Here is a 72,089-nt window from a genome sequence, read left to right as displayed (position 1 = left end):
AGTCAGAGGATCTAGAGTCTACTATGGCCTGGAGAGGTCATAGAAGGTTTATGGAAGGGGTGGAGCTTGGGCTGCATATTTAAGAAAGGAGATTAGGCTATTGAGAGAGGGTAATGAAGAGGAAAGGTATAGTAAGGTAGAAATGGGCTAGGCATACCTGAAGGTCAGTAAATAGATAGAATTAGCTGAAAGAAAGCTTATGGGCAAGGAATAACACAAGGTACATTAGAAAAGGTAAGAGAGAGCCAAATTATGAAGAGTTCAAGTGTGGGGTCAAAGTGGTTTTATATTTCATGTCTTTGAAGATTTTCGAGCATGGGAGTGAATTGTGATGTTTAAGATAGATGACTGACAATATGATAAAGGAGAGATTACAATATGGATGAAAATAAGAGGAGAAGAATTATTTAGACTTCTATTTATATAATACAAATGTGAGATAATAAGGATTAAAAGTAAGACAATAGCATTGATTAAGAAAAGGAAGATATGGCTATAAGGAGAAGAAAGATAAATTTGATGACAAATTGGATAATATATTGAGAGAAAGAAAAAAAGTAAAAAAGAGTACAGGAAAGATTTACCCGAGAGACTATGAAAATGACGATCACCTTATCACAAACAGAGAATGCAGGATTGGGAGCCGATGGACTAGCTTTTGACTTGTTTAACTTGAAGTGATGATGTGAGCCTGGAGTTGGAAACCAGAAACTTGAATTGAGAGGGTGAGATCAGGCCAATTCATTGTGAATCATCATGATGAAAGTACTCTCTGCAGTCATGAGACTAAATAAACTCATCAAGAGAAAGAGGGAGAAAAGTTGTAAAATTAGACTTGAATCTTGAAGAAACACTCTGGGTGTAAATGGGAAGGAGTGAGTAGGATGAGGACTACAGAGGAGGCAAACATTGGTAATTCCTGTCAGGTGGCACCAAAGCATCCCAGAGATGATTTTTTCTATAATGTGTGAGTGGACAGTCACCAGCAAAAATAATTGTGTCAGAATTGCAGATTAGATGAAGTTCCCTTTGATTGCTTTCATTTCTGAGACAGTTTTCTTCTACCCTCCAGGAGCCTAATTTGTGTATGCTGATCTCTGATTACTCAAATCATCAGAACTTCACTAAGTCTTGAGTTTCCCCTATCCTTCAAACTCTACCATTTTACTCTCTCTTTTTTTCTCTTTTTACAATTCAAGTCAAAGAACTGAAGAGGGAAATAATCTACTCCTCAAATTAAAGCTCAAAGAAGTGAGAGGACTTGGTCGTTTAAATCATCTCGAGAAGCTATGGGGATGCTTTCACTAATGTAGGTGGATCTCTAATCTGTGAACTCTATTGGATCTATCTTTGTGTAGTAAATCCCTTGGTCAAAGCCATTGCTTATCTAGACAAACCATTGCCAACACCAGGATAGTTATGTGTCTAATATTGTGCCCACTGCTGGGGAGTAATACCTAGTAATATCCAGTAATACCTAGTTTCATCATGTTAAAGTGGACCAATAACTGCAAGGTTCTTTGAGTTTTTCTTGAACTAATGGCAGGAGCAAAGAAAATTAATGACATATAAAAGAAGAGTTGAGTAGAGGATTAGCTACCAAAGATTAAGGAAACAATGGCACTCTAGGAGAGGGTGGCCCTGAAATATTGTTCATGGAGCTCCAATTGGGCAGCATAGTGAGAAAAGACTGAATGAATTGGGCTAGTTGACCAGAGTCCTGAAAGTTGATGAAGTGATGGTCATCAGATATTCTGAGTGGAGACGTGTCAGGCAAAGAGATTGGAGTTAAGATGGAGATGTAGAATAAAAAAAAAGTTGAATTAAGGAAAGTGGTGAACTGTGAGGTTTAGTTGTTACATGGCCAATTGGAATATATGTGGAAATCACTGAGGATGATGGGATCACATAGGGTGAAAATAAAAGCATGATGCATTTCCTAAAGTTATTTATTAAAGAGAACATTCAGTGTGCAAGTTAGTAAGAGCGATAATTTTAAAATCTATTTCCCCAAATCTTTCTTAGATATAATATGAAAGTAAAGGATCATATATTCAAATAGATTGGAAAATGCTGGGTTAACAAAGAAAACCAAGTTTCTTTTCTGCTCTGCTTTCATCATTTTTGATTAATTATCACTATGAAACCCTAAGAGAGAAAGATATATTATACATTTTTTAGCAAAAATCATCTTTTATTTTTCATTCTCAAGACCCCTCGAGAAACTGTTAAATGTTGCTTCAGTTGCCCTGGAGAGATTGACTGCATCCTCTGTAAGAGGGCTTCAATAACTTGGGCCACTGGGAGTTTGACACCAAATCAAAGGGAGGTATATTGGAAAAGATAAAGCAACAAAGGAGATTTTGTACTAGCGGTATGATTTTTTTGCCACTGGGCAAAGAAAATGATATAGTGGAAGGCCTGCCTGGGAAGAGGGACTGAGGAGTATGGAGGTTGAGGTGGGTTTGACTGAAAGCAGAGAGGAGCAAGCATCAGACACAGATGTTAGTTGCAGTCCATCAGTAGTAAAGGAAGAGGATTGAGAATAAGTTATATGAGAATCAACATACAAGACTGAAAATGATTTCGTTGAGAGTATGATTGTTTGGATTTTACGTAAATGAGAGACTGCAGAAGATAGAATCACCACAGCTAACTTTTCGTTAAAGAATTCAACAAACTTGCAGCTATGCCTATTTCTAAATCATCCCGAGACTTATTGTTCGGAATAGTACTCAGAGAAACAGGGTGGCAACATTTTAGGTCATTATTATCGTGGAGGAAGATTCTTGGGGCCACCTTCATCTAATGTCTATGTTGAGAAAAATATTTTTCAACTTTTGTAATCAATTCTTTAAATAAAAACATGCTAACGTGAATAAATAATTTCACTATTTGAGTTTCCTGCTTGATTCAAAAAATAAACCTTAACTTAGTTTTCACTGCTTCATTTGGGTCCCTGTTATTTGCCTCTATAAAGTGATTCACATTTTCATGCAATACTTTTCCAGATGCTGTAGCAGTGTGAACTGGGGTTTATATCAGTGACTATCTCCAAGTTTCTTTATCTGTCCTAGGCAGCAGGTTTCTTATCTGACAGCCTTATAATTATCGAAGAAATTGCATATTAATGATTCAGTGCTTACATAAACAACCGGCCTTGGAGAAATCTAATGAACCAGCTTTGTAGGATTTGATTTTGCCTAATTAAATGTAAATAATGTTAAATGTTATATGCGCCAGGATTTCTACAGAACCTTATGAATTTTTTTAAGTACACAAAGCATTACAAATTCAGAGCTTTTAACAGTTATCTTCTACTTCAGCAATTAAGATAATATGGTTTGACGTCAGATATGCTCTATGAATGTGACGTACCAGCACACATGTGCACACTAAGTGTTTATGTATGCAAGGTACAATTCTCAATTGTTGTTTTTTTTGTTTTTAATGCTCACCTTTGAAGTTAGCAGCTTGTACATTTTTATCTGAAGGTTTGAATGTGTATCATGCTTTGAAGGAACAAATGGCCTCCATGTGGCGTTTGGCTTTCCCTTGCCTGTCCCTATTACCCTGTGTCAGTATGAAATTCATTCTGACATAGTTTTTTTACTTAAGCATATGCACCTGATCCTTTCCATTGGTCCTATGCTACCACATGCCTTCATTTAGAGAGATGTACAATAATTAGCTTTTAAAACAAGAAGGCAATGTCATTTAGAGAAAAAAGCAATTAAGCTTACATACGAGAATAAGATGGTAATTCCACCTTTGGGAGGACAGGAGGATTGGTCCACATTTTTGAGTGTATTAATTTTGAAAATAATATAAACAAAAAAGTGCCTGGTTTCCAAAGTGGTACTCAGCACTTAGACTTCAAAAGTATTTTGCAAAAGGAAATGAGTCTAATGACCTCTCTTAGAGATAAGTAGCTCTGAGCCATCTACCATCTCTTACTCAACATAATTTTTTTGAGCTGTTGTTGCATGAATTGATGACGGGGTTATATAAATGCAGTAGGCCATAAGTGAAAGAGAGGAGATGTTTTGTATAAAATAATAAATCATAAATTTCGATTTCTTAGCACTGGAGTCTGTAATCAACAAAAAGAGTCATCCTGGTCTTTAAAGTCCTATATTGGGTCTACTTTAAAAAAATGTGAATCAGTGGAAAATCTGATCAAGTTAACTAATAAAATTTTTCTATTGGCCTTTATTGGGGATCCCTTTATTTCTTGAGTAAATTAGTGAAAGAAAAATAAAAAGAGAGAAAGAAAGAAACAAACAAAATAAACAGAAAAAAGGCAAAGGGCATAAGAAGACTGGATAAAGACAATCTACCTCTACATATGTGGAATAACATTCACCCAACATTTTGTCTCTCAAAACTTTTGTGGTATAATAGAAACTTCCCAGGAAAAACTCAGGTGTAATCAACCCCAAAATTGGCCTGGGTATGTCACATGCTTTCTCTGTTAAAATAGGTAAATTAATTTTCTTCACTAAGACTCAATTTCTCCACCTGCAAAATAGAAATAGTAATACTTATGGTTGTATTTTTGAATAAACTAGATAGTAAATGTAAGGCAATTAGCATGTATACACCCAAGATAGAGTTATTCACTCTGAATGCAAACATGTCTCCTGGAACCCACTGTTCCTAGCCCACTGTTACCGCTACACAACAATCAGGGTGAGTTAGAATACCTTCACATTATCTGATACCACAGAGACAAATAATAACTGCCTATACTCTGGAAAATAGGTTGCTTTTAGAAAAGTTTCAAGACAGGAAGCAAAAACTTTTAAAAATTGCACTAATACTTTAAAATGAAATGGTTTACCTTTAAGTATGCTACCCACCTAATATACAATGAACATTCACTCATTTATGTAACAACAATCAATGCATGTTTATTATTTGCTGAGTGCTTGCTATCTCTGAAACACTGTTCTGGATGATGAAATACAGCAGTGAACAAGATGGAGAAGGTTCTAATCTCATGGAGCTCGCCACCTTGTCAAAGAGTAAAAATAAACGAATGAAGAGATAGTGATTGAGCTCTGAAGAAAGTGTCGTGAGAAGATAGAAAGATAGGAGGGTGCTTGTGGTGGCTGTTTTAGACAGGCTGATCAGAGATGACTTGTCAGTGGAGGTGATATTTCTTCTGAGATATGGAGAATTCAATAATTTGCCATCCGCAGATAGAGTAGTGAAGTGCTTCTAACAGAAAAGCAAGTAAAAATTTCTAAGGCCATCATAAACTTGATGTTCTCAGAGAAAGAGAATAACAACGTTGCTAGAGCACATTGAATAGGGTCTAGCATTTTTTAAATGGTATTGTTTTCTTAATTTAAATTTTTGACAATTTGTTGCTAGTGTATATAAGTACAATTGATTTTATATATTTATTCTGTATCCTGCAATCTTGCCAAACTCAATTATTAGTTTTTGTAATTTTTTTTTAGTTTTCACTAAATTTTCTACTTAGATGCTCATGTCATCTGAAAGCAAAGACAATTTTACTTGTTCTTTTCCGATCTAGATTCCTTCTATCTTTTCTTGCCTGACTTTACTGTCTAGAACCACAGTACAGTATTGAGTAGAAGTGGTGAGCATGGAGATCCATGTTTTGTTGTTCTTTGGAGGAAAACGTTCAGTCTTGCACCGTCAAATATGCTGTTAGCTGTAGGTATTTTGTAGTTGCTCTTTACCAGATTGAAGAAGTTCCCTTTGAACCATAGTTTGCTGAGTTTTTATCACAAATGAGTATTGGATTTTGTCAAGTGCTTTTTCTTCATTTATTTAGATGATCATTTTCTTTCTTTTTTGTTTGGTAATATGGTGAATTGCATTGCTTGATTTTTTTTTTTCTAGGAAAGAATTACCCTGAGCTAACATCTGTTGCCACTCTTCCTCTCTTTATTTTTCCCCTCCCCAAAGCCCCAGTACATAGTTGTATATTCTAGTTGTCCTTTTAGTTCTTCTATGTGAGCCACCACCACAGCATGTTTACTGACTGACAAGTGGTTCTGCACCTGGCAACCAAACCCAGGCTGCCAAAGTGGAGTGGGCAGAACTTTAACCACTAGGCATCAGGGCTGGCTCTGCTTGACTTTTTTTAAATGATAAATCAATCCTATATTGCTGTGATAAATGCCATTTGATCATGATGTATTATCTTTTTTATATATTGTTGGATATATGTTGTAATTATGCTTAGAATTTTACATCTATGTTCATGAGAAGTCTGGCTTGCCACTAATCTTATCCAGTGTATTTTTTACTTAGATATTTTAGCTTTCCTATCTAGAAGGATGAATTAGGTACTTTTTTGGTTGCTTATTATTTTATATCTCTTGTATTGCTTCTTAGCTTTTTGTTTTTAACATATAGAAAACAATTCTAATAACTGCTTGAATTCCCTGTCTGCTCGTTCTAACATCTGTGTCTCTTTTAATTGATTGATTATTCATTATGCATATGATTTTCCTACTTCTTTGCATGTCTGGTAATCTTTGATTAGATGCCAGACATTGTTAATTTTACCTTGTTGGCTGATGGGTATTTTGTGTTCCTCTATAAATTCTTGAGTTTTTCTTCAGAACAAATTTAAGTCACTTGGAAACATTTTGATGTTTCTAGATCTTTTATTGTGAATTTTTAGGGCAGATATGAAACAGTGCTTAGTCTAGGGCTAATTTTTTCTGGCTACTGTGGCAAGACCTTCTTGCATCCTCTACCTGGCACCCCATGAATTATGAGTTTTTCTTATCTAGCTGGTGAGAACAGGCCTTATTCTGGACTCTATCTGAGCCTTGGGACTGTTCTCTTTAGTCCTTCTGGATGGTTCTCTCCCTGACCTTGGTGGTTTCTTCACATGCAAGCTCCGATCATTGCTCTACTATTTTCTGCAGATCTCTGGGGCTCTGTCTTCATGCAAATATCTCTTCTCTGGTACTCTGCCCTGGGACATCTACCTACCTGCATCTCCCTAGACTCTCAGCTCTGTCTCCTCAATGCAAGAGGTATGTTGAGGTCCTTGTGTTTTCTCTCCCCATACCATAAACGTGGAATCTCTCTTAAGGCAGTGAACTGTGGTAATAATAGAGTTTATCTAATTGATTTCCCATCTCTCAGGAATCATTGTACTTTGTTGCTTGATTTCTACTGTCTTGAAAACTTTTTTATTTTTTATATTTTATCTATTTTTGGTTATTTTGGTCTAGAGGGCAAACCTGGTCCCTGTTGTCTCATCTTAGCCAGAGGTAGAAGTCATTTGTTTGTTTTTGTTTTTGTCAGTGGAATGAAAGCAAGGTTATCGGCTGAGAATGGGAAAGGATGGAAAGATTTGAGTGTTAACAGGAGAAGTAAATGTATGAAATAGTTCTCTCAGAGAGTAGCAAAACAAATCTACTCCTAAAAATATATTGACTGCTAGGCATTATACATAAAATTCAATAGCTTCAAACAAAGAGGTCTTATGAAAAAGGTTAAAATAAATGTGCATAAATGAAACATCTTTAATTCCGCATGTTAAACCTGTCTTTGTTTTTAACACGAAACCCAGTACTAGGCCTTGCATGTTCATTTCTACTTGTGGTTTAAATGAAAAAAGATTTAATGACTTCAATTAATTGAAAAGGAAATGCTTTCTTATGTCAATATTTAAAGGAAAAAGTAAAGTAAGCTGATAGTTTTAACAAATATTTCATTATAAAAATATAATCTTAGTCATTGGGGTTACTAATGTAAAAGAAAGGTCAAATGAATAATTGGATGCCTTTAAATGATTGCATGCTCAGTTGATTGACAAATACTGATGGACATTGTTTTCCATACAGGTTATTTGCTTTTTGCAACACAGGCTAAATTCCATAAGGAACATGTTACCTCAAATTCTTGCACATAATGTTAGTTTTAATCTTTCTTTTTTGCCAAGATTTATCTCTCTCTTTACATTTTTACAACATCTTTTGATAAATCTCTTTGGTGATATCCTCAAGAATGCTTGCTTTTATTTTTTTCCAGATACCAAATGTGTAACACAGCAGACTATGTTAGCTTTTGGTTTCCATCTTCTTGGCTTTATGTCATTTGTAGTCCTTGCACACTACGTTTTCACTTTGAGTTATTTCATTGATGCCACTGGATCAAATGAAAACAAGTTGATGGTTTTGAGTCATGGATGGATTTAATATAAAATCTTGAAGAAGCGTTTGGATTTAGAATCTAACGTTTTGTTCATTTCTTAATCATTTTTATCATATGTAATTAATATTCATTAATTTTTTACCGGCACTGATACCTTTATATTTTTTCCCAAGTTCTTAAACAAATTAGTTAACTTATTCAATTTAAAAAATACCTATTATGTGCATAACATTGTGGCAGACCAGTGGTGGAAGCAATGTCACTAATATTTGATCACTTGCCATCAATAAGAAGTCATTTTTATTATTAAAACAAGATTTATACAGATGAAATAAGAAAAGGAATACCCCCCAAAATCTAAATGCCATCCAATTGCTGGATTATTTAAACAGATGATAGAATGTTTAGATATTCAGATGAGAAAGATACAATTATGAAATGACAAGGAGAGCACCATTATGGATGTACTACTGAGATAGACAGTGGAATATAAATCTTATTTGGAGCAGTAATAAGCAGTAGAGAAGGCAACACAGAGAGGGCATCCTAAGGACTAATGTGGAGAAACCGTGGCCAGGCCATGGAGGTGTGGGGATACTTTAGCTGGAGGAGAGAGTTTGCACTGGGAAAAGAGGAGAGTAAAGGTGAATTTGGATGAAGTTGTCAAAGGCATTAAATTTAGAGCTAACGCAAATCTCAGACTATTTCAGAGGTCTTATTAGCCCGCCAAGGACTCTTCCAAGTATTATTGAGTGGAAAAAATCACTTCTCTTTCAAAGTAACAGTGAGTCATTAATTTATGCCATTCATGGGCAGCTGAAAGTTTCAGTTGGGTCAGTCTTGCCAATTTAAAAGTGTCTAACAAAGTCCTTCCAAGTTTACCCTGTGATATTTACTTCCCTGAACTCTACAAATTATCCATTAAATATATTCACAGGCATCTTGATTTAATCTAAAACTAGATGTACCTCAAAGAAAGAATTTTGCTTTCCTCCTAAAACATTTAAAACATTTAAAAGCTTTATCTGACCATTTTGCTTATTTTTTAGATGTTCCTCAAGCTTTATTTTTTCTTACATTGTGAAATGATCTAAGAGTTATAAATGACGTTGAAGAAGAACAAAGCAGCCCAGCATTTGGGGAGAAAGCTCAGTATGTGCCATAATTTTCTGCTCTGAAGAGATAAACTGATCAATGATATGCTACAGTGATTTTACCAGAAAGCTTGTTTATTGTTTTGGCTTTAACACATTAAAACTAGCAATGGTTCGATAAACAGGGATCACGTTAAGAATTTTCTTGACAACTATAAAGTTCCTTGTTGGTTTCATAGATCGTTTTTCCCCGAGGAAATCTGTGCTCAAAAGGGAGTTTTCTGAACTTGAGAACACGCTTTTATTTGAAAAACTATGAAGAAGCCCACAACACAGTGAATGAAACATCAAGAAAATGTAAACATCTTTTTGGTGGTAGAATTCCCTAAATACAGTGGAGGTCTTCTGATACAAAACAGCTGTGTTTCATGTGTATCTACAACCAGGCACAAGGAGAAATGCTGCTCAGACACCTTAAGTCATTTCAAATCAGCTTAAAGCATCTTTGGCGCCCTTAAATATTAATGAAAGTCAACAAGCAGTGAAGTCTTTGCCCTACAGGGACTGTCACTGGTCAGCTTCTTGCTGTTTGTTTCGAGTTAATCAAATTACTATATCATTGGTGCATTTGTACCCTCCACCATTAATGATGAGTGTCTTTGAAAAAAAACAGAGGATGTTCTTGGCATAACGGCACATTAATGCTGCTGGAGATGGAGGAGGGGTACTTTTGTACCTAGATTGCCCTTGTGTGTGAAATAGAGGTGTAGGTGAAGACCACTGTGGAAATCAGCCTCCAATAAGTCAGTCCGAAAGCCAGTTCACCACGTCATCCCAGCCAGATAGGAAACACACGTGCAAAGAAGAAAAAGGAGCTATGAAAGAAAGAGTTTACTGATGTTAATTTCTTAATTTGGTTCCTCTGATGTAGGATCTAGACATTAGTACCAGTCTCAACATGAATGGAAGTCACTTCAGAAAATCACTCCTGCAGGAGAACTAATTGTTATCAAGATGAAAAATACATTCTTGATGATACTGACGCTACTTATTTGTACTTGGCAAAACATACCTTTTTTTTCCAGCATTGAAATGGTTAAAATGAAGAAGCCAGGTTATTACACATTTCAATTCCAGAGTCAAATATAAAAATTTCTATTATAGGGACAATTAATTACATCTCAAAATGGCAAATGTGCATCCTTGTCAGGTAGAGTGTACTCTGATGGCCTTTCCTCAAACACTGAATGTGGAGATTTGATCTCTTCTAATGGTGCTGAGAAAAGGGTAATTACGCTATGGTCAAAGCTAATTTGCTTTCTGCCAGATGAACTGTTGTATTTTATTGTACGCTGACATTTTAAAGTAATTACGGCACTGTTGACCTTAGACAATTCCAGTTGTATCGCTGTCTACAGCTGCAGCGCCCGATCTACCTTTGGCTGGCAGACAGTGGCTGTAACGAGGTAATGACACGGACAAAGAGCACCATATGGGGCTCCTTTGAGATACACAAAGCCCAGTGAAAGGAAACAAGAAAATTTTAACATCATCATTACAGTCACACATCTTTACAGCTATAAAGGATCCTGTCCACACATGCCTGTGCGCACGCACATACACACATAGACACACAATCTAAACACTTTGCCTGCTTGTATCTTAGGTGTGTGCATGAGCGTGTGTGAGTGCATGCATGTGCGTGTGTGTGTGTTTCTTTTGTAAATGGCAGCAGGCATCACGAAGAAAAAGAGATCAGGTAGAACTGAATGTGACGGACTGGTCTTCCACTGACACGAGTTCAAAGGCTAAAGACTATTGATTGAGATCAAAGCCCAGGTCCTTATCTAATGTTAAAGACACTCCTTGTTGTCAGAAAGCTGTGCACATAATTAGGCAGAAAGAAGAGCACTTCAGCCAGAGCGTCACTATAAATGGAGCTTCATTAAACTTAGATATTAGTTAATTTAAAGGAAGAAGTTATTATTCATTGATATATTTTAATGAGCTATCTGCCTGTCTTTTCCATTGTAAGCAATAAAAACGTGTTCAGAGTTCGGCCTGGTTAATGTATCTCTGCTAAGACAGCAAAATAGATTAATATCGCTTGAAAAGAAAAAGGCTTTATCCTCTTCAAGCGAAAATGTTCAGGATATTGAGCTATGGCATTATTGTCAAGAAGAGGTGGGAGGAAACCTGAGCTTTATCGTCATGTTAAATATTTTATTCTGTTTATTAGGGTACATGAAAATGTACTATGGAAATGTGAGCTCGCTTACAATAAGCCGTGGGTGTTGCCTACATCATAGCTTATGGCCTATTTATGTGACAATTACATGGAGCAAAGGAATATCAATTTATTTCCTTTTGAATTACATTTATATCATTCAGGTTTTATTTTTTTACTAGTAATTATTAAAAGGGTGCATGTGTCACTAGCTTACTGAGGAAAAATGTTAATTTACAAATTATATTACAGAGATGGTACAGGTTGCTCTAGCGTCCTCAATTTAGTTTTAACTGTGAGGTTTGTTTTCCCTCTAAAGTTTGTTTATTTCCCAGTCTTTTTCACTTCCATTAGTATTTGGGGATCTCTATGCCAATAGGGGCCTTTTTTTCAAAAAGGCAAAGTTCATTTGACAGAGTTACTAAAGAATTCCCATTCAAAGTTATAATTACATGGAATTAAAGTATCTATTAAAATAGTCATTTCTGAGATGCTCACTTTTAGCAACATGTGACTGAAAATTGACCTTGTTTGTAAGCACAGTAAGAAAGTTCTGGAGTAGATGCAGTAATCTCTTCTTAGTTGCATTTTTGTTTTACCTTTAAAACTTAGGAAAAACAAATTGACCGATATACTGTATTCATAGTGAAAGGCTTAGGGATATATTAATGCTATGAAAAACATTCTCATGAACCGTTAAATTCCACGTTAAATTCCTGATATTGTTAGAATGACAACTATTCTAACACTGTTATTTTGACATAAACATATCCACTCAATATCGTATATTAAAAAGAATGTGTGACCAACACATTTTAGAATGTGGAAGAGTAACAATATAAAAGCAATCCAAGTGTATTAGGCGGTACACTAAAAAAACTTAAAATGCCAACGCTTTTGCTCTTTGTGCATTCAGACCTGAGTCTAATATTAGGAAACACAGCTGGAAATATGAACAACCTGTCTATTTGTGTTCTAACTTACTGATGTTAGAGATGATACCTTACATCTAATTGTTTCATCTTTAAATATCCTTGATTTAAAACCTTCTTTGTATTTATTAATGAGTAACCCCATAGAAGCCTACCATTTCATATTTTTAGAAACTTCCAGAAAATATTTATTTCTCCAGGAATGTACATAGTGATGTGAAATCGGCATTTAATTGTCAAATTTTGTTTACTCTTCAAATCCTAAAAGGTAGAAAAAGAGAAAGAGTGAAAAGAAGACTTTCCACAAGCTGCATTAAAAAAAAAAAGAAAAGGAAAGAAAGAATCTCTGCCCTATTTCTGAAAGAAGAATGGATTAAGAGAGATACATGAGTCAAGAGTAGCCACAGAATTGGGAAACGAGTTCTGATAGATGGAGAGTAAGTGGTAGAAAGAAAGAGAGTGACAAGAAGTAAGAAATCACTTCCTTGAATTAAGAGTGAGCGATGCTGCCGGAAAAATAGAGAGACATAGATGGAGTTGGAAGCACAGACAGGGAGAGAGAGCTACACATGGAAGCACCACTGCACAATAAAGACAGTGCAATGCCTGCAAACCAGAACATTAATGGTAATATCTGTGACTAGACCCTATAAAAATCCCAATTCTTCTGAAGCTGACTGAATGCTAGTAAAAATAAATGAATAAAAGAAACAAAGCACAGACAAAATACGACAAAAGACACGTAATGGCTCCGAGTTCTAATCCTTCCTGTTGATTTTTTTACTGTTACTTATGCAAACTTTCAGTATGAATGCCAATATCAATTCTTCCATTCTGTTCTATGAAATGGGACAGGTAAGGAAGACCTGAAAAATTTTGAAATAACTGAAAGACTGGGCCTTTAATCCAATATTTCAGTAATTCTGCTGATTATTTGAAAAATCAGATTTTTTCATACCATTAAAAAGTGACAGAGAAGTATTTCTTCCCTATGCAATGAAGGTTGTAAAACAAAACCAGAATTGGCAAGAGGAAGGATAGCTTTCCGGGAGGTTAAAATTTTAAAGCAAGCACTTAAAGTCCTTGGAAGAGTTTTAGAGATGTGTTGGAAGCAAAATGATTCTCCCAACTCTAGTTAAAATGAGCTAGTTTTCCATGCAAAGCTATTTTGAGCCATAAAAAGACAGTAACTCTAATCAAGTATATAGATTCATTAAGGACCATACTAGATCGAGGTCAAATATGTGACCCTCCAATCTGGGTGCACTTAGCTGAGGCAATACTATCTCATCATTACTATCTTGAATTTATTGTCCATGAAATAGGCTGTTGCCTGCTTTTCTATCAAAACAAATATAAAGACTAATCCAGTACGTAAAAGCGTAAGTCAGACTACTGAATCTTTTTAGCTGCACTGGATACACTGCAGTCTGCATAACATTTTTTTTAATATCTTCCATAAAATAATATATTTTCTCTCCCAAAGATCCATTGCATAGAGTGACTTTCATTAATTTCAGGAAATGGAAACCAATCTTTGTATATCTGCCTTTCTTTAAATGTCATCCATGCAGGAAAGTTTTAAGCAGCGTCAGTATTTTGCTTATCCAGTTAAAACTGGGGTGTAAGACAAGGGCACAGGGTTCTGAGGAAAAGGGAAGAGAGGAAGACTGACTGCAAAGGTAAATATTAAAGGTTCATAGAAAATTTCAGTGTATCTTAAGAAGAAAAAATATATATGTATATATTAATTTTGACACATTTATATACTTTTATTACTTTACAAGGCTTTAAAATGAACAGTCCTGTTATCAGGAAGACTTCTTTCAACAAGTAATGACTAGAAATTTGTTCGGCACTGACTTAAATGAGGTACTAGTTTTACTTATTATTTTAGCATTTGCACACTCAATGTCTTCACTGGGCATTTATATAAGGATTAAAAAAAGAAGTAATTGACGATTATTACAAAGTTAATTAAATTAAATGAAATCTTCAATTACTCTTAATTTCCATTATTATATAAAGTTTGGCCTTCAACATAAACTTTTTCTCTTTTCCATCACAAAGTGAAATACTTCTTGCTATAATTCGGACCAGCTGCAATTTGCAATTGTGCCAGGAAACACTTCTTGCACTGGTTGCTATTAGATAATGTATTTTACATAGATTAGCCTAAATTAAGCATCAGGAGGAAAATCTTTCTTCCGTTTCATTTTTTTTTCTGAATGATGAGTAACTGTCAGTGTGCGGACACCTCTTTTCAAGGAATGTGTGAAGCTGTCACCCTGCTGCATCTGCAGGACAATCCAGATGTTACACAATATGAAATCCAGGCCTCAGCATCATGGTGATTGTCAAATGAGAACAACCTGATCATATGCCTGAGTCTCCGCAAAATGACAATTTTTGGAAAGTTGAAGGACGCCAATATCTTCAACTATTTTAAACCAGTATTTTTCTCTGTTACGTTTGCATTATCTTTTTCTAGGTTAGTATTAAAAATATTTAAAAATCTATTTGGGATGGGAATGAACTATATCTCATGATCAGATTTCATTAGGACTTACAGAGAAAAAACATTCTTATATTTTAGAGGTTTTCTCTATCCGAGCTATCAAGGAGGAAGAATTCTGCTCTGAGGACAGTGTACGTGCCACACTGGCATCAGAGCCTGTTTATGCAGGTAAATGGCTGGTTTAGGACACCTCTGAACTGTCACGTACCATTTGAATTAATGAGGCCATACAGGTCCAAGGTCCCTAAAAGGGCCTCTCTAGATTAGGGTTTATTAAACCTGCCACAAGCTGCTTAGTGTTAGAAAAGTGACAACAGAGGCTCTTTTGGTTTAGCATTTTGTTCTCTCTTTTTTTCCATTTTTCTTCTTTTTAAACATTAAAAAAATATTTTCTCATTCTTCGGCAAACACCCTGCTAACTTACGCTGAAGAAATTCCTGTAGATTTATTGGATGCTCAAAAATTCTTTAAAGAACACCAATACTTTAAGAACAAAAAAACTCGATATCAAAAATACAAATTAGGTAGAAAAGTAGTTTTAAGATAATGCATGGTAAGTTAATAAATAAGGCAGTTCATATTATTTTATTTTGTTTATTTTTTAAGATTATTAAATTCAGCTACATTTCAGCAAGGTAAAATAATAGAAACTGCAAAAAAATACTGGCCTACATAATCGGAAATAAATAGAAAACATTCTCTCTGCCCAGGCATAATCCAATATTCAGCTGAGGGAATAAAATATCCTGGTATCTTCGTATGAAAATCACAAATACCAACAAATAAAGAAATGATAATTAGCATTCTTTAAGGATGATATTTAATATAATTCTCCTGACAGTAGTTTTATTGGCTTCATATTGGCTTCATATTTTGTTGTATATCCTTTGTTTGTTTCCTGTATTATTTCAAAACTCTTTCTCAAATGACTATAGTTTTTCTGGACCGTGAATGTTATTGCATTAATAGACTTTTGTTTTTGCTTAGAAAAATTTGAGTGCAAAATCAATTTAACATCTCCAAATCTATTAGGTGCTTAGCCTTTAATTTGCTGCACATTAACATTAAATGGTCAAAATATGAGGTTATTTTTGGAGTGATTATTATGATTGTAATAAGGCCTGACACTTGCGCCACTTCAAACACGCAACCACCAACAGTTCCATTACAACAAAAGAGCTCCCAGCATAACACATTTTAATAGTCAGAAGAGTTGTGAATTCACAGCTTTGCACAGCAGGTGTGGCTGCACGTTTTTGCACCCCTAAAGACACTTGCTCATCTAATCTGACAGATTAGACAATGGCACAAAACCCCCATCACCGATATCTAAACAAAGACTTCATTTCGGAAGAGACAAAGCTTCAGGCAGACCGTGTTGCCACTAATAACTTTTCCGAGCGGAAAACAATGTATATTTTATTAATGAAAAACAAATTGTGGCAGGGAAGATGAATGCCTTGGCTTTTCTGACATTTTAAATAATTTGCTTTCCCTTCCCTTTTGTGCCTTTAATATTTACTTGCATATCAATCTTTACGCAATTTTCTTAATTAGCTATGGTGCTGGCGAAAGACGGAAGGCATCACAATGCAGGACCTTATAACCCATGTTGCAAGGGGAAAACAATTTTGCTATTTTTGGTGCGTAAACTATATTGGAAAGCATCACCTTAATTAGAGCCAGAGGTAAGTTGGACTTTGGGGCACCCACCCTTTGGTGACAAGGCTCCTGGCAAAGGGTTTCAAGGCAACCGGATTCCCTATTCGACTTCCTCACAGCTGAACATTAAAAAGTGAGGCTGAGGTTGTGCGTATTTACCATCAGGGACTGGCCTGAGCATTAACGGGCTTGGGCGGCTGATGCGGAGGCAGCTGCACTTATCATGAATCAGGAAAGGGAAATAGCAGCCCTGGTGTGCTGTAGGTCAGTCACAAATGTCGACTTGAGAGAGCTGTAAATCTCCAGCACGACTTCAGCCAGGGACTCGCAGAACACCCTTCTAGCGTTTTCCTATAATTTAAAGATTATGTAAGGTATATCGTGAGAGTGTTCGATGAAAATATTAATTTAGAGATAAATCCTGTAAGTGCTCTGAAGCAGTGGCTTCTGCTGCAGTTACACTTGAAACAGGACAGGCTGCTAGTTTTGTCAACAGTAGGAGGTCATGGAAGGCTGCCAAAGAAAACAAACCTTTTTCAATAAAATGCTTTCCATTCTAAGTAGTCACAGAATATCTCCTGTGCTGTTTTATTACTGATATTTAAACTGTGATATATTGTCTTTTGCTGACAATTTCTTGAGTTAGAAGTCTTAATCATAGAATGAAGTGTGGCACACACACCGGAAAGACAATTAATTACAGCAAACTCTGGCGAGTTCAAATAATTTTCTGCTGTTTTTGTTTGGGGTGGGGAGGGAAGCAGGAGGGGATGATAAAAGTTAGAGTGTGAACCATTTCTCTTTCTTTGTCTATTTGTTGTTGCCTGAAAGACATATGACATATATTGGTAATGAAAATCTTGAACCTTTGAGAAAAATGATAGAAGTTTCCCATTGAAGGAATCGTTTTATTAATGCAAATAATAAGGTACAACGTCATTTTCATTTATCAATATGGTATAATTGATCCTAAAATAAAAGTATTCTACATCTGTTTCTTTGTGTAATTGGATAAAAATGTTAAAATATGAGATAAAATGCACAAAGCACATTCAGATTTGTCATATACTTAATAAGCTAAATTGGAAATTAATGCAGGGAAAATATTATCCAGGTAAGAATGAGAAAGTTGATGTGATTGACTCCCTAAACTACCTATCACTTGTAAGAAAAACATTGTGCTGGAGAACTGGTTACTGCAATTTTCATTCGCATTTTCTAACTAAAGATGCTTCTTTTGAAACTGGGAATCCATTAATTGCCTTCTGTCTGTTCAGTGACTGTGGTTATAAGCACCAAATCTTATTCAATGGGTACAGGCTACTATGAGGTACATATTCCATGTTCGTCATTGTGATTCATAAAAAGACTGTAGTTTGACTTTTTGATTTTTACCTTTTATTATTCAAGCCCTAAAGATATATAAGAATAAATGCAAACTGAAAATAATATAAATGAGGATGTCACATATTCTTAACGATATCCTGGAGTTGCAAGATATAATTAACGTTATAGAGTGCCTGGAGAACCCAGGCAGAAACAGAATGAGAATTTAAGTCTCAATATTAGAAGTGTTGATGCAAAACTCGCAGGTATTTCTCTCGCTCGCTCCTTATTTTCTCAGAGTATGGTTCAAGTGTTTTAGTACTTCTCTTGGTATCCTGACTGGTTTTAAAAGCACCCTGTGCGTGGAGAACTCTGACACCTTCGGTGCAGGCGTTATCAGCACAGCGATAACTGTAAGCTATGCATGGCCACCTTTATTGTTTCACCGCTTTAAAAGCTGTGTTCCACTTTGAAATTACATTAAGAATATAAATTTCAACCTCAAAATTATGATTCTATACAACAGAGGCAGAGTGTGTGCTTTGTAGCACAAGATCCCTTTCATTTAATATTAAGCATTCATCCTCTCACATTTTTCTATTTTTGAAAACTATTTGAAATGAATAGACATACACCATAGGATTCTGGACCCTGCAGAATCCCAGGGCCTGTGGCAGACTGAAGCCTAGCAGCCTCTTGTGCAGACACTGCCAGCAGAATATTTGAAGTTGATGCAGCTTAGGAAGAGGCTGATCTTCACAGAAAAGCCAGAATTTCTAAAAAAAAAAAAAGAAAAAAAAAATTTAAAGCCATTTTACCCCTAATCATAGACAAGCATTAAAGATCTTAAAACATGGCTGTGATCAGGCAATTTTTTTCTGGCATACTTTTTAAGTGAAGACTACTGTCTGCACAATTCAGAATGAAGGCTTGATGTTCTTATACATCCCATATAGTCTCATTTTGAAAGCTATCAGCTATATGATCTTCCTGAGGCCCAGCCTGTCTCCTTCTTTAATATCACTAAAATGAATGGAAAAGCACAGAGATTATTTTGAATTGATGTGAAATATGCCTTGTCCCAGCTGTCCTATGACATGGCTCAGATTGGACACCATGCATTCAACTTGATTCCTTCATATTAGTGCATATAGAATGCAAGCCCTGAGTCCTCCTTTTTTGCTTTTTATAATCATCATCACTTACTTCTAACCACCCACATAGGGGAAAAATGTCATCACAAGGCATTAAGGAAACGGAGACAATGTTCTTGATCACTGGTTCTATTTTGCTAAACCAGTTTAAATTCAAGTTTTAGCTGTGAATTAACTCTGTCTAGAGTTTCATGGTGCAAATAAAATAAGATGCTTTTCTATCTCATGAGCACAAAATACAAAGTTCTAATACTATTTACCTAGGACTAAAGATATTGATTTTATGAATTGAAACTGAATCTCTAATTGCTTACCATTAAGAAATAGCATATCACTGAAATGGAAAATAGAATGTGGAAATGAGGATCAAGAAAAAAGTTTATTATACAAGTAGAGTCTTCTCTTTTGGGTGTCTCCCTAATACAGCTATGATACCAAGAATCTCCACTGAAAAGATTTTGCAATTGCTAAATCTGATAGATGATTAGCATCCTATGATCACCATCACTTGACTGAGAAAATACTGGACCACAAGGAAAGTGAGAGTAAAAGGGAAAACTATAGTGTGAGAGTTTGTGGACATAGTTGGCATAGTCAGAAAAGAAGGAAGCTTATTTACCTGTTGATGCACATAAATGAGTCAATAATTGTTGTTATCATCTTATGACATAGGTCAATATTTCATCATACAGTAAGTAATTGTAGATCATTATGTAGAGTTCAGGCATTATGATGTCTGCTGAGGTCAGAGAGTTAAGATATAGCCCTTAATATCAAGAGAAACCTAGAGTTTAACAGGAAAATTCACAGCAGTTCCTGAATCCCCTCTAAAACATTTGTGACCCTCTATGGTCAAGGTCTGCAACCTCGATGAGGTCCACAGGGCTGCCTGGTCAGCTCTCTCACCCATTCTTTACAGCAACTATTTCAAACTCAGTCTCATCTCTCCAAAACATTTATCCTAACATAAATCACTCACTCTCAGGAAATAACCTTTCTTCCCACTCATCAAGGGAAATAGATGACGACCAAAATAGACCACTCATCCACTCCTTCAACTTGCTGATGTCCAACAGATACCCAATCTGAGTCCTCTTTCCTCCCTCTCTGCTGCCACTCCCATCCCACTACCAAAATTGCTGCCACCAGTGCTGCCCAAAGTTTCAGCCATTCTCTTATTTGACCTTGGCATAAGTTGACACTAGAAAGTACTTCACTGTTCTTGAAAAGTATTCTCACCCTTGCCTCTTCCTCACCTGTCGGCTTGTCTGAATACTACACTTTCCTCAAGCTACTTTGGTAATTCCTTCTCTGGGAACTTTGACTGCTTGTTTTTGCTCGTTTGTCTGTTAAATACAGATTTTTAATACAGTTCTGTCTTTAAAATATATGAAAACATTATTATAGGGCCTAGTATAGCAAGAGTGATGACTATTTTTGTTTGTTTGTTAGTGGCTAAAGAGATAACAAAAGGAAATCTTGTCATCTTGTCTCATGTTATTTTTCATTATACTTCAATTTCTTTTGTAGTCAACCACAATATTCAGTTAATGTCCCTTGTGTGCAAAGGACCATACTATGTATTAAAGAAAGTAACATAGGCTTTCTGCCAAGTCTACAGGATTAACTCTCTTATGTCCATTATGTAAGGCTCATACAAAACCTTTGCAATCATTACTAGCATGTGTGAGTCCCCACGTGTTGTGCAGCACATCGACTTTTGATTTAGCACAATTGTGGGGCAGAGTTTGTGCTCTCTCCAGGAACTTTCCATAAATTCTCCCAAGTCTGATGATATGGGTACATCCACATCCATCAGTAAGACCAAGGTTACTATGTCAAGAATTTGTGTAGACTCTGGAAACTCTTGACCCCAAAGTTTTCTACAAAAACTGAAAGATAACATCACTTATTAAATTCATTTCATCTGAAAAAGTAGCTTAGCTTAAAAAATATACTGAGCATATGTCAAGTGACGACGCTTTCCATATGCTAGACCCTTTTCCATAGGTCAAATATTAAAGATGTCACTTCAGTGCTTCATGTTGGAGCCATAGCACAGGGGCAGTTGGACTCAAACATAGCATCCTATAGCATAGAAACTATCACAAGATTCTTAATGAAAATGTTTGCAGAATGGATTGTGAGGTGTCTAGGTTGCCATTGGTTTTTTTTACTTTACTCATGAAGACAAGAGTTTCTTTAAAAAGCAAACTCATTTGACTCTTCATACTCTAAATATTAGGACAGGGAAGTATAGATTCTGGGCAATTTACTAACAATATGCTCAGGGGCATGTGTGACACCCAGAAAGTTTTGCTAAATTAGATTTTACTCTTATACTCTTGGGACTTTCTCAATAGAATCACCATCAGGGTTATTCATGCTGCTTTGTGACAGCAAAATATTGAATTATGAGTGTTAGTGGAAAGAACGTACATGGAAGAGATCATGGAAATGATGTCTGGTTTCTTTGCAGAACTGATGTTCTTATGAATTGTTTTTCTTAAGGAAAATAAAGGTGGAGCTGTCTTTCCATTTCCATGTTAAAGGATAAAACAATAAAAGAAAGTGAAAAATGAAAAATGAATTTCAAATTTCACCTTTTGGAAATCTTTAGAAATGGGACATTTACTCATTTGCTCATGGTCCTCATTAGTTGAGGAAGGAAAATCTCACAATCGTATGCTATGATGAACGAGAGAAAGAAAGACTCAACTAAAATCCCTCTGCTCCATCACTCTGCTCTTTTACAGCCAGTACCTATGTTTCATTCTCTTTATCTACCTGGGCCAGACAGCAGAGAATGAAGCTGGGAGGTGGGGAGCAATGCATAAGTAAAGATATAACCCACTAGAATGGAGGTATAGGCATTAGAAAATGTGGTTTTCTGCCTTTAGTGACATTTGACAGAAAAATTAGAGCAGGCACCGTCTTCACCTTTATCCTTCTCTTCAAATAACCTCTTATCACATTACCTTCACAGGGTATAGGGACGAAATAAAACAGATACAGGGTAGTAGTGATGGGGCTTGGACAGGGTCTTTCCAGGGCTCCAGATATCATCTTCACAGACCTTGCTGCTTTGCCACCTTTGAAAATCTCTATTGTACAAAAGACTTGTCCGTACCCTGGTAATTGCTAGGCTGATTATTTAAACCTTTTTACCGTTCAAGAGTTATCCCTTCTTTCATTGCTGAATCAAGACAGTTAGCAAGAATAAGAATTACCATGTATATGGGACATAATAAATATTAGGGGCCGGCTCAGCAGCACAGCGGTTAAGTTCACATGTTCTGCTTCAGTGGCCTGGGGTTCGCCGGTTTGGATCCCAGGTGCGGACATGGCACTGTTTGGCTAGCCATGCTGTGGTAGGTGTCCCACATATAAAGTAGAGGAAGATGGGCATGGATGTTAGCTCAGGGCCAGTCTTCCTCAGCAAAAAGAGGAGGATTGGCAGCAGTTAGCTCAGGGCTAATCTTCCTCAAAAAACAAATAAATAAAATTAATTAATTAAATAAATAAAATAAAAATGAATATTATGTTTAGAGAGAAGCTCTTACAGAATAGGCAGTTTTAATTGATCCTCAGCATTAGAAATATAGATGTAAAAGAAAAAACTGGGGACACAAGAGCTCTATTTTAAAAGCTACAAGATTTAAGATGTCAGATTTTGAACAAGTTCCATTGTGAACAGAGAAATCTATCAGAAAGAGATTGTGAGACACAATTTGGCAAATAAACAGCACTCTGGATAATTTAGGGATTTTCAGATTTAAATTATAGAATATTAGAAATGATCCAACTGGATCCATTGTGTAAATAAGAAAATCAAGCCCAAGGAACAAAGTCCTCTAATAAGGCAATACCAGAACTAAGAATACTTGTTACACCTGTGCTAGAACTTAATCCACCAGATCACAATGCCTATTTGTAAACCTTACTCAGTATTGTTTGGACTGGATCAAAATAATAACCTTTGTTTAGGATTGCATACTTAATAATGATACATCTTACATAGGGTACTGATAATTCATTCTATGTCAATATTTACTTTTCATTTTTTTCTGCTTCTTGATGAGTTATTGTCCTAAAATTGAATGCCTTCGGAAATTAGCTTCTTAGAGGCAAAACACCCCTAAAGCTTACCAAGCTACTTTTGGGGAAAAAAATAAGAATAACTGGAAATAATTTACTCTGTTATACAGAGTACTTCTATGTTAGTTAGAAAAGCTTTGAGTGTTTGGAAGAAAATTTGAGGTCTTACTTCAAAAATATTCTATATATAGAGTAAGCATATTTTAAGCAATCCAGTAAAAACCAAGTGTGTATCTGATTTCTTTAATTGCCACACAGTAATATTGAAAGTGTCCAGTTTTCAACAAAAAAAATTGAGGTATTCGAAGAAACAGGAAAATGTAGCCCATAACAAGAAAAGTCAATCAATAGAATTGTCCTGAGGAAGCCCAAACATTAAGTTTATGACACAAAAACTTTAAATAAGTTATTTTAAATATTTTCAAAACCTAAAGGAAATCTTATGTAAAGAATTAGAGAAAAGTGTGAAAACAACATCTCTGCAACTAGAAAATATTAAAAATGAGGTAATATATAGTATAGATATATATTCTTTGTGTTCTAGAGCTAAAAAAATATGACTGAAATAAAATATTCACAAGAGGGGCTCCACAACACATTCAAGCTAGTAGAAGAAAGAATCAGCGAACATGAAGATAGGTCAGTTGAAATTAGGCAGTTTGAGGAACAAAGAGAAAAAAATAAAAAATAAACTAAGTCTAAGAGATTGATGAGACATAATCAAACACAACAACAAACACATAATGCCAGTCTCAGAAAAGGAGAGAGAGAGAGAGACAGGGAGTAGACAGACTATTTGAAAAAATAATAGTCAAAAGCTTCCCAAATTTGATGAAAAACAATAATCTACACATCCAAAAAGCTTAAAAATCTCCAAGTAGGATAAATTCAAAGAGATCCATATCTAGAGATGTCAAAATCAAACTGATAAAAGACAGAAACAAAAATAAAATCTTGAAACCAAGCAATCAGAAATAATACCACATACAAGGGATCTTTAGTCGATCAAAGTTGATTTCTTATCAGAAACCATAGAGGTCATAAAGGCAGTGGAAATGACATATTAAAGTGCTAAAGGGAAAAAAAAAACGTATCTGTTAATCAAGAATTCTGGATCCAGCAAAACTCTCCTTCAAAAATAAGAGAAACGTAGACATCTCCAGATAAACTAAAATTGAGTTTGTTGCTAACATATTTGACCTACAAAGGTTCTTCAGGCTGAACTGAAAGGACAATGGACAATAACTTGAATCCATGTGAAGAAATAAAAAACACTGGTCAAGTAAACATCACGGTAAATATAAAAGGCATAATAATATATTTTTCTTTGTAAATACTTTTTTTCTTTTTGATTCAAAACAATCTTCTTAGATAAATAACTATACATCTGTGTTGTTAGGCACAAAATATACCAAGAAATAAGTTGTGATGATAACAGCTTAAAAGTGGGGTAGAACAGAGCCATAGAGGAGCAAAGTTTTTGTATACTATTGAAATTGTTAGTATTAATCTGAACTAGATTGTTACAAATTAAATGTTTATTGTAATGACCAATGCAACAAAAAGAAAATAACAAAAAATATGTAGTTAAAGATGTGACAACAAATTAAAATGGTGCAATAAAATAAATTGAAAGTAAAAGGATGGAAAAAGATATTCCATGCAGACAGTAACCAAAAGAAAGCTGGAGTGGCTATACAAATAAAAAAGAAAATAGACTTTAAGACATAAATTGTTAATAGAGACAAAGAAGGACATTCTATAATGAAAGAAGTGTTAATCCATCAAGAAGCTATAACAATTATAAAAAATACATGCTCCTAACAACAAAACCCAAAAGTACATTAAGCAAAAACTGACAGATTGAAGGGAAGATAGACAAATCAATAATAACAACTGGAGACTTCAACACCATATTTTCAATAAAAGCTAGAACTAGACAGAAGATCAATTAGTAAATAGAGAACCTGAACAACAGTATAAGCCAAATAGACCTGACTTAATAGACCAATGGACATCTATAGAACATTCTACCCAATAAGAGCAGAATTCACATTTTTCTCAAGAAAACATGGAATATTCTCCAGGAGTGACCATATTTTAGGTCAAAATACAAATCTCAATAAACAGAAAATGATTGAAATTGTAAATATGTTCTACGATCACAATAGAAAAAGACTAGAAATCAATAGTAGAAGGGAAAATTCACAAATACATTGAGATTAAACAACATACTCCTAAATAAAAAATGAGTCAAAGATGAAATCACAAGAGAAATTGGAAAATATTTGAGATAAATGAAAACAAAAATACAAGATACCAAAACTTATGGGATGCAGCTAAAGCAGTCTTTAGTGAAAAAATTCTAGCTCTAAATGCTTACTTTAATAGAGGAGGAAGATTGCAAATCAATCTTCCATTTAAGAAACTGGAAAAAGATAGGAAAGCTAAACCCAAAGCAAGAGGAAGGAAAGAAATAATAAAGACTCCAGTGGAAATAACTGAAATAGGGGGAAAAATAGAGAAATCAATGAAAACAAATGGACAAACCTATAAATACACTGATGAAGAAAAGAGAGAAGACTACTAAAATTGGGAATGACAATGGTGACATTACTTCTTGCTTTACAACAACAAAAAGGATGACAAGGGAATACTATGCATAATTGTTTTCCAACAAACTAGATGAAATGTACCAATTCTTAGAAATGCACAACCTACCAATACTGATTCAAGAAGAAATAGAATATCTGGACAGGCCTATTACAAACAAAGAGTTTGAGTTAGCAATCAAAAAGCTTCTAAGAAAGAAAAGCCCAGGGCCAGGTGGCTTCATTGGGGTATTACATCAAATGTTTAAAAAATAATTGACACTAATCCTTTCCAAACGCCTACCGAAAAAATAGAGAATAAAGTGATGCTTTTTAGCTCATTCTATGAGGCCAGTGTTACCCTAATTCTAAAGTCAGGCAAAGATATCACAAGAAACGAAAACTACAAATCAATATTTTTATGAATGTAGATAAAATACTAACAAACAGACTCTGTAGTATATAAAACTATAATATATCATCAGCAAGTCGGATGTATCCCAAGAATGCAAAATTCATTTAACATGTTAAAATCAATCATCAATGTCATACATCATATTAACAGAATAAAGAAAAAAATAAACATGATCATCTCAATAGACACAGCAAAAGCCTTTGACAAAATCCAACACACTTTTGTAATAAAACTGCTGAACAAACTAGGAATGGAAGGAAACATCCTCCGCCTGATAAAGGGTGATAAACCCATGGCTAACATCATACTTAATGGTGAAAGACTGAAAGCTTTCCCTCTAAGATAAGCAACCAGACAAGGATATCTGGCCTCATTACTTCTATTCCGCACTGTACAGGATTTCTAGCAGGGCATTTAGGCAAGAAAAAGAAATGTGTCATCCAGATTGGAAAGAAAGAAGTGAAATTATCTATTTCCAGGTGCAATGATCTTATATATAAAAAACACTAAAGAATACACACGCACATGCACACACACACACACGAACAGTTGGTAAATGAGTTCAGCAAAGTTACAAGACACAAAATTAATGTACAAAGATTCAATTGTATTTCTTTCTGTTAGCTACAAACAAATTAAGAAAACAATTCTATTTCAACAGCATCAAAAGGAATAATATACTTAGGAAAAAAAATGTAACCAAAGAAGTGGAAAACTTCTACCCTAAAAGCCACAAAACATATTTAAATAAAAGAAAATTTAAATAAATAGATACACTTTGTCAGTGGATTAGAAGACTTAATATCATTAAGATGGCAACACCCCCCAAGCTGATGGACAGATTCAATGTAATCCCTATTCCAAAATTCCTTTTTCTGCCGAAAAAGACAAACTGATCCTAAAATCTATAATGAAATGCAAGGGAGTCCAGATAGCAAAAACAATCCTCAAAAATAAGAATGAGGTTGGAGGACTCATATGTCCTATTTCAAAACTTACTGCAAAGCTATGGTAATCAATACAATGTAGTACTGGCAGAAGTCTAGAAATATAGGTCAAGGGAATAAAATTGAGAGTTAAGAAATAAACAAATTCATCTATGGTCAATTGATTTTTGACAAAGGTACCAAAAGTATTCAGTACAGAGATATAATATTTTCAACAAATAGTTTTGGAAAAACTGGATATCCATATGCAAAAGAATAAATTTGGACCCCTCACACAATGCACAAAACAAAAAAAAACTCAGAAAGGATCGCAAGTATAGATGTTAGAGCTAATGGTATAAAAATCTTAGAAGAACTCATAGGTGTAAATTCACATCACCTTGGATTAGTCAAAGGTCTCTTAGGTATGACACCTAAAGCAAAAGCAACAAGTGAAAAATAGATACATTGAACTTTATCTAAATACAAAAATGTTGTGCTTCAGAAGACACTATCAACAAAATAAAAAGATAACCACAGAATTGGCGAAAATATTAGCAAATCATATATCTGATAAGGATCTAGTATCCAGAATATAAAAATAACTTTCATGACAAAAAGAGAGAGAACCCAATTAACAAATAAGCAAAGGATTTGAGCAGACATTGCTCCAATGAAGGTATACAAATGGCCAATAGACACCTAAGAAGATGCTTGACATCATTCATCATTAGGGAAATGCAAATCAAAACCACAGTGAGATACCACTTCACACCCGCCAGGACGTCCATTAAAGAAAAAGAGAGAGAGAAAATAACAAGTGTTGATGAGGATGTGGAGATATTGGAACAACAAACCTTGCTGGTGGGAATGTAAAATGGTGCAGCTATGGAAAACAGTTTGGCAATTTCTCAAAAAGTTAAACATAGGCTTATCATATGTCACAGCTATTCTACCTCTAGATATACACCCAAGAGAAGTGAAAACATGTTCAAACAAAAACTTGTACACAAATGTTCATAGCAGAATTATTCATAATACCCAAAAAGTGGAAACAATCCAGTGTCCAACAAGTGACTAATGGACAAAGAAATGTGGTACATCCATACAATGAAATACTGTTTGGCAATAAAAAAGAACGAAGTACTGATACATGCTGCAACGTGTATTAACCTTAAAAATATCATGCTAAATGAAAGAAGCCAGTCACAAAAGACTACCTATTGTGTGACTCTATGTATATGAAATGTCCAGAATAGGCAAATCCGTAGAGACAGAAAGTAGATTAATGTTTGCCTGGGGGTGGGAGGAAGAACGGGAATTAGGAGTCGCTGTGAACAGATAAAGTATATCCTTTAGGGGTGATGGCAACATTCCGGAATGAGATAGTGGTGATGGTTGCACAACATTGCAAACATACTAAAAATCACTGATTTGCACACTTCAACACAGTGAATTTTATGTTATGTGATTTTTAGCTCAATAAAAAAGATTGAAGAAGAAAAAAGAAATCATGGCTCCTCCATCAACCTGGATTCCCAATGACTATGAAAAGCGGAAGTTTCCTGCCAACCACATGGAGCATGACGGAGAAATGACCTTTGTTGTTGTGAGACACTGGAGTTTGGAGCTGTGTTACCACAGCATGAACTAGCTTGTCTTACTGATGCAGCCAAGGAATAGACAATTCCTGTATTTGCCTACAAATTAAGTGAGAAAATCCATGCCCTCTCAAAAGTTCTAGAAAAAGTTCAATTATCCTGCATTTACCAGATTACAGATTCCTGTAGCAAGGCAATCTTGTTTTGATGTAAATCTCTCTATGTTAATCAACATATATAACTATTCAAAAATGCCACGGAACTTAATGATGACCTTAAAACCTGAAAATACATGGCAAATATTTGGAGAATAAATCTATCTGAAAGTATTTGTTAAAGATTTTGAAACATTTAGGTTTCTTCCCTATGATTTTGCTTTTGTCATCATCTTAGAGAACGAGAGGGAAGATGAGATGCTGGGTGAATACATTATTATATGTCAAAAATTTTTATTCTGCTATTTTGAAAATTAAACCTCATTCAAAGGATTCTAATATCCTTAATGTTGTTATATAAATGTCACTATATCACATTTAAAATGAATAAAAATTGATGCAAATTGAAATTGCACAGAGGTGGTAGAAGATTTATTGTATGCGCATCTGCCAAACTTCGCTTTTGAAAATCACTTTATGATGTCAACGTACAACCATTTTTTCTATTTTCAAAAATCTTTACCCATGGAAAAAAATTATCACAACGCTTTTCTTTCCAATTTCCCTAATAACTGCTGTAGATGTAAGTGTGTTTATGTTAATTATGTGAAGTTCACATGTGGATCATTCCATATCTTAATTTTCCCCTTAAAGCTTACAGCTAAGTAATTATCATTGTGGTGGTTATTCGTTTGGCCAAACAACTGTAATGAAATATTTAAATACAAATGTGTAAATAAATCAGTTTGCTTCACTCTTTTGCTTGAAACACTCCAGCATGCTTAAACTAATCCCCACAAAACTTAACATGGTTTACCCAAATCAGCACGACCTGGTCCCTGCCTTTACTTTCAGTCCCACCTCCCCCCAGAACCATGAGTTTGTCCAACCCTTAGGGCCTTCCTCTTGTCTAGAGTATTCTTACCTACACTCCAGATTTCCTATGGCTGGCTCCTTCTCATCACTGTGGTCTCAGGTTAAATATCACTTCTTCAGAAAGAGGACTTTCTCCAACTACCCTAGCAAAAATATTTCCATCACTCTAAATAACGTTATCCTGTTTTATCATCTTTATTGAACTTACGTAAATTAACTGGTTTATTTATTAGCTTGCTTGTTTATTGTTGGTATTTTATCCCTAGAATGTGAGCTCCATGAGAGCAGATAATGTATAGTTAGTGCTTAGAAGAGTGCTAAATTGTAAAATGAATAAAATAAGTGAATAATGCCTTGGATAACTTTTGACATGCTACATTACAAACAATTTTTGATGCTCCTCATCCCCCTACCCAACGCACACACAGCCTTGCACACAACTTTCCCCAAGTCTTTCAACAGCTTCTTTGTCAAATGGCTAATCTCAGACATTCTCAGAGCCAAAGAGCTTCTGCAATCAGAGTCACTACCAAAATATATTATAATCATTCATTTGCACCATTCATTATGTGCAAATAGTGACAGAAAAGTCTGGTTTGTGGGTTGCTGCATGACATGTGCTTTCTTTCCTCGACCCCAGTGAGCATTCTCTGCACTCATCTAAGGGCAGAATTTGCCCATGTGTGGTTAGTTGATTACAACAAACATATGGCGAAAATGGCTGAGAATGCTCAAATATTGAAAACATATGTTACTGCATGGAAAACTATGCCTTATTAAAAAACAAAACAAAAACTGAGAATCCAGTTAGAAACATACAGCTCAGAGATTTTGCTTTCAGAGCTTAGCCAGCCCTCAATTTATGAGACTGAAGACTTTCTTTTAGATCGAACTCAATCTTTACATCTCAGGCCAGCTACTTAGTTAAAATATTTCTTTTGACTACAGAAGCTTACGAAAAGAAAACATCTTGCAAAACTTCAAAATTCATTTAAAAGTAAAAGTATCCTGAATCCTATGAGATTTTTAAAATCCTATTTTAAAGGCCATGAAGATTTCATAGCTTTTAAATATACTGCTCATATAAACGAAATATTTTAACTCTTTTTCTCAATTAACATCACACCATCTTCATAGAGGAATGGAGCAGACAAGGACCTTGAATGGCACATTTATGAAATATTAGTCTTGTAATTAAAGACTAAGGAAATTCATATCAGAAGGGAATTTGCACCAGAAGTGATGCTGAGCATCAGTGGGAGACCCAAGAACAGGCTCATATACATTTTCTTCTGATTCTCTGATGAACCTCACTTACTGCCCTTAATAAAATCTAAGGTGCCATCAATTGCAAGATACTCCACTAATAAAAAATTAAAATGCTGCCAATTTAACTATGAGGCAATGATCTGTTATATAAAATGTAAAACATCCTAATTTCAGAGAGTTTAAAGTGTGAAAACATGCATGTTCAAATCAATGACATATGCTGGCTATACCAACTAAAATTTTTTTTTTCAGTTTTTTTTTATTGAGTTATTGCTAGGTTACAATCTTGTGAAATTTCAATTGTACATTAATGTTTGTCAGTCATGTTGTAGGTGCACCACTTCACCCTTTGTGCCCACCCCACACCCCACCTTTCCCCTGGTATCCACTAAACTGTTCTTGGTCCATAGTTTTAAATTCCTCATATGAGTGGAGTCATACACAGATTATCTTTCTCTTGCTGGCTTATTTCACTTAACATAATTCTCTCAAGGTCCATCCATGTTATTGCAAATGGAATGATTTTGTTCTGTTTTGCAGCTGAGTAGTATTCCATTGTATATATGTACCACATCTTCTTTATCCATTCCTCTGTTGACGGGCACTTAGGTTGCTTCCACGTCTTGGCTATTGTAAACAGTGCTGCAATAAACATTGGGGTGCACAGGACTTTTGGGATTGCTGACTTCAGGCTCTTTGGATAAATACCCAGTAGTGGGATGGCTGGATTGTATGGTAGTTCTATTTTTAGTTTTTTGAGGAATCTCCATACTGTTTTCCATAGTGGCTGCACCAGTTTGCATTCCCACCAGCAGTGTATGAGGGTTCCTTTTTCTCCGCAACCTCTCCAACATTTGTTGCTATTAGTTTTAGATATTTTTGTCATTCTAACGGGTGTAAGGTGATATCTTAGTGTAGTTTTGATTTGCATTTCCCTGATGATCAGCGATGATGAGCATCTTTTCATGTGCCTATTGGCCATCAGTATATCTTCTTTGGAGAAATGTCTGTTCATGTCTCCAGCCCATTTTTTGATTGGGTTGTTTGATGTTTTGTGATTGAGTTGTGAGAGTTCTTTACATATTAAGGATATTAAGCCTTTGTCAGATATATGACTTGCAAATATTTTTTCCCAGTTAGTGGGTTGTTTTTTTGTTTCAATCCTGTTTTCATTTGCCTTGAAAAAGCTCTTTAATCTGATGAAGTCCCATTTGTTTATTCTTTCTATTGTTTCCCTTCTCTGAGAAGGCATGGTGTCCGAAAAGATCCTTTTAATACTGATGTCAAAGAGTGTACTGCCTACGTTTTCTTCCAGAAGCCTTATGGTTTCAGGTCTCACCTTTAGGTCTTTAATCCATTTTGAGTTTATTTTGGTGAATGGTGAAAAAGAATGGTCGATTTTCATTCTTTTACATGTGGCTTTCCAGTTTTCCCAGCACCATTTGTTGAAAAGACTTTCTTTCCTCCATTACAGGCCCTCAGCTTCTTTGTCAAAGATAAGCTGTCCATAGATGTGTGGTTTTATTTCTGGGCTTTCAATTTTGTTCCATTGATCTGTGCACCTGTTTTTGTACCAGTACCATGCTGTTTTGATTACTGTAGCTTTGTAATATGTTTTGAAGTCAGGGATTGTGATGCCTCCCGTTTTGTTCTTTTTTCTCAGGATTACTTTAGCAATTCGGGGTCTTTTGTTGCCCCATATGAATTTTAGGATTCTTTGTTCTAATTCTGTAAAGAATGTCATTGGGATTCTGATTGGGATGGCGTTGAATCTGTAGATTGCTTTAGGTAGAATGGACATTTTAACTATGTTTATTCTTCCAATCCATGTACATCGAATGTCTTTCCATCTCCTTATGTCGTCATCCAATTCTCTCAGAAAGGCCTTGTAATTTTCATTATATAGGTCCTTCACTTCCTTAGTTAAATTTGCCCCAAGGTATTTTATTCTTTTTGTTGCGATTGTGAATGGTATTGTATTCTTGAGTTCTTTTTCTGTTGGTTCATTACTGGAGTATAGAAATGCTACTGATTTATGCAAATTGATTTTATACCCTGCAACTTTGCTGTAGTTGTTGATTACTTCTAACAGTTTTCCAATGGATTCTTTGGGGTTTTCTACATATAAGATCATGTCGTCTGCAAACAGTGAGAGTTTCACTTCTTCCCTCCCTATTTGGATTCCTTTTATTCCTTTTTCTTGCTTGATTGCTCTGGCCAGGACCTCCAGTACTATGTTAAATAAGAGTGGTGATAGAGGGCATCCTTGTCTTGTTCCTGTTTTCAGGGGGATGGGGTTCAGTTTTTGCCCATTGAGTATGATGTTGGCTATGGGTTTGTCGTATATGGCCTTTATTATGTTGAGGTAGTTTCCTTCTATGCCCATTTTGTTCAGAGTTTTTATCATAAATGGCTGTTGGATCTTGTCAAATGCCTTCTCTGCATCTATTGAAATGATCATGTGGTTTTTATTCCTCAGTTTGTTGATGTGGTGTATCACGTTGATTGATTTGCGGATGTTGAACCATCCCTGTGTCCCTGGTATGAATCCCACCTGATCCTGATGTATGATTCTTTTGATGAATTGCTGAATTCTGGTTGCCAAAATTTTGTTTAGAATTTTTGCATCTATGTTCATCAGTGATATTGGCCTGTAGTTCTCTTTTTTCGTGGTGTCCTTGTCAGGTTTTGGTATCAGCGTGATGTTGGCCTCATCGAATGTGTTAGGAAGTGTTCCATCTTCCCTAATTTTTAGGAATAGCTTGAAAAGGATAGGTATTAAATCCTCTCTGAAAGTTTGGTAGAATTCCCCAGGAAAGCCATCTGGTCCTGGGGTTTTATTCTTTGGGATGTTTTTGATTGCTGTTTCAATCTCTTTCCTTGTGATTGGTCTGTTCAAATTGTCTGCCTCTTCTTGAGTGAGCTTTGGGAGATTGTAGGAGTCCAGGAATTTATCCATTTCCTCTAGGTTATCCATTCTGTTGGCATATAGGTTTTTGTAGTATTCTCTTATAATCTGTTGTATTTCTGCAGAGTCTGTTGTTATTTCTCCTCGCTCATTTCTGATTTTGTTTATTTGAGCTTTCTCCCTTTTTTTCTTTGTAAGTCTGGCTAGTGGTTTGTCAATTTTATTTATCTTCTCAAAAAACCAGCTCTTTGTCTCATTGATCCTTTCTACTGCCTTTTTCGTTTCAATAGTATTTATTTCTGCTCTGATTTTTATTATTTCTCTCCTTCTGCTGACTTTGGGCTTCATTTGTTCTTTTTTCTCTAGTTCAGTTAGGTGTGCTTTAAGGTTACTTATTTGGGATTTTTCTTGTTTGTTAAGATGTGCCTGTATTGTGATGAATTTTCCTCTTAATACAGCTTGGGATATGAGTTGGTATGGCATGCTATCATTTTCATTTGTTTCCAGGTATTTTTTTATTTCTTCTTTAATTTCTTCAATGATCCATTGCTTGTTCAGTAGTGTGTTGTTTAGTCTCCACATCTTTGTGCCTTTCTCAGCTTTTTTCTTGTAATTAATTTCTAGCCTTATAGCACTATGATCTGAGAAGATGCTTGTTATTATTTCAATTTTTTTTAATTTGTAGAGGCTTGTCTTGTTTCCCAACGTATGGTCTATCCTAGAGAATGTTCCATGTGCACTTGAGAAGAATGTGTATTCAGGTCTTTCAGGGTGGAGTGATCTATATATGTCTATTAAGTCCAATTGTTTTAGTTTTTCATTCAGCTCCACTATTTCCTTGTTGATTTTCTGTCTGGATGATCTGTCCATTGATGTGAGTGGGGTGTTGAGGTCCCCTACTATTATTGTGTTGTTTTTAACATCTTCCTTTAGGTCTGTTAATAGTTGCTTTATGAATCGTGGTGCTCCTGTGTTGGGTGCATAGATATTTATAAGCATTATTTCTTCTTGATGAAGTGTCCCTTTGATCATTATATATTGTCCCTCTGTGTCTCTCTTTACCTGTCTTATTTTGAAATCCACTTGGTCTGATATGAGAATTGCAACACCTGCCTTTTTTTCCTTGCTGTTTGCTTGAAGTATTGTCCTCCACCCCTTCACCCTGAGTCTGTGTTTGTCCTTGGGGCTGAGGTGTGTTTCCTGGAGGCAACAAATTGTTGGATCGTGTTCTTTAATCCATTTTGCCACTCTGTGTCTTTTTATTGGAGAGTTCAATCCGTTCACATTGAGAGTGATTATTGATGCATGTGGACTTAATGCTGTCAATCTGTCACTCATTATCTTGTTTTCCTGTGTTTCTTTTCCTGTGTGCTTTAGACTACCCATTTAATACTGCAATTTCTTATGCTGGGTTTCTTAGATTTTTCCTTATCTATGATTTGTGACTCTGTTCTGTACTTTATTTTAGTGTCTACCTTGAAGTTTGTATTTAGAATCTCGTGTATAATATAGTCTATTCTCTGGTGGTCTCTTACTTACTCGACCAATACTGATTTAGACCCTTTGCTCTTCCCCTCCTAAATAATTATTTTCATTTTTTATTCCAACTCGTCTTATTAATTTGTAGTTAGAGTGCTAAGATCGCCCTTGTTTTGGTAGTTTCCTTTTTTTACCCTAATGCTATAGCTGAATATTTGCTATCCTGTTCTGGTTCTATCCATCGGTCTCCCTAGTCTGTGGATTGTGTCCCCTTTCTCCCTTTTTTCTTTTTTCAAGTATGAGAGCCTTCTTGAGGATTTCTTGTAATGGAGGGCTTTTAGTTACAAATTCCCTTAACTTTTGTTTGTCTGGAAAAGATTTAATTTCTCCCTCATATCTGAAGGAAATTCTTGCTGGATAGAGTATTCTTGGCTGAAGGTTTTTATCCTTTAAAGCTTTGAATATATCACTCCGTTCTCTCCTAGCTTGTAGGGTTTCTGTAGAGAAATCCGCTGACAGTCTGATAGGGGCTCCTGTATAGGTTATTCTCTTTTTTTTTCTTACTTCCCTGAGTATTCTTTCCTTATCATTCCTATGTGCCGACTTTACTATGTGCCTTGCGGTGGGTCTTTTTACATTGACAAATCTAGGAGATCTAAAACCCTCCTCTACACACATTTCTCCGTTGATCCCTAGATCTGGGAAGTTCTCTTCAATAATTTCGTTAAGCACACTTTCTGCTCCATTTTCCTTTTCCATATTCTCGGGAATTCCTATGATCCTTATGTTCTTACTCCTCATTGAATCCATTATCTCTCGGAGATTTTCCTCATTTTTTTTAATTCTTAGTTCTCTTTCTTCCTCTGTCTGGCGCCATTCAGCCTGTCTGTCCTCGATTATGCTGATTTGCTCCTCTAGGTTGTCTACACGGGCATTCAGGGAATCCGTATTCTGTTTTATCTGGTCCATTGTGTTTTTCATCCCAAGTAATTCTGTTTGATTCTTCTTTATGATTTCAATCTCTTTTGTGAAGTAACTCCAGAACTCAGCTTGTTTCTCTATCTTTCTCTCTACCTCATTGAGTTTTTTGATTATAGCTGCTCTGAATACATTATCACTTAGTTTACCTAATTCCAAGTCCTCAGGACTTAATTCTGTGTTTTTATTGTTTTCCTTCTGGTCTGGGGCTTTTATAAATTGCTGGATGGTAGAGGAGCGGTTTTTTCTCATGGTGGTAGAATTCAGTTGCAGTTACAGCCTGTCGCCACTAGATGGGGGTCGAGAGCAGCGTGTTAGCTCTCTGCCTTCGGGCAAGATGGCTGCCCCCACTGGCTTTGTTAGGGGGGAGGGGCTGTTACTCACACGCGCCGGTCTGGATTCAGATCAGTTCTGTTCTCTGGTCTCCCTAGGCCCTTGATTTATAGGGTCCCCGTGGACGGAAGCCTTCCCCCTGTCAGCGGGTCTCCACTGAATCATCGGCAGGAGTCCCGGATGATCCCCCAGTCGCGCAGCCCCTCCCCCGCTCCTTCCCAACCCGCGCTGCCGCAGCCATCGCAGACTCTAGGGGAGGGAGCGATGTTCTCTCCTACCATTCCAGCACCTCCGAAGGTGTAAGCAAGGTTATGATCTCTGCCTTCTTGGTATTGTAGGTCTCTAACGAGCTGGCATTATGTTTATTCTCTGAAATTCAGTTCTTCCAATCTTTTGTTGTATTTTGGAGGGGAGAGAATCCCGGGTCAGCTCACCCCGCCATTTTGCTCCGCCACTAATCTCCCATTCTGTAACAGCAATACCCGCACTCCATCAGCAACCATCAGTGACCCAAGGTAACGATGCTGCAAGATTATCTAGATCTGACCCCTAAACCACATGGCTGCAACATGCAAGCACCTGGGCCCTATGGAGGCCTCCTACAGATGCTCTCCAGGAGCATCTAGAAGCCACAGGGACTGAGATGGAGCACAGCAGAAGGGAGCTATACCAACTAAAATTTTGCCTTAATGTCCTACTATAAAGCACAAAGTCCAAGGTACTGTAAGAAATTCAAGAAATTTGATTTTGGTGGATTGACACTTCCTTTCCCATTTCATTGTCTATTTCCTTAGGTAAGGAGCTCATGCCCCACCTTCCGCCTCCCCACACGCAGTCCATAGACCTGCCAGCAGGGAGTTTTTTCTGAGCTTTGCTTTGCAGGTAGGGCCAATAATCCAATTTTCCTTCCAATGTCCTTCCTCCTTCTTGTCACTCTTAGATATTGATCTCATAGGTTACTTTGGGTGAGAAACTTTGATGGTCAAAGGTAAACATACGTTACCATTTTGACAATATTTGCATTTTAACTGTGGACTCCTAGATTCAAATAAACTTAGTCCAAATAAACCAGTCATTTACAGTGGACTTTGAAGTATATTCACAGGCTAAAATTTGAGATATAAAGATAATTAATCCATGCAAATTGCATCCTCATTTCAATTCACACATAGAGGAAAGCAATATACTGGTAGAAAGAGCATGATTTTGGGGACTCGCTAAGACTTTGTTTTAACACCCACTGTGTAATCTGGAAGTTGTTTAATATTTCTTAATCCCATTTTCCTCATTGATGTGAAAATAATGATAAATACATTTCATAAATTTTATAGGAGTTAACATGATAAATATAAATTGTCTAGGATATTTTCTAGCATATAATTGTGCTATAACAATTTGATATAAATTATAGTTTATAATTATAGTACAAAATATAATAGAAATATTATATAATAGAAAAATTTATATATACAATTGCTTACTTTTGAATCCTCCATCAAATGATCAAATTGAGCCTAAGTAATATTACACACTCAAGCCCTACCAACTCTGTCATAAAGCACTAGCTGTTATTCCTGATATTTTCTTTCTAACTTTGTGTGTGTTGTTTAGATATTCTCGTGTACATATCAAAATCATTTACCTAAGGATCTGGGCAGTTATATAACTGATATTTCACATCATGCCAATTATTTAAAATTCCTTTTTCCCTCACACGAGTGAAGCTAATATTCTGAATCACTAATATATTTTTAAAGGTTTGGTGATAGTGCTTTTCTTCCTGTGTAATTGTTTCTTTTATTATAATTTGGTAATAGTACTTTCCCACAATGAAACTGACAGGCCTTTTCTGTCTGCTGATTTATATGCTTCTCTGATAATTCTCACCTTTCCTGAATTGCTATTTTTTCCTTTCCTCTTAATCCTCCATATCTTATCTTTAATTTTGTCTTTTTATTAGATTAGAACCCCTTTCTTAGCTTTTCATTATCTCTCTTCAAACTTCCACAGTTTTTTCTCTTGTTCCAATCAGACTTTAAATTCAATTGATATGCACTTATCCCTGCCTTGTTTATTTTTCAGTTAAGAATTAAAACATATTTATTGGTCAAAAGATTAATTTGTGTCCATGTCCCTGCTTCCCTGTATCTTTGTTGATGTTTTTATAAAGTTCTGTAAATAAATTCTTTTTCAGCATGTTTAAATTCTCTCAAATCCAAACATTTTCAAGAAACTACAAACTCTAAACATTTTTAAAGAGGTAGAAAGTCACTTCTAGCAAAATTCCATTTCATGGAAATCCTGCTACCCACTGAGCAGGTTATTGGACATTGAGACACAGAAGGGGCTTACCAGAAATGAGGGAGGTTGGTTTTGACCAGAGACACAATCAGAGGTCTCCCAAGAGAGCTGGCTACTCCATCATTGTTTCTGGAATTAGACAGAATAAGAAGAAAGCATAAGACACGGGTTTAGAGCAAGACTTGATGGAGGTTTCTGGCATAAATGGAGATGATATGAAGTTTAGTATGATTAAGGCATCAACCAAAGCTGAGAGTATGAATGTGAATGCACATACAACTCCAATTTTTACCATCCTGCTTTCCTAAAGTACCACTGGTACTTTAAGCCCCAAACTGGTAAGAGTGATCTGACTAATAAAAAAGGGAAACCCCCTGGTACATATTTATGCGTGCTTCTTAATCTATACCAATAAATAAAACTTTTCAGTTTCCTTTTCATCTAAAACAGTTTTTGCTTGATTATCAGACATTTAAAAACCCATTTTGGAAAGAAGCATAAGTCAGAGCTTATTTTGCTAAGCAACATAAAAATCTATTTGGGAAGACAGGACATATTAATTACTAAGAGTTATATTTTAACATGTTGACATTTATATATCTTCAGTACATTAAAGTGAATACACACAACAAGTAAATAGTGATATATTACCAGAGCTGGAGGAATAAGAAACCAAGGAGTGGGACCAACTTGTGGCATAGTGGTTAAGGTTGCGTGCTCAGTTTTGGAGGCCCAGGGTTTGCAGATTCGGATCCCAGGTGCAGACCTAGCACCACTCATCAAGCTACACTGTGGTGGCATCCCATATAAAATAGAGAAAGATTGGCATAGATGTTAGCTCAGCAACAATCTTCGTCAAGCAAAAAGAGGTAGATGGGCAACAGATGTTAACTCAGGGCCAATCTTCCTCACAAGAAAAAAAACAAACAAACAAAGACACCAAGCAGGTTGTGTAGGTTGAGCAAGCCCTATATCTGATATTGAAATGCAAAGTCACGAAGTTATGTGAAGCTTCCACAGGCAAGAGACTATAGAAAGAGCAAAAGAAAGTTGCTAACAAATTTTGAGGATTATTAGCATTTGAGGGCAAATATGTAGAGGAAAAAATAATTGAATTTTTCAGAGAAAAACCAAAATTATAAAGTGGTAGGAAAAGATCAGGCTTTGTTGAGTAACAGAGGAAAACAAAGCAAGAAAAAATATAAAGAAAAAGGTATGGTCAATGGTCTCATATTCAACTGAGAAGTCCAGGAGAATGAAGCTTAGAAAAATATAAATAGATTGATGATTGGGGACCTCAGAGAATTCAATTTCAGTATAATTGTTGAAGTCACATAATATGCTTAGGAAGTAGAGGAACGAAGGATAAGGGAAATAAGGCTGAATGACAAAGTGAACTCATTTTGAAAATGGAAAATACTAGAAGATTGCATAGGCAATGGTAAATGTGCCAGTGGGCAGGGAGGACTTCAACACTTTAAAAGGAAGAAGGTAATTGGTGGAAGAGAGAGGACAAAATTATGGACTTGACAGTCAGTTTAAATGTTAATGGAGAGTTCCTGAGTGTGTAGGAGCAGCTGCTGACCGGAACTCAGGACACGTCAGTTTTAACTATCACTCCTAGGCGGATGAGTCCCAAGTACTGTCTCTCCACTTTACCCCTCCCCTGAACTCTAGTTGGGTGGGTGGGCTTGTCACTCAGGGACACAAGTGCAGCAACTGTGCTCCCATCCAACTTATCCAGCTCTTATTAGTCTACAGACACCTATCTATTTCTGTCTGTCAATTTGTCTCTGTGAGCTTCACCACACCCTTGCTTCTCTTTTTCACTTGCCTCCTAAAACTACACGACTTAATACATCGACAGTGTCACTACAAGTGATTTGAGATCTAGAACCTAGAAAAGGAAAAATGTTGAATGGATGAAAAAAACAAATCAATGAATGCATGGATGACTGAATTTATTGATCACATTATCTGCCACGTACTGTTCTAGTTCCTGCAACTATGGAAGTATCAAGAGGAAAATTTCCTGCCTCTACTTTACTGTTAGTTATAAGCAAAACAAATATATCTCCATTTGCGATAAGTGCTCAGAAGATAAGTAAAGTCAAATGAGAGAAGTGGGGATGGTGGACTGCAGGAGCTGTTCCAGACTCGTTCAACAGGAAAGGCTTCTATGAAGATCTGCCATTTGGGCAGAAAGCTAAATGAAAAGGGGGAACAAGACATGCGGAAATTTGGAGAAAGAGTTTTCTAGGGGTGGGCAAGAGCAAGCTCAAAGGCCCTATGGTTAGAATGTTCTCAGCCTGTTTGACAGTGGTAAAAAGGTCTCTGCAGTTTGAGCAAAAGGAGTGAGGCAGAATATGAGACAAGAGAGTGGGTGAGAGCTCAGGTCACATAGCACTTTTGGATGTAGGGTTGCTAAATTTAGCAAATAAAGACACAGACTGTCCAGTTAAATTTGAATTTTAGACAAACAACAAATATTTCTAATATATGTAAGTCCTAAATATTACAAAGGACATATGTAATTTAAAAAATTTTTTTGTTCATTCGAAATTCAGGTTTAACTGGGTGTCCTGTATTTTATCTGGAAACCCTAACATGATGACATCTTTGCAATTTACTCTGAGTGAGAAGGCAAGGTTCTAGAGTGTTTTGAAAAAATAAGTAGAATAATTCATTGTATGGAAAATAAATCATAAAGTGGTAAGGATAAATGCATGGAGACTGGCAAGGGAGTTATTGCTATAGGCAAGACAAGAGATGATGGTGTCCTGCTAGAGAGGTGGTAGGAAGACTAGTAGGAGGAGAGGTGACAGATTAGAGTCAAAGATGATTCCAAGGTTTCTCGCATAAGTAACTGGCAAAACAGAGCTGATTTTTCCTGATTTTTCTTCTGAGGAAGACAGAAGAAAATTTAAGGCAGAAGATCAAGTTAGGTCCTTTCTTCATACCTTCATTGAAGTATATTTTCCATACCATAAATTTCACCCATTAGGGGTATATAATTTAATGATTTTTAATAAATTTAGAGTTACACAACTAGCAATCTGATCTCATTTTAGAACATTTCCATCACCCCCCAAAGACTCTTAGTGGCCATTTCCGGTAACTCTTCATATCTATCTCACGCCCCTGTAACCACTAAACTCCTTTCTATCTTGGTAGATTTGCCTGTTCTGGACATTTCATGTAAATAAAATCATACAGTATGTAGACTTTTGTGTTTGGCTTCTTTCACTTAGTGCTATGTTTGAGATTGATCCATGTTATAGCATGTATTACTACTTTATTCCTACTTATTGCGAATAGAATTTCACTGTATAGATATGTTTCCAGTTGGGTTTTTGCCAGTTGGGGGCTATTATAAATGATGCAGTTTGAACATTCATGTGCAAGTCTTTGTAAGGACACAGGTTTTTATTTCCTGTGCGTAGATTCCTTGGAGAAGGAATTATTGGGTTCTGTGGTAAATTTATCTCAAAAGTCTTAACTAATATCCAAGTAGAGATTTTATGTTAGGCACCCAATATATTGGTCTAGAATTCAGGAAAGAGGTAAATATAAAGTTGGAATTTAATATTATATACATGATTGCAAAGTGATTGGACAGTGTAAGGTCAGATAAGTAGTAAATGTAATTAGAAAAAAGAAAGGTCTAAGGATTAACTTCTGGGGCATGCCAATTTAAAGGTTAGGAAAATGAGGAGGATTCATGAAAAGAGAATAAGATGGGGCAAACAGAAAAGGTCAAAGCAGACACTTTTTGTGTCCTGCGTGTCATAGCCCCTTGGCCAATCTCTAGGCTCAGCTGAAACTGTGGTACACAGGTCCAGTCTATGCTAACAACCTCCCAAGTTTTTCTGCTTAACTGCCTGAGGTTTTTTTCCAAAATGAAAAATCTCACTCAGTCTTTGTGGTGGTGCATGGAATCAAGGGTCCCACAGGCAATTCTTAATAATAAGAAGACGGTACTCAGGATTCTAAAAGCCCCAGTCTCCTATCCTGTGGAGAGATAATTCTGAGTTTCAGAATCACAAAAAGGCTGACTGACATTGATTCAAGAGAAAACGAGAGGAAAGAAAAGGGAGGAAATTGAGATGCATATAAGATCGATTTCTAGGAGTTTTGCTCAAGGCAGAGTAGAGATGTGTGGGGGTAAGTAGACACAGATAAGAAGTAACACAGCTCTAGGGAGGGATTTGTTTTAAAGATGGGGAATGTTACCTTGTGTTTGTACAGTGCAAAGAAACACTGAAGATGCAGGCGACAGGGAGAATTGCTGGAGTGATGTCTTTGAGTAGGTGAGAGGCATGTGATTAGAGACAAAGGCAGGATTTTACTTTAGAAGCCTAGACTTCCCCTTTAACAGGGGAAGGCAGAGCTTTTGGATATTGATGTAAGTATATTGGTACATTTAATAGTAGGGACATGTGTTTGAACCATGATTTGCTGGATAAATTCACTCCTGAACATCTGGAAAACAGTCACCTTCTACTTGAATCCAACAATAACATTGAATATTTATATTTTAAAATAATCCATTTCATTTCAAGGAGTCCTAGAGTACCATAATTTCTTCTCCATGATATTCAGCCAATGGGTGTAGAGTGAAACGGTAAAGTCCTGGTATGGGTGGGAGGGACATATTTACTGCAAAACAAGGAGCATCCAGTTACAGCAGGAGAGGATAAAGTGAATATCCTTATGCACCAGCCAAGACTAAGACCAGGAAGTATGCATGTAGGAAAACATATATGTATGCTATGCATGTAGGAAATATACATGCAGTGAAAAAGATAGTTTTGGCAGTTATAAGCGTTAACAGACAAATTTAGCTACAAAACAAGATACAGCATAACTTCTTTAGCATAGGTATATCAGTTTTATATTTGAAACTCTCATATTCTTCATTCTTTTTGAGTTGAGTTCTGAGATAAAGGTCTTACCCAATCTTATTAGAAAGGATTCTCAAACAAAATTACATAGTAGATAAAGTCTTGCAATAGAGATTGGAGAGCTGGTCAATTTAGTTTTATTTCTGCCAGTATCAAGCTGTATAGTAACTCTTGTCAACTCTAAAGAAAATACTGTCTATGTTAAATTTAATGAGTACCTGCTATGGTCAGACACTGGTAGAAGCTAGAGATAAAAATGAATTAAACACTCTCTGTCTGCATGGAATACACAAACAATTGCATCAGAGTATTATTTTAAAATTGTAAGAAAAAGTGTGTGGCATCAAAACAATATATAATGACTTTGTCTAGAATAAGTCAGTTAGGTCTTGACAGAGAAGGAGTCCCATGAAAAGAGTTTTTAAATATAAAGATGTTGATGAAGGAGGAACATTTCATTTCCTGCAACTTTAGTGAATTCATTGATTAGTTCCAACAGTTTTTGGCTTGAGTCTTTGGGATTTTCTATATACAAAATCACATCATCTGCAAATAATGACAATCTTACTTTTTCCTTTCCAGCTTGGGTGCCATTCATTTCTTTGTCTTGCCTAATTGCTTTAGTTAGGACTTTCAATACTATATTGAATAAGAGTGGTGAGAATGGACATTCTTGTCTTGTTCCTGATCTTAGACGAAAAGCTTTCAATTTTTCTCTGTTGACTAAGGAGGAACATTTCAGACAAGGAGCCAACGTCACTTCACCTCTTTTAGCCTTAGTTTGGTGTCTGTATAGGTGGGCTACCCGAGGCTTTTCAAACTCTGTTAGTGAAGTTTTTTCCAAGCCACAGCAGCTAGACAGAAGTTTGAGGAGGAGGAAGTGAAGATGAGCAATCAGGCTCTTGGTCTTTCACTTACACTTCAAGGAAAAGTTAAAGGAATTCCATTAATTTAAAAAAATACATTTATGAAAAATCACTGGGTTATATGATCTCAAAATGTTTCAGAGCTAATGTCCCATGGAGAAATCCACAAGTGCTATTGTATCCATTGGTACTATTTTGTTAATTTCCAGAAGAGAAGACATGTTCTGGGGACTACAACATAGTTGCCAATTTAGATGGGGAATAGTGAGAAAGGGAAGTGGTGGCCCTTGTGAGGACAAAAAGGACAAACAGAAGTACTGGATGAAGGTGAAAGAATCTGCTGAAATGCAAAGGCAGAAAGGAACTGGAAATATATTCAGACAAATTTTGCTTAAGACCAGATTTTGTCTCTGAAATGTCAATTAGAATATTCAAATAAAAGACGATAGTTATAATTATAAAATATGTAGACAAATATGCAAACATATTCATATATTCATGTTCATATTTTATACAGGCACCCATGATTTACAAAATTCTACCAGGAGAGAATGGTGCAATATCTAAATCTGTGGTCCGTGCCCTGAAAAAGTAGTCCAGACAAAAGATAAGAAAAATGATTGTCGGATACAGTTTATAAAACACACGCAGAAGAAACGTGGTGATGGGGTATTTCTAGAATTCATTTTACCTATCATTTAATCCAATTTGGAAATTCAAATCTGTTGAATGAACACCTCACATCCCCACACAAAGTATTAAACTTTATCATAAGTTGGTTTTCCAGTGTTCCGTCATAAATTCTCCCTTTGACAAGTTAGCATTTTATCTAAAGCAATTCTCAAAACTGTAAATAATATCTCGAACAAAGAAAAGCTGTGAAAGCTTTGCCATTTCTTAAAAAAAATAGGTAAACTACTTGAAGCAGGAAAGTACAATGTAGATTTTTGTATTGCTTAAGTATATGCCTTAATGTTCTATGATCTACTTGCTCAGTTTCTTTGTTTTATGCCAAAGACCACACAGAGTCTGTTTTAAATTAATCAGTCAAGAAAACATAGGTGGGAAAATGGATGCCTAGGAGCCCCAATTTTCCTAAAGGTTTTGCTTAAGAAATGTCTTACTATTTCACAGTCCGTCAACATTCTTATGCCATCGCATCATGTGGAGCCATATGCGTTTCTTTTTGTACAGTTTGCTCATAAGCTTATCAATTACTATGTTAACTTATTCTGAGGTTCTGGTCCCTAGACCATTACCTTGTGCCATGAGATCATAAATTAAAAATGCCTTGCATTATTTTTTCTATGAGGAAATTGTATTGTATAAGTTTATTATTATACATTATTTTCACAATAGCAATAAAAATTATTGCTTACAAAAACATGCAGATTTTTAATAAAAAATACTAACTGACGTTGTTTTACCCCACATATGTAAAATTAGTGTGTGTCTTTGAAATTGGGATCAAAAAGTAAAATTCTTTTTTACGTATGTTTCAAAACCATTTACAATATAGCCTACTCTGTCGAAATCCAACTGATGTTACTGTATTTTGCAGCTAGACTCACTTTGTGACTTTGAAAAGTATTCTTCGCATTGCTTTTCCTATGACATCAATTTCTCTGTACACCAGAGGTGACTAAGGAACATATTTTGTTGGTTAAAAATATTACAGTAAGTGACTGTCCTCCATGCAATTTTCAAATAAGAATCAATCAAAGCTTGTGTGGTGATGTGCAAATTTTCAGTCAATTTTAACTGGTTTGGCACTTCCGAAGGTTAAGGTAGTTTAATGGTTGAAAGCACATTGCAGCGAAGCTAGCTGCAAACGTCAAAGGGTAGAGGATTAGGATTTCATTTCCTTTTAGCTGTTGCCATGTCTGTTTTCTGTCCAAGCTGCCTCTTGCCGCCGTTTAACCCAAGCTTTTAAAGACAAGAGGGGTTGAGAACTTGAGGGCCTCTGGCTTCATTTTAACAAGGCGTCGCTCACACTTTGGTACATAATTTGTCATAAATGTCAGAGGTCACTGGATGTTCGAAACCTACAGCCAGCAGATGGTCATTATGACAGCAGTTATGTTTCAAAGCAAAGGATGTTTTGTGGTACTTACTTTAGTGTGTTAGTGTTACACCTCAGAGTATATCTGAGAAGATTCTAGTTTAAATCGACTCATCCTTGTGGTTGACTGCCTGAGAGGTAGTAACAAAAGATGGACCAGTTTTCAAAAGATGTTCTGTTTGGTTATTCTGGTCTAAAATTTACACTATGTCATTCTTTTTTTTCGTCCTTATGCTCAAGCACTGATTATGGATTTCCCAGTTCTCATTTCTGAGAAGAATTAATAAAAACAAAATTAAGTAAACAAGTAAATTATAAAAATGGGCTAATATGAGTTTCTATATTTAGCCAGACCATTGAAATGGTATAAAATAAGAGATATAAATGAATTTCTATGCTGCAGCTAAATATTATCTAATAGCAGCATCAGATAAAACAATAGAAAACATTAGATTAGATTCTACTATGCTTCTAAATTTGTTTGGTAATTCAAATTTTAAAAATTTGATCAATCTTTTGCCCTATTTTACTTACGCCATTTTATACTAAACAATTTTTGACAGGTCATAAGAACTAAAATTAAAATCAAGACTCAGATCCTACAGTATTTCTGTTACACAACCCCGGCAGAATTGGTGGAATAAGTGTTTGTGTTAAATAAAGAGCTCCACGACTTCTCAAAATCTTCTTGTTCTTAAAAGCATGAGTTTAGCATAAGAAGCCTTGGACATAAACTAGTCAAATATGTATTTCTATTAAAATTCATGCTCATGCAGATAGAAATATTTTTGAGGCTAGTTGAAAATAAAAAGAGAGAGAACCCTAGCGCTGCCCCGCTGGAAGTGTACTCCTGAATGCCCGAGCACACAGAGAATGTGAAGGAGGATCTCCTCACATAGGCACTAAATGATACAGAGACCCGGGGGAAGATGCTGATGGCAGCTGTGGGGGCTTCATCTATCCACATATCTGTGGGAACACCCGCTCCATGAAAACTTAAACTTTCTGTGAACATAAAATTCTTCCCTAACATTGCTGATAATTTTATCTCACAGAAGATACAAGAATTGTTACTCTGAACTTTACTTTAATCTATAAGGAAGAATTGTTTAATGATCTGAAAGTGGCAGTGACTTTGGGAGAAATGAAGACATACAGTGAGAATTAAGTTTAGCTGCATGCAACAGAAACTCCAAATTAACTGGCTTAGTGCATAAGATTTGATTCTTTGTTAAAAAAATCCAGAGGTCAGCTCTCCAGGGTCAGTGTAGTGATATCACATATTAGTGCAGACCCCAGCCTCTTTTCAGCCTTTCATCCAGAACAGAATAGGTTAAGAACATGGATACAGAATCCAACTTCACTGCTTCCTAGTGGTTTAATCTTTGGCAAGCGCCTTAATCTCTCTATGCCTCCATATCTACATCTGTAAATAGATTTATAATCACTAACTATAATTTATTTTAATGGAAATTGTTAATTGAGACTGTGGATAGTAAGTTGTAATAACTACTCAAAAGTAATAGTAGCAAACATTTAATGAGTACTTCTCATGTCCAGGCACTGTTCTTAATTCTTTACTTGCTAAGAAAGGTATAGATTATAAAATGTAGCATCAAACACCAGCCCGGGCAATGTGGCTCTATGATCCCTGCTCATAAGTACCGTTTAGAGATGAGGAAACTGAGATCCCTGCCTCATACGATCGTTTTAAAGCATGTATGAGTTAATGTATGCAAAGTGGGAAGAATAATTTCTGGTACATAGTAAATGCTATAAATACTGCTGCCCATTATTATCACTGCTGCTTTTCTGATGTGGCCCTCTTCAGCATAGTCCAAGATGGCAGCTGGGGCTCCAAACATCTCATCCCCATTAAAGGAGAAGCTTATGTCAGCATCCTTTAAGGATACTTCCTATATATGCATAATCTCTACTTATATCCAATTGGCAAAATTTATGCCCATGAACATGCCTTGCTACAAAAAAGGTTGAGAAATTTATTCTATATCTGGTAGAATTTGTGGAATTTATCACTCAGGAGATAAAGGAAAACTAAATATTGAGGGACGAAACTAACAGTTACTGGCATACGTCATCTAGGAGTTCATAAAAGTATTGGAGATTCTTAGAGAGACACGTACCTTAGATTTCTAGGAAAGCCATTTATAAAATAAAACATAGATAAAAGTGTAGGCATGATCTGCTATCTAGAACTCCTTCCTTCAACTTCCCAGAGAAGACTCTTAAGGGAAGAACAGTTAAGCAAAACAAAAATAAATCTATGAAGAAATAAAGAAGGAACATATAAAGAAACCATATAGAATGTTTTGATGAGCTAAGCTTTACAAATAAAAAGTAACATCACAGAGCTCTATGAAAAATACCAAGAAGGGAAAGTCAAAGATGAGATAATGTTCTAAGAATAGTACTGGAAACAGGAAAGGCCATGTTAGTTCTGCTTGGTAAACAAAGATGAGTAAAAAGGGAGAGCCACTTGGTTTGGGGAGATGACAGTGAAATACAGAATCACCCATCTCTTAGTCTTCATCTTCAGCCTCAAGTGTAAAGATCCTTCATACTGAGAAGAGTGCAACACGTATCATTGAGACACTTACCTCTGCCTGCTGCGCCTTGCCTGCATCGTGCTTTGCACATAGTTTCTACTGTCTGGAATATCTTTTTCTCTTATTCACTCATGAAACCCCCACTCAACCTTCAAGAGCTAGTTCAAACCACAATCCTAGAAATCCCAGAGAGAGTGGGAGAATTTCAAGAAGACATATCTGTCAGATGATATGCAACTTCCTTTCCACAAAGGGGTGGGATAAGTCCAGCTAAGGGCAGCCAGATGTATCAGACTCAGAATTTTAGTTCCAGACACTAGAGTTCCTCCTAAGCAACGAGGTCAGGAACAGATTGATCCAGCCCAGGAATAAATGCCAAAATGGGGACAAAATGGAAAACAAAGTCACATATCAAGCCCACTGAGATGAAAACAGGGCTTACCTAATGATTCGCATTAGGTGGAAATGTTACAAAAAGACAGTAATTTTATTTAACGTGAGCTTTAATAATGAATTTAATACTAGCTTTAGTGATTTCCACAAATGTCTTTGGATGTCCTAAAAAATGTCTCTGGTTATCTTCAGTTGTCTTTTCTAGTCGCCAGCTTCAGTTTCCCCAGTTGTAAATGGACTTTTAAGGCAAGTTATGACAATTAAGTAAGATGATGCATATAAAGCACCCCACTTCGTTGCTGGCACGAAGTATTTGCTCAATACTATGTCATGTTAAAACTCATGAATAGGTTCAATATCTTGCCTAAAATAAAGAGTTAAGATGAATCAACAGTCTCCCAATTTCCAAAAAGAAAATGGTTTTACGTCCACTTGAATAACTCATGTACCCAAAGTTGAAATCACTGTGCTGCCTCTCACTGCACTCCTAATCTGGGTCCCCCTTCCTTCTGACCTCTCTGTCTCTGCCAATGTCTTCACCTTTTCTAGGTTATTCAGGTTCAAATATTTAAAGTCCTATTTGAATTTTTATTTCACATCTTTGCATCCATTCACTTGTCAAGGTATGTTGATTCTAAATGCTCTGTGTCACTCACATCCATTCCTATTAACAGAGTTCAAGTCCTCATTTCTTCTCTTCTGGACTGTTTAAAACCATCCTAACTGCTCTTTCACCTTTTGTGCCTTCCCCACACTAATATAGCCTCTAGAACTCTCCCTGTTGAATTTCAACTCATTTTCCACTACCCATCATGTCAATCTGTCAGTATCATTCAAAATCCTAATTCTGTCATCTACAACTTATTATCCTTCCCTCACTGTATGCCCCACCCTTGCTTTCTAAATTACTATCCAAATCACATAATTTTTTAAAATGTGCAATAACACAAAGCAAAGAGCTCTACCAACACAATTGGAAACCATTTATAAGGTTGATATCAATTCAAATAAATTTAATTAAATAAATATTTATTGATGCCCTTCCATCTACAGAGTGGTTCAGTGTGGTAAAAGCATTTCACAATCTTGTTAGGTCTACAGCCCTGGTTTGAAATTCCAGTTTTCCACATAACGGTAATTTGGAAAGGAAATTTTAAGTCCACTGAACAGGCCAAAGGGAATATAATACCTAACTTATAAGCTTAATGTTAATTAATAACATTACCAGGAAATGCAATCTAGTTCAATTTTCGAAGATGGAGAGTGTTCAATACATTTTATTTTTTAAAATTAAGCATGAGGTTAAATTTGCAGAGATACAAGGAGTAAGAACATCTCCTGATCTCAGAAACCTTACAGTATAGTTGAGAGGGATTATACATGTGATAAAACAAAAGTGCACAAGTATGAATAGAAATGCTGAATGTGATAAGTCCCAGAGAAATGCAACGGAGTTCAGGGTAGAGGTCACACCTGTCCTGAGGGTAGCACCTAGTCAATTGTTCTTGAAATTGATTCCAGGGCAATGGGGAATCAGTGAAAGATTTTAAAGCGGAAGTTAAATGATTAGAGCTAGACTTTAGTAAGGCTCAATAGAGAGCAACATGTAGGTTATATAATAGGCATAGAGAGAGAAAGCCAGATAAAAAGATACTAACATTACTTTTTTATCTTACTTGACTCTCATGCTGCATTTGAAACCAATGACTGCTGCTGCTTCTTTCTTTCTTTTTTTTTTTTTAAAGGTTTTATTTTTCTCCTTTTTCTCCCCAAAGCCCTTCGGTACATAGTTGTATATGTCGTTGTGGGTCCTTCTAGTTGTGGCATGTGGGACGCTGCCTCAGTGTGGTCTGACGAGCAGTGCCACGTCCGCGCCCAGGATTCAAACCAACGAAACACTGGGCCTCCTGCAGCGGAGCGCGCGAACTTAACCACTCGGCCACAGGGCCAGCCCCTGCTGCTTCTTTCTTCATCTTCTCTCCCATCTCCTTTTTTTCAAATTATTTCTCTTTCAAGATCTTACCAAAAATCTTTGGTTATCCCTCAGTCTTATTTCTGATTTCTTTTTGCCTACTCCTGTCGTAACTATTGATGTTTCTGAAGTTCTGTCATAACCCTCTTTTCATATCATTCCATTGTACTCTCCTTCAGTGATTTTATCTAGACTCAAGACTTCAAGTTCTGCCTATATCTCGGCAATTCCTAAAACTAAATTTCTTTGCAGAATTCTCTCTTAAGCTAGAGATTTTTTTCACCTGGCTCCTAAACTTCTGCAATTGAATACTCATCACTTCTAACTCAAGTTAAATTAGTTACCATCTTTAAAATGAACCTTCACTCACTTATTCCTTCAGCAAATAGTTCGTGAGCCTATGCTCTGTACTAGGCACTGATAATAGGCATTTGGGCTTCACTGGTGATAGAGATTCCATTCCTTGTGGAACTAACATCAATTTCACCCTGGCAATGATTTTCAGTATTGTGATTCTGATATTGACACCTACCTCCACCAACTGTTTCTAATTTTTTAGTTACTCTGTGATGTCTTCAGGAAAATATTCAAGCTTCCCAGAATAACATTTTAAAAAGCAAAAAGATAAATTAGCGATCTAGTCCATGCTTACCTATTAGGGTCATTTTTTTCTGTACATTGCAATTTATATAATTTGTAATTCATCATATAAACAATGCTCTAGCTCACCCATAGCCCTTGCCCGTCCTGTTTCCTCTGTCTGGAAAGCCTTCTCCTCTTCACCCATGCTCCTTCTAGCTAATGCCTACTCATTCTTTGAAACTCAGCCAAAGCAACAGCTTTCACATGACCATTCCTTCATTTCCCTAGGATGGACTAAGCAACCTTGTCTATATTCCTTTGAACGCTTTCCAAGTCTGTTATAAATATTTACTTTTTTATGTTGGTCGAAGTCATTTCTGAGCTAATGGAGTATGGGGACATCATTGTTATTATCTGATTCCCTCCACCAGTTATCATATTAATACTTCTCAGATCCAAATCCATTCTTCTTTGCCCTGCCTTGTAATACTATAGCTGGCCCCTTCAAACATTTGCCAGCTGACTTGATGTGAGGCTTTGTTAAGACAGGGAACTGGAAGAACACAATTAAAAGTGAAAACAGACCTTTCTTAGGGAGCAACCCACTCACACCCTTCAGCAGTTTACTTGGCCTCTTGGCAAGGCTTTTGCAGGGACTGACTCTGGCCTGACTACATCCCCCATCAGGTTTCTCAGCTACTCAACAGGACACTTCTAAGGATGATGTACCACCTATCCTATGCTTGAGCATTTTTCTCAGCCCTCATATGGGTTAGTCTTAGGGGCCAGCTGGGCACATGTTTTACTTCAGCAAGTTTCTTAGGCACCATCAGGCTGTGTGTTTTTGTGTCCATTGTGCTTTCCCCAATAAGGTCTGAATCTCTGCATTGGGGGGATTCCTCTTCTAAGTTCTTAGTTCCTTTTTGTTCACTCTCCCTTGGCCCTAGATATAATAGTTGCTTTCTGCGTTTGCTTTTTCTTTAGCCTTAGGTCCTTTTTATCTTTTTTGCTGGCTAATTCTTTATATTAAATTTTCCCTGTTCAAATTAATGTATAGTTTCTCTCTCCTGGCTGGACTTTGACTGATATATTCCCTAGCACAATGCTGGGCACATATTGAGAACCAAATAAATTGTCGTTGAATTGCTTAAATAATGATGCAGGAAAGAGGCTAGAGGTCTAAACTGCTATATTAGCTGAAGAAGGGCTAGATGTAAGAATCCCTGAGGATTCAAACTTTATTGAAGATGGCAACCACTTACCTACGAGAGACAAGACAGAACCAATGATAACACCAAGATTTTGAGCCTGAGAGACTAGGAAAATGGTGGTACTATTAACAGAAATAGACACCTAAAGAAGAGAATTTTTTTGGAGGGAAAGAAGTAATTTCAAGTGATTTTTTAAAAAAGAATATGCTTATTGAGAGAATGGCATTTTTGGGGGTGTCTGGAATATATGTAGCTTTATTAATCGAGTGACTCCAATGGCTAAAACATACAGTCCAAAAATCTCAATGAATGGCTTAACGGGCAAGATGTCTCTTTCTTGCTCACCAAACAAGTCAGTGCCAGTGTCTGGTGGAGGGCTCTTACATGGTGACTTAGGGAGTCAGGACCCCTCCACCTCACGGCTCTACCTTTCCCTCGGAGTCCTCTGTGGGATCCTCTGCATCTGGATGCAAATGGGGAACAAGAGTGAAAAATAAAAGTGGTTTGGGGACTAACTGGCCATATTCTGATACCTGTGGCATATTCAGGTGGGAAAGAAAAAGCAGGAAGAGTCTATAGCTCTTTGGTCTTATTAGATTATATTAACTACTCAAATTTGTGTGAAAGGATCCTAAACGGTCTCACTGTACTGTGAGATATGTAAGAAATCAGCAAATACTTCCTTTTTTAAGCAATAAAATTTTTGTCTTGGCTTATCATTTGGGCTTATTTTTAAAATTAATTAGCTTGCTCTCAAAATAGTAATGGCTCTTTTCAGTGACAGCCTGGCATATTGAACATAACTTCCAATAGAAAAGTTAGCTTCTCTAACTAAATGGGTACTACTGACAAGGAATACACGACTTGCGAATATTCACCTCACAAACATCCTTTACATCGTTCCAGAAGAAAAGTTGTCTCGCTATAGTTTCACGTCTCAAATATAACCATGACAACTAACACATTAAAATATCACTATGTGCCACACCATGTCATGAGTGAAATATGTGGATTATTTTACTTAAGACTCACAACTGCCGCGTGAAGTCCTGTTTTAGCCCGCACTATTACCGTCGGAAATGTATTTTTCTCCAATGTGGGGAACAGATGGACCCTCAACTCTGTATTTTCCTTGGGCCCTTTTTCTTTCTCCACTTAACTCCTTGTGTCACTCCAGCTTCTAGATGCTGCCCAGGAGTTACCATTTTGGGACAAATCATAGGAAAAAATGTCATTCTTCTTTCTGCTGAGAACATGCTCTTGGTTTGGGAAGTGAGAATTCAAAATTAATTTCTACAAAGAAAAAATATTAAAAGTTCAATGCTATATTAGTATTAGAACTATAATGTTTTAGTGGAAAGAGATCTGATAAATATTTTACAATATAAATAGAAATAATAATAGCCAATACCTGTAAAGAATTTACGTAGCTTCCCACTGAATTTGGGATTAAATCCAAACTCTTTAAAAAAGAAATTTTCCTCTATAATATGGCTCTTGAGCCATGTCTCCAAAATCATTTTGAACCCTACTCCTATTTATTTCTTATGTTTCAGTTATAGTGGTAATTTCTTTTTCCTTCAGTTTCTAGAATATTCCAAGCTCTTTCCTATTTCATGAACTTGCCACATAGCTGTTCTTTCTTTCTAGACAGTTCATTCTTTTAATTTTCTCCTGCCTGCTCCTTCCCATCCTTCACCTCACTTCTGAAGGGAAATTTTCCCTGAGCACTTAATGTGGAGTAAATTCTCCTAATATTTGTTTTTAATAACACTCTCTTAAGTTACTTCAAAGTATTTATCACGATTTATTATATTTATTTTGTATTTATTTAATGTTAAAGCCCCTATCCTTAAGTCCATTTTTTATTCATTTATTCAATAATTCTAGTGAAGGAAAGAGAAGGATAAGAGTATAGTTAGAAAGATCGGCAAAGTCGAGTACTTTTAACATATATAAGATACTTTTGAATATGTTTGTTCTAGTTTGTGCCAGCTATGTAGTGTTGTGTAACAAATTATCTCATAATATAGCGACTTAAAATAACAACCACTTTATTAAACCTTATGATTTTGTGAGTCAGGAATTCAGATAAAGCCTGTCTGGGCAACTCCTTTTTTTCCAAGTGGCATGGATGGAGGTTACTTAGTAACATTCAGCTGATGGATGGGCTGGTCATTAGAATCCAAGATGACTCCACTCATATTTCTAGCCCCTTATTGGGGATGGATGGAAGGGAGGCAGGTTTCAGTTGAGAATCTTGACTGGATCCTCTTTAACATAGTGACGTCTGGTTAGTCAGACATTTTTGTTTTTGTTTTTCTCATTTTAATAGAGTCATGTCTCTCACTTTACTTATTCTCAAGATATACGGTTCCTAGTCAGAATTTTTATATGGCAGCTCACAACTTCAAGAGCACGTGTTCAGTTGCAGCCAACAAGACAAGCACCACGGCCTTTTATGAAGTAGCTTCACAAGTCCTATAGCGTCGTTTCCAGCAGACTATTGTAGTCGCATGGCCACCCAGACCGAAAGGGAAGGGAAATTGACCCCACCTCTCTGCTGAGAAGTGTTACAAAATTTGCAACCCTGTATTAAAATCTCAACAATATTCATACTCTACAATAATGTGCTAATTGAGTTCTGAATAAACAAGAATCAGAAATCATAGCCTTACCTTTAAGGGTATACAAGAATTATGGGAAATTGTTCTGTAGAAGTTATAGTTCAATAAAAAAAAATATACATTTCACAGAGTATACATTACATGGATATCCGGAACATTTTGGAAGGAGCATCTCTTTCTCTCTTGTCTAGCTGTCAAATCCTATCCACCTTTTAGGTTCCAGCTTAAATAGCACTAACACTTGTAATTGAAGTCTTCCCCAAATCTGCCAGTCAAAACAAATCTACCTTTCTACTGTACTCCTAGAACACTACGAAAGTATATTTATCATAGGATAATCACAATGCATTCAATAATTCCATGTTTCTTCTGTTAGAACATGTGTGCCTAATAATTGTGGTGCAACATTTGGATACGATACAGAGTACACACTCAACAAATAGATTTTTAAATATTGAGTACTTCTTAAAACATAAAGCACAGCAAATTTGATCCATAATTCTAGCACAGAAAATCCTAACCACGAGTTAAACAGATATTTGTAAACTAGGAAATATATTTATAATAGCATTTCTGTGTGGAAATCCATTTCAAGTTCTAAATGAACAAGTTGGAAACAAACATTTTGAACACTATCATTGCTTATTAGTGCATATTTGCTGTGTGTTTCATCTGGAGGAGTTAGGAGCTCCACATTTGCTTGCATGCCCTTGGGGATTTCCGGGAGACCTGCAGAGTATTTAGTCTCAAATAGTATATAAGAGCATAGATTCCAGAGTCAGACTGCCTTCATTCATTCTTCAATACTTACTAACTTTGTTTTTGACTTTTTTTGAAGCCTTAGTTTCTCCACCTGAAAGAGGGAATAATAGTAACTGTTTCATAGGGCTGTTGTGAAAAATAAATATTATTCAGGTAAACCCTTAAAGCAATAACTAGCACATAGTAAGCATTTATCAAAGATACTCCATGGTTCTTTGAACTTCAATCAGAAGAATCAGAATTGACAGACTTACCTATAAAGACATCTAACTTCTTTCTCTCTCTATTTTACCTTCTCAGAGGTAAGCACACTTGTCTCACACAACTTGCTCTCCCTTACAACGTTTAACCACACTTTATAATTACAATCTGCATTGTGGTTTACAGCATTCTTTCATGTTTACTATTTATACTTTTTAAAGATGCCAGAAAAGATGGTTAGAGGCTTTGACCTTGTCAAGACTAGATCTGGGTGGAAAATTGTTTAAGAATAAACTGTTGGGAAATCTATATTGGACAATTTCTAAGGTAAATTCTGGATTCTTGGAATTATTTAAAACTTTACATAGGATGTTCACTGAGATAAAATATATATGCTGAGAGGGAGCAAATAATAAATATCAGCTGAATTAAATTTCATAATTTGAACATAGCTGTGTAACCAGAACCCAAATTAAGTACTGATTAAGTTATAGGTATTTGCAATTAAAATATTTATATTATCATTTTCTCAAATACAAGATTATCTTATTTTGGCATTTATATTTCAAAGTCCAAGACAAATACTCCTCAAAGATAAAAAGAATTAAATTACCAAAATAATAAGTATACCTGAACCTTTGAAGTTTTTCCTTATATGTGATTGGTGAAGGGGTTTTGAGTGAAGAATAAATGTTTACTTTAAAGCTCAATAATTAAAATCATTAATAGTTTTATCACTTCTTACCTCAGAAGAAAAGTTTACACTTTATATAAGTCTTTATCAAATAAGCTATTAGCTATATAACACATGTGTACATATAGTAATATAAATAATGATAAAGTACGCATATTCTATACTTGGATTTTCAGTAATTAAGTCATTTTATTAATGGTGTTTCCCTAAGAGGCTAATCGCCAGTCATGATACTGAAAAAGTTAATAATGGAATTTAAATGACACTTGGAAATTGTGGTTGAGTCCCTCATGGACATTCAAGTTTTATTTCCCATCAAGACACCTACCCAGGGAACGTTCAGGATTATAAAACACAAATACCTTGATATTTAGTGAGGTGAGGGGCACTATGCTGCTTTTTCCTTTTTTTTCTTTTTCCAACTTGTACTTAGTCAACTTCCTTCTGTGAAGTATAGATTCTGGAAAGATATCTCTTCAGACATGGGTTTTCCTTTTCCCATGTAAGAACAAATAAAGTAAAATTATATTCAAAAAGACATTCTGCCTAGAAATTAAAACTTGAAAGTAGGAATCAATTGTGTTAGAGTGTGGCTCTCACTTGATGTACAGGTTCTCTATACAGCATACAAATCCTACAAAATAAGCCATTTTTTCTTCAGACTTAATTAAACAGCATGAAGTCCCAGGCATAGCTTCAGCCATGGACTTCAGAACATGTCTTGTAGAAAGTATTGGGGAAAGAACGTACAGAAAATCAAGGAATGGTAGGTAGGTAGCCACTAATTAATGAAAAAAGAGCCCCAAATAACTCCAAATATTTAGGCTAGATAGTTTAAATGTGCTTACAGGGGTGGCGATTAGCCAGTTTGAGAGATGGTCAGTTCATTCATGGCACAATGCAGGTCCCTCGGAGACACCGCTGTGAAGGGAGACAAAGAGTTGGGGCGGCCCCACCCTCACCCATTCTCCTCTCCTGCAACACCCCTTGTTCACAAAGCCCCTTTCAACTGCTTCTTTATTCTGGGTGTTTACTTTTACCCATTCAGATCTCTTTTGCTATCTCATGCACAGCATACCCCAATGCTCCAGCAAGCTGGACCCTGGACACAACTGAGCCACAAGCAGAGCATTGAAGAAAACACACCCCAGGCCAAGGATTCAATAATTTGGTACAAACGCTTAGTGAGTTTTCACTTTTTACAACACATAAACTAACGGTAACTTTATGCAAGCTAAAATAAAGTTCCTGAAGAGAACTATTCTGCAGTAACAAAGGAAAGTTACTATGTAAGCATTTAGGAGGGGTCTTTTCCCTTGATATTTTAAATGACCAAGCATGGGAAAATTGCACCACCTGAGTAATGTAAGAATGGCAGAATAAAATATCTGTTGTATTCTAGAGTTGATGTACTTGGTTTTGAATTTGATTTTATTTTTTAAGGTTATTTTTGTAATTCAGAAATTTCCTTAAGTGTGAGATAAAGGAATACGTATATGATATTACCACATGGTATATATATATATCTCTCTCTAAAATATTTCCCTATGGTATGTGATTGTATATATGTAACTTTGCAAAAAGTTACACCTGTAAAGGGGTGGAGAGTTTTTAAATTAAGGCCTCTCTTAAGTTAATCAATAAAAGGAACAAAAAATGTTCAATGAATATCTAATTTTTTAAAAAATATCATAATCAAGTCAAGGGAATATTTGTAATGATATCACCATATACAATTGGAAATGTCAACATTTGTGAAAGTTTATTAGACAATTCTCTAAGTCATTTGTGTAAAATGGAATAGATTGTATTTAATCTCATCACTTGTGCAGGTGCTACAGTATAATTTAAAAGGTATTTTAAATAATAAAACAATTAAATACTGGTAAAATCTATGAGAAAACTTTAGTTTTAATTTGAATGAAATTAATCAAGTAAAGGTTATTAAATCCAGTGAAAACTACTAATTTACTACACTGTATTTCTAATTTTACAAAAAGCCCATTTTAAATCGGCTTTGATTTTTTTTTAAATGAAACGCATATTTCAAGCTCTATAGGAGTCCATAGCGTGGTAAGCAAGATGTATAACAGCATTACCCAATTATAATATTGTGGGCTTTCAGTATCCTTAATGTAAAAGTTAAAATAATTTCTCATATCAAGGAAAAAAATGTTATTATTTCCCAATACCTCCACCTTTGCTTTAGAAGTATACCCACGTTCAATGTATTATTTAAGCCTTCATTTTTAAATTATTAAAAATTATGAAGCTTTTATCTCTTTAATCAGTAATAAAGGAGTGACATAAAGACATTTGAATATTTCGCTCTCTTCCTTTAAACCTGTAGCTCATGTATGTGTTTTTAATTGGGATGATCCGGCTCTTCTAAACTCTCAGACACTTTCATTAAAGCACATGTGCATGCAAGCAATGAGGCCCCTTTAGAGCAGTCATAAATTTAGTCACTGGGAAATGAGAAGGCTTCACAGATGACTTAATTTGCTGTGGGAACCTGCGCTTCCTCCGCGTGTAACCTCTGCATTTGGCTGCCTGCGACCTTCAGCACCATCCACCTGCTGGAAGCCATGTTTGATTCTCTGACGGGGAAACGCCTGCTTGACAGCAGAATGGTATCATAGGACAGTGTGATGGAATTTTTCTTTCTCTGTCATCATTAAGGGGGTTCCCCCTATGGTGAGGGGAATGAAAAGTACGATTTAATGTTCTCTGGAGAGTGGCAGGGGGCAAAAAAAGGCTCAAAGCTTCACATGCTGCTTTCGGAGTGGGTCATTTCAGTCCTTGTGGCGAATGGGATGTCCCAATGGAATTTGCCATAGACTGGTCTGAAAAGAAAGGGATTAAGACGCTTTTCAGGATGGAAATGTAACAAAAGGACCACTTTTATGATGTAGCAGCATAAAATAAGGGGCTCTATTGTGCAACTGATTGCTAAAGATCTTTGAATTGGGCAGCCTCGCCTGGTCGGCCCTGTTCCCGAGGGTTTACAGAGGCTTGTGCAGAATGATATGTCTACACTGGAAGCCGAGTTCTGCTCTCTTTTAGGGACAAGCAAGAGATTATCAGTCTGCTCCTACATGATTTTTTTCCACACCTACCGAAAAGTGGCCTGTAGGGAGATTATGCTCAAGTGAAAGTTGCTGCTAATTAAAACAAGTAATTAGTGTTCCTCCAGGCTTTGTGGTTTCACTCACTTTTGCCCGCCAGACAGCATTAGTTTAAAAGCAATCCAATTTCTAGCAATAACAGACTGTAAAAAAGTCATTTAACAAGTATATAAGTGTAAGGTTACAGTTCAGCCGTTGATTTATCTCTTCGAGGCTATTTAGAAATACTGCAGCAAAGTTGAAGAGAAAGAAAGTTAAATAGCTTTTTAAAAGAATTTTAACGTTAAGGAAAAAAGACCACATGCCTCAGTCCATTTACCAAAATGAAAAAAATGACAAGCAAAAACTGGGAGCATATGAGATTTCCTAAATTGCATTAGGAAACCAAAATTGGATTTAATGCTGTTTTCTCGTAGAACCCTCACTTAGCATTTTGTAAACAGATCATTTCATTAAGTCCTTTTGTTTCTTCTCCCGCCTTTGCTGAAACAGGGACTTTTTATTGACTGATTCTCATTGAAATGAATTGGAACAGTGGAATTTAACGCAACACGTTATTACCTCCTTTTTTACAATTCCAAAATGACTAGCATGGCTCTAGTTTGCATATCTGGTGGGAGGATTTAGTTAAACTAGAGAGATCTTGAGAGAGATTAAAATATTTTATTATAAAGAGATATATCAGAAATTAATATTAAAAAACCATACCTACACTGAATCATGCCCTGCTAAAATTCTTGTCTAATTGCTCAGTTTTTGTAACCTGACATCCTTCTGTAATTGCTGCCTTTGCCTTTGCTGCTTAAAATGATCTATTTCTGAGGTTAGTATCATCAAAGACATGTGTGCTATTGTGCAAGTAATTCAGTATAGCTCATCATTAAAATTAACCATAAGTCTACTTTCCCCTTAAAAAATGAATTCATAATACTTTAGTTAATGCACAATTTTCAGGTTTGTGGGTTCTCCAATGCTACATTTAAAAAAAAAAAAAAGTATGCCAACTATTCCTCTTCAAAACAGAAAACTTCCCTTTGGTATGCATTTTGTATGGCACTAATCGTATAAATATTAAATATGTGAAAAGACATTTATTGTAAACTGTTAATACTACAAAAATGTCAGCTATTATCACATATTCAACTAGTAGGTTCTGAATTTAGTTATCTTCTTTAATGGATTCCAATTAATGAGGTATTCAGTAGCCTGATTTTGATCATTTCAGGTTGAAATAAAACCATAGACCTATCACATTTTAAATAATTTGAAATATGAAAATGTCTTTTATAAAATCTAGCAGCTTGTTTAAACTAATGAAATAAATTTTCATCATGGAACTTATGAACTCTAAACCACATTTTAGAGTTCAACATACGTTTTTCCTTTCCGAAAGTTTATTTCATATGATTATTTAAAGTATAAGAGTTTCACCACCAAGCTTAAAAGGAGAAATTTTGCATTTAGCATGGGGTCAATAAGCAGAATTTATTTGAATCTCTGCTTATGTTTTAAAAATATCTATGAGAAGAAAAAGTATATTTAACTCAGTATACTTTTTCCTAAGAAGGAATCTGTGAAATAATGAAGAGTGAATTCATTACTAAGTGTATTTATTGTACAGATCATTTTTCCAATAGAAACTCTCATCTTTGGAAATCCTAAAATCCACTTTTAATCCTTGCAGAAAGTAAATGGGGTATATTGAAAATGTTTCTGCCATATTATGCTTTTTCCCTGATAATCAGAAGTATACTCAACTGGCATTTTAAGATATCTTAATTTTTGTCTTGTTTTTGAATGGTAGAAAGGCTTCTTTCAAAATTAGCCTTTGATAGTATTTGATTTTCTTAAATTGAATTTAGGCTACATCTATCAGCCTCTTCTCGAGCTCAGAATTTGCTTTTTATTTCAGGGCTGATAAACTGGAGAAGGTGACTATGGCAGCACAGATCCAGGGCACCAGAAGGCAGACTGCACAGAGACCTGTGAGGGCTCTTTATGGATCCTGATGGAACCATAAGGGACACTGTAATAGCTCTCATTTTATGTATTAAGCCGTATTTGCACAACAATTCCATTATAATACAAAGATAATCTTTAGAAGTAATTTTAAAACAGCAAATGTATAAATGCTGAGTCTCAAGTAAAAGAAAACAATTTTCCTAAGCCAAATGTCTTTCGTAAGAGATTTCAATGGTCATTTGATTCTGTTTAAAGATAATTTGACCTTATGATTCACCCATTTCTTAAATGCATGTCTCAAATATAATTGTTTTCATTTGAAGTTGAAGTTAAAAAAAAGAGAACAGCTAAATAACCCTTGCAATTTGTTTTACTGCTTTGCAGTGCTTTTGTCCAACCAAAGGAAACTCTAAGCACATAATTATTGGTATTAAAATTAATGTCTCCAAGGGTTCAATATCAACTTTGTAAAAAGAATTATGTACTAAAAATAATGGCAACGCCAGGTCCTCTTTACATTTTTATATATTTCTTGCAATATACCTATTTAATCTAAATCCATCCAGCTAGACCATACACAGTCTTTGAAGACAGAGATGGTATTATCTTTATACAGTGTAATAAGGACCAATAAGTGCTTATTGAATTTAATAGACAGTCATATGTCACATAATGACATTTCAGTCAACGACGGACCATATATACAACGGTGGTCCCATAAGATTAGCACCATATAGCCTAGGTGTGTAATAGGCTATATCATCTTGGTTTGTGTAAGTACACTCTATGATGTTCGCCCAAGGACACACTTCTCAGAATGTGCCCCTGCTGTTAAGTGACGTGGACCGTAATTGAATTTCTTCGATATTTTTTGTCGATATTTTACTAAAGATATAGTGTAAATAACAAATTTCACTGTAAAATAATTTAGGAGTTTCTAGCAAAGATAGAAAATATGAAAGATTACTAGTCTATGAAGCATGGCGTTTAAAGACCAGTCCTGTGTCATTCCATAGCAGGAAACGCCTCTACAAGGTATAGGATTTATCCTGTACCCACCACACTAGACAGGAAGAATAAAATGAGCATTTATGAGATGCTGCAATGTGCCAGGCATGAGGCCCAGCACTTTACATCTATTCACTTGTTTATTATAACAGTTTTGGAGATGAAGATTCAGGAGCTTAAACAGCTTAAGCACCTTGCCCCACTAAGGTGAGCTGAAGGGGATCTATTTTAAAAATCGATGCCTTGGTTAAAAAATATTTCTGGAGTACTTGCTGTGTGCCAGTCACTGTGCCAAGCACACGGAGGGCATCTGTGGACAAGATGCATGAGCTCCCTGCTGTGTGGAAACATACGTTCTAGAACGTAGACATACGTTCTAGAAAGTAGACATGTAGACAAGTATGTAAAATGGGAACACAATATAATATGAGATAGTGGTAAGTATTAAAAAGGAAATAAAGACAGTTTTCAATAATCAATAAACAAATTTGTCTCCAAGGTAATGCCAATCTTTTCAATATTGTTTTGACTTTTTAATCTAAATGTAGAACTTGGCATTTATTTCAATTATATTTAATCCTGTAAATTTTAGTCAGTTTTCCCTAGATTTTAACTTTTTTAATTTTTGATATTTTCATTCTCTGAGAAGCCTATGGCTGCTGAGACCATACCACTCATGCCATCAAGAGCCAAGGCAAACTGAATTCAACTTTTCCAGATTCACTTTATTTTTCAGAAATTCAGGTTGCTACCACAACCCCCTCCCTAAAGAGAATTAATTGACTTTTCAGTCCCAATTAGTTTCATTGGCCTTTGTCCCATGCTGTCTTGAGTTGCTCCCTTCTCTCTACTGCCATTTGTTTGATCCTGTGTTTTTTATCATGGAACCATTTGGATACTTGCTTTTCTTCTTCTTTAATATAATAGCTCACATTCATTAAATGTCTACTATGTCCCAACCATTATTCTAAACACTTTTCTTTGTAATTACATCTCGTGTAATTCTCCAATTTCTTTATAAGAAAGACTATTGCTGTTATCACCATTTTACAAAATAGGAAAATGAAGTGCAGAGAAGTCATGTCCCCAAGATCATACACTGGTGACAAAGCTGAGATTGAGAAGAAGGTAGTTCAGTGAACTTACTGTTAATTTCATGTTTCAGAGTCTTTTGCAATACTGGAGCCATCTTCAATTTTAAAATGGATGACCATGGAATCAAGCCTTTTTTCTCTTAACATTTTTGAATTGTGTTTCCTTAAAGAGTAGGATATAGTTAAATTATATTCAATGTTTCTTTCCATAGTTTTTACAAATTCTAAGTTAATAATATCACACCTTTCTAGGTTTTTAAACACCACTTCTCCAAGCCATGTTTCAACAGAAAGGAGAATGGGAGAACAGAAAGGCATTGGGCCTTGTCTGTGAAGTCAGCCAGAGTTGCATTTAAATCTAATTCTGCTGTTTACAAGTGATGGTACTTTGGGTAATTTATTTCATTTCCCTTAGACTTGGTTACTTTTTCTTCTCATTGAGGATAACATATGTCTTGGGAGACTATTGGGAAATCAACTTAGTACAAATAAAGTGGTTTGGCACATGCTTTGCGCTCAATAATTTTGACTTTATTTTTATTTGGAATTCAGATTGAACTGGCAATTCTTTTCATTATTTCTTAAGTTTGAGAGAGAAATTTTTCCAAAAGTTGAGTCAAGTTTTGTCAGATGCTCTGTTGTTGGGTTTCCGACTTATCATGGTCTGTACAGAGTTGGCCATATATTCATTCACTTGTTTTTTCAGCTAGCAAGGCAGTAATCAAGCATTTCAGTAGAACTATTATACCAGGTTCTGTGCTAAACAGCAAGATTTCAGAGGTACATGAGAGATGGCTCCTATAATCAAGAAGTTCACATTCGTATGATGTGATAAGAAGTACGAGAGAAGTAAGAAAAGCAGCTAAGCTCATTGTAAGCACTGTGACAGCATTGTCCACATCTTCTCTCTTGCAAAGTGGTCTATACTCAACAGTTTCCCTCAATTCAGTTTCATCTGTAAAGTTAAGAAGTTTATCCAAATGTCCTTCAAAGATCTATTTCATCTCTGAAATGCTATGCCTCTATAATCATGTCATGGTTGGTTCTCTTTCTTATAATTCCTACTTAAAAGCCATCAACCCCATTTCCAGTCTAAGGTTTATAGAATATACTGGAAGTAGAATGACTAATTTGCAATAACATTTTTTATTTCTTCTCTTAGGTCATATTCATACAGATGTGTGCATATTATGTTTTAAGTCCTGTCCAACTTACCTGATATCTTGCTGAAGGTGTAAGTTTTGTAACAGATCATCTGCTCTATTTTTCCTAATGATTTCTGGGGAGCCCTTATACACCTTTTATTGTTTCTTCATTATTCCCATTGTTTCTCAAAGAATCTTATCTTACAGTATTTTCTGAGCATTTCCCCTATCCCTCTCAAATCTTATTAAAGTAATAATTTCTGCTACAAATTATGTTGGCCTGAATATGTCTAGAGGATAACCAACAGTGGAATACTCAAGCTGTTGCATTGTGGGGAGCATTCAATATAAACTTGATAACACATTGAAATTTTAAACGGACATGCTTAGATTAGACCTCTAGAAAAAGTTAAGGAAGAACAATATGACATACTCTTGTCTGTATGGAATAATATTTGTATGAACAAAGGCAGAGCCTTGGTGACCTGCCATTTCAGTTTAACATACATATGACATACAGAAACTTCAAGTATTGACCTTTTTTTTTAGCATTCTTTAACTCCCATATTTTGTTATTCTTTTCTTCCATTGCTTTTTTGCCACATTTATTTATTTATCATTTGCCTCTTCTCCTCATATGTAAACTTCATGAGGAGAAGAAAATTCAATTGTTACTGTACTACCAGGGCAGTCCTTAAAGACTCACTGAATGAATGGCATGAACTGGAATATACGACACTGAAAATGTAATAAGATTAAAATGCTTGAGTTAGTATCATATAGTATTTGAAGAGACATTTGTTAAAAGAGGTACAATTTTGACATTCTTGAGCAGAGCAGTTTTATAATTATTGTATAATTTTAGAGTTGAAGTTAAGGGTCATAATTTTCATGTGTAGCTCCAATTTGGAATACATCATTTCACCTTGAAAAAAATGTTTACTGTCATGGAAACTTTATTGCTATATCCACAAAATAATGGGAAATCTTTAGAATGAAGACTGGGAAACCAAAGGTTTTTTTTCATTCTAATCTTTACACCAATGATTTCATTCATGAAACGATTTTCTATTGAGTGCCTACTATATGCCAGACACTGAGAACAGGGTCGATGCAGAAAAGAAAAATATAATCACCTCTCTTGCGTATTTTGAGGCTGAATGAGATGAGGAAATCTATAGTTGGGGCAGAGTGTGGAAGAGACTAGTGTCTAAAGAAAGCACAGAATTAGGTTCCTAGCAGAGCAAGGAGGAAGGGTGCAAGCGAGGACAGGGGTATCAAAGAAGGCCTCCAAATGAAGACAACTAATAAACTGAGCTCTTAAAAAGTAAATAGATGTTCTGCAGAATGATCAAATGATCAAATTCCAGCATGTCCACAATAACTTGTCTATTACGTGGACTAGCAATTTCCACAACTTAAAGTAGATTCTAAGCAATTTGATTCATATTTAATATATATTTTATTTGTTCTTATATTAAAGAACAACCTGTAATTCATGAGTTTTATTTTGAATGTAAATGCCAACAATACTCTTGTTTATTATTAATTCGTGTATTTCGGCAGCACAGTGAGAACAACGAACCACACTTGAAGTCACTGCTCCCTACAAGTAAACATCCCTCTTTATTTCCTTACTGACGTCAAACTCTGTAAGGTGTCATTTATACTCCTTATGACCATTTTCTTTTAACTAAATCTAGACTTTTTCCTACTTAAACTGCTTTCAAAACAACCACCTTTCCTTTTGTTTTTTTAACTTGCCATTATCATTAAAAAGTCATTGAACAGTTTATTCTTGTCTCAACACCATTGGAGTTGCTATTGATTAACTAATCAATGAATGCATAATTTCTTCAGAAATAAATGAGCCCACTTGACCAAAGTTTTCACCATAATTCATAAGAATCGTGTTTATGCATTTGCCTAGGACTGTGGATTTATTGTAGAGACCTGTCTAGTAAGGAGATACCTTGATAAGATTTTCCCGTTTATTTGTTAAGAAGAAGCATAAGGTCTTCAATCAATCATGATTTGCTCTTTAATTCCCAGTCTCAATAACAAATTGTACCTTACTAGTTGTTCTTTCAGTGAAGGTAAACTCCAAGATTATGTGTTTTAAGAATGTTATGAGTGGTAAGACTGTAGCAAGTACATTTTCTACCCCCAACAAACATTTAACTTCCTCCCCTCTAAATATTTACCATCTCCTTGAATAATTCACATCTACTCCAAACTTTCCAAAAATGTCTGTTTCATCCTATTTCTGTGAAAACACCCCTACCTACCTTTACAGCATGACTGAAGCTCACTTGGTGAAAAGAGCCCTGCCATTGAAACCCAAAGATCAAGATCCAATGCTTTGTTCTGCATTCTGTAGCCACATGATATTAAGCAAGCAACTTATTTTTCTAAGTTTTCCTGGGCCTAAGATTTGGCAAATGAGAAAAGCAGATGAGATCATCTCTAAGGTTCCTTATGGTTCTCATATTTTATAATCCTCTTATAAATCAGTTCAAAGTACAAGGACCCTCAGGGTTCTGTGTAGTTAAATTTATTTTGTGCTTTTATTTTTGCTGTTGTCCTTATTTTTCTGTGTGCCTTTGTTCTGCTACAACCACTTTGATGGATAGGAGCCCCCTCATCTCTCCTTTGCAATGCTGCATAATCTCTAGCAATTAAATTAGTCAAGGTGATATAACTCATGACCTTCATAGTACAAATTTTGATGTGAATTTTGTACAACTAGAAAATTGAGCTACAAAAATTTCCTAAAATCCAATTTTCCTGTACGTATGGCATTCTATTTACTTTGGAATTTACTGATGGTGTGAAGTTTGCCTGAACTAACGGATTAGAGCATCACTTAAAAAAAAAAAAAAACTAAAGAAGGTAGCATTTATATTTGTGCTTGCCTCTAATTCACACTGTGTGTCACATAATGCAACCTCGTATGGGATGTGCGATTGAAGGATACTCCTGTCAAACAACTGCCCAGAGTGAAGAATGTGTGATCTCAGTCCAGTTCAGAGCAGAGTTGTCCACCTGGAAAAACCCTCAGCTCAGTGGAAATGATCATCCTATGTGTTGGCAGTCTCATCCAAGAAGTTCAAAACTGAATGGACCCATGGACCATTTTAGTCCTTTAAACCTTCAAAGGGGCTCCTGCAGATCAAAGATAGGCCTCAGTCACCTGATCCCATCAGTTCATGAATGATGGTCTTTTTAAGAAGACCCTCAAGTCAGCTTTCAAAGAGAGCACTAAAATGGCATTTAACAAAACACAGAACCAGGAAAATTGAAAATAGGAAAAACTTAAGATAATCTAACATTGCAGGGCTTGAAGACATTGTTCTTCTTCTGCTCTGTTAAGCAATCTAGTTTTAAATGACCCCCAGTAAAGAGAAAAATGACAAAAAAGTAAGAAATGTTTGTAAAGAATGGTTTACTTTACTTTAGAAAATATTTTAAGGTTTTTATTAGACCGAAATAGGATAATTCAACATCATAACAAAATGTAATGGGTTCCTACAGAGTGTACATTTATATAACTTGTAGGTACTTGACACGTAATTAGTCATGATGATAATAGTGATAATTTTGATCATGAAATAATATTAAAACTGAAAACTTGAAAAGGAACTCCCTCCTTGAGTTTAGGGAGTCATTCTTATTTATCATAATTTTTAAAAGTCTTAGTATTGTCATTAAAAAGTGTATATTACCTTATAACACAAGAATAAAATTAACCAACCATGTTTTTAGAGTCAGTGAAATTAAGAAAAATATTGGTTGAGGGCTTACATTATTCCCCTAAATTCAGAGAATTAAAGCCAAAACTAATTTAATGTGCCCACTTATTTCCAATCTGAATATTCAATGAATTATATGACCTATCCCAAGATATATACTGTCCTTTGAAACAAACTTTGAAGCAATTGCTTAAATAGTATGATACTTTGTACCTTCTTTGAAGAATTTTGTGTACGTTTACTATCTTTGTTTGTTTGTTTTTTAGTTTAAAATTATGTTCCATGATTAAAAATAAATAAACCTTCCAGATTTTAGTTTGGTAACTAACTGTGAAGTTTTAGCCTCTCAGAACTATTTCAGACTTTTGCTTTACTTTTTTCTTTCTTTGGCTTGTTCTTTCTTTGTTTGTTTTTACTTTCTCTTACTTTCAACTGCATGATAAATTCTGAATTATGTCTCAGTGAAGCTTCAACACTAGATTTAATGAAGTGGCTGAACTTTTAACCTTTGAGACCAACATGCTTTAAAACTATTACTGATATCCACTGCACTTTTTTCTGTAATTCTGTATCAGATATAGTGAGGATAAGCTTTTTACTGTATGGGACTTTATTTACCCAGGCTCTCTGTAACAGCAAATAGAGGGAATTTAATTCTTTTACTGTTTTTTCGGAAAATTCTTGAGAAAAATGTGCTGGAGCCTCCAACCCTCCAGACTCCCCAGTCCTGTTCCTCTATTGGTAATTGGTCTGCACAGAAAGAGCTCCTGGTGTCAGCTTTCAAGGAAAATTCATTTATTCACAACAAGACTTCAAACTTCCCAAAAGAAAGGGCTGTTTTCTACCAGGTCATCTTTGAGCTTCCAAACTCATCCTATGTGTTCAGCCATGCATTCTGCCTGCAAGGCAGCACAAGCAGCATTTCTTAGAGTTTCACAGCCGAACAGTCGGGATGTTTTCAAGGTGCTCAGAAGGAAGAATAGTTTTTAAAATGTAGGATTTATACTTACCTTTTCCTCTTTGTGCCATCAAACACTTAGAAATGTCGCTCCGAGCTATGTCCTTCTATGGGGAACCAAAAACCGAGCAGCTCTCTATTTGTTGGAGGAATCATTTGATGAGCAGTGAACACTAGAGGGGGAGCTTCCCCGTTCAGAGAGGGAAGGCTTCAGTCCCTCTGGGAGAGGATCAGAGCAATACCAGAGCTGCTGACTGAAACAGGTCAAGCTAAGATTTGGGCAGCCATGGTTCCGAAGTCAAAAGGGCAAGGAAGGGTGGGTAGTCAATTTATTGTCATTTTCCAAAAAGGCAGGGCACCACACATGGAACTGAGAAGTTTAGCTGCTGCTCTAGTCATGATACGGAATATTTTTATAACCTCTCTAAAGGCAGTTTTATCATGAGGAGTAGGATTACAGAGGCTTTTCTCCCCTTTACTACGACTGTCTGTCATTTAAATGTCTAAGGAATGATGGAATGAATTATCACAAAATTTTGACAAAAATTTGATGGCTCAAGCAAAAGGGGGAAATAGGCATTCTGATTATTAGGTTCTAATAAGACATGACATTTAAAATGAGTTTACATGGCAGTTAGACCCTTGCTCCACCACCCCCCCCCCCCCCCCGATTTAAAAACATTGAGATTTTTCCCTTTGGAAAGTAAATGACTTATTTCAGTTTCTCTTCTCTTTAGTTGAGTGATTGTAAATCCTGTTTTACCTCTTATACACTTTTATCCCTTGTAACCATAGTCTAATTGCTTTCCACAATTTACCTGAAATTGAGAAAACTTAAAATGTATCTTGAAAGCCAGTGGAATATTTGAGTAGAAATATTTAGAATTTCAGTAGAAAAAAATGTAAGCAGCCCTTTTATTTGTTATGTTTATTTTTTCTGTATCATTTTACAACACAGCAGATAAGGTGTATTGCTTTAAAAGAGCAAACTGTATTTTCGAAAAAGAAGAAAACAATAAAGGATTAACCAAAGTACTAAAAAACAAAATTAATTTTCTCTGATTCTGATTTCTACTTCTTTACCAAATATCAAGTTCTGTTTGAAACAAACTCCTTCATTAACCCACATGAGCAACCTCTATTATAATGTTTATATTATTTACTGAAGAGTATTGCTTTTTTAAAAAGAGAGGATAATTCAATT

At 35.7% G+C, this 72,089-nt stretch overlaps 1 long non-coding RNA gene across 1 annotated transcript; it reads right to left on the bottom strand.

Annotated features, from left to right (window-relative positions):
• Positions 1-17,470: 17,470 nt before the first annotated feature.
• LOC139075157 (uncharacterized) lies at positions 17,471-71,057 on the bottom strand. Its single transcript, XR_011525278.1, has 4 exons — positions 70,938-71,057; positions 56,993-57,034; positions 39,049-39,126; positions 17,471-18,689 (listed from the first exon to the last, which is right to left on the bottom strand). It is a non-coding gene; the product is annotated as an uncharacterized lncRNA (long non-coding RNA).
• Positions 71,058-72,089: the final 1,032 nt, after the last annotated feature.

This window comes from Equus przewalskii, chromosome 13, assembly GCF_037783145.1.
Source record: "Equus przewalskii isolate Varuska chromosome 13, EquPr2, whole genome shotgun sequence".
Taxonomy (NCBI): domain Eukaryota; kingdom Metazoa; phylum Chordata; class Mammalia; order Perissodactyla; family Equidae; genus Equus; species Equus przewalskii.
The sequence above is the reverse complement of the archived record's forward strand: the minus strand, read 5'-3'. Positions and strand labels throughout refer to the sequence as shown.